Source organism: Nipponia nippon, unplaced genomic scaffold, assembly GCF_047370975.1.
Source record: "Nipponia nippon isolate SJK-2023a ecotype South Korea unplaced genomic scaffold, ASM4737097v1 scaffold_4, whole genome shotgun sequence".
NCBI lineage: Eukaryota > Metazoa > Chordata > Aves > Pelecaniformes > Threskiornithidae > Nipponia > Nipponia nippon.
The window spans coordinates 121,493,231-121,565,319 of record NW_028262358.1 but is presented as its reverse complement, the minus strand read 5'-3'; the positions used below and the strand labels follow the sequence as shown (position 1 = coordinate 121,565,319).

Genomic DNA, 72,089 nt, shown 5'->3' with positions numbered 1-72,089 from the left:
CTCAACAAAAAATTGTGAAGCTCATGTTTTATCTATTTAAGTTGTATTTTTTACATGAGAATATTTTAAGGTGATATAATGTTCTTTTCATGGTAATGTTGTAAAGTAATGGGCTATTACTTCTGGATCACATACCTGAGACTCCATAGGTAGCCTTGTTTATATGGTAAGTAACAGCAATAGGGGTTACATGGTAATAGTGTCCAAAGGCATCAGTGATGAATTGTGGCACGATCATGCAGGGTGTGTAGGCAGAATGAAGCAACATCTTCTCCAAAGACTTAATGAATGGTGTATTTTGAGACAACGTGCTGGTGCAACAAGCAGGAAAACCCAGACAAATCATGAGAAAATACCTTGAAGAAGAACCCTATGGTGCCACTGGCTTAGGTGGCTTAGACCTTGCTGAATGTTTTATGGATATGATATGATTTATAAAGATATTCATGAACCAAAGTAAATCTCTTTAACCTTCAACACATCATTTTGGAAACCCGCACCTTATAATTAAACTTATCACACATATTGAGATTTATATCTCATGGATTGTCTTGCTTGCATTAAGATAAAGATATGCCTAAAAAGGAAAAGCAAACTAAAAAATGGAAGCATGTAGTTAAAAGCATGACCTGTCTCTTGACAAAGGTTTAATATTTTTTGTCTCTGTGCAAAGAGGAATCAACATTAAAAAGATACTTCACAACTGACACGCTGTTGATAATCTCAATAGGATAAAAACCAACAGACTAGGACTAAACTAAGGCATTTACTTATCTCTGGGGAGGACAATTCTGATCTCAAGTGTGTCATATATCCAAAATTAATTTGGGATAATTATTGCCATTCTTCAGAGAGATTTCAAAAACTAATATAAAAAAAAATGGATCCTATGTTCAGGATCCATAAACAAGGACTACATGGAGCGTCCTGCAAGCAAATTACATAAGACAAATCTTTCATTGATTTTTCTCTTTATCATATTTACGTTGGCATTTTGAAAAGGAAAAATGACTTTTTCTAATGGATCTTATAAAAATACCTTAATGGTTCATTTTTTTCTATAGACCTTTCTATCAACACTCCTGGAGGGAATTAAAAAGTGAAAACATTATTTTTTTAATAAGTATTATTTCAGTCAAATTGGTTCTTTGAAACTGCCTCTTCACTTCAAAAATAATGTGACAAACAAGATTCTTCTGCTCCTTGATTTCTGTGAAAGAAATCTACTTTAGTTACCATAATAACAAACACAATTTCGCTATCATTTATATCATTTATATTTATTTTATCCAAAGACTTAATACAGCCAATTTGACCTTTAAGTACTGAGAGAAGATGGATTTGCTGCTGAGACTGGAGTCCACAGAAGAATAAATACATTACAATAATCTCTATTCATCTAGCAACCAGTTACAACTACTATTTGTCCTCTACACTTACATTGCCATTTTTAGAAGTTAAGGAGAGTTCATTATCTAGCTGACGAAAGGTCTAGTTCCAATTTATAAACTTAATCAAAGCTTTTAAAAATTATTGGAAGCTTAGCATAAATCTGATGATAGTTTTCGATCAGGTCCTTTGATATAAATTGTGATTAACTGCTTTGTAATTGAACTCGTGGGTTTTGCTAGAAGACTTTTTTTTTGGTTTGCATGGAAAATGCTTAGCATCTTAAATCCTGTCTTCAATATGATTTGCTATAATGGACAGATAATGACTCTAGGGAATGCTGACAGTAGTGTTGAATCAGAATCTGCAAATTCAGGATATACTTACATGCTTCACTTTCCTTTAACTATGGTTAAATCAGTTTTAAATCATTTTCTCATTTTCACTGGCTGAAATTAATTAGTATTCTCAAGAAAAGATTATTACAGCTGATGACCAACATCAGATATTGCTTTTTTGGTACTGAAAATTTCTTATTATGATTTTTTAAACTCAAAGGACCGAGAAATTAGGAGGGAAATTTTGCTTAGTCACTAAGTATTGACTACATTTCAAAAACATAAAAAAAGCCTTGGGAATCTGTATGCATTTATACAGCTTGTCCTACACTACTTTATCAACTGATTGATTGATCAATGAATGGATGATACTGATTCTTTACCTGAATGCAAGCATTTACAACATTTTTAATTTAGAATCATAGAATGGTTTGGGTTGGAAGGGACCTTCAAAGATCATCTCATCTGACCCCTCTGCCCTGGGCAGGGACATCTTTCACTAGACCAGGTTGCTCAAAGCCCCATCTAATCTGACCTTGAACACTTCCAATTATGGGGCATCCACAACTTCTCTGGGCAACCTGTTCCAGTGTCTCACCACCCTCATGGTGAAGAATTTCTTCCTTCTATCCAACCTAACTCTATCCTCTTCAGTTTAAAATCATTGCCCCTTGTCCTGCCACTACAGGCTCTGATAAAAAGTCCCTCGCCATCTTTCTTATAAGCCCCCTTTATATATTGATAGGCCCCTGTAAGGTCTCCCCAGAGCCTTCTCTTCTTCAGGCTGAACAACCCCAACTCTCTCAGCCTTTCCTCATAGGAGAGGTGTTCCAGCCTTCTGACCATTTTCATGGCCCTCCTCTGGTCCTGCTCGAACAGGTCCATGTTTTTCTTGTACTGTGGGCTCCAGAGCAGAATGCAGTACTCCAGGTGGGGTCTCATGAGAGCAGAGTAGAGGGGCAGACTCCCCGAGTCTGTATTGTTATTGGGAATTACCCTGACTCAGGTGCAGGACTTTGCAGTTGGCCTTGTTGAGCTTCATGAGATTTGCACAGGCCCACTCATTGAGTGGTCAAGGTCCCCCTGGATGGCATCCCTTTCCTCTAGTGAATCAACTACACCACTCAGCTTGGTGTCATCTGCAAACTTGCTGAGGGCGTACTCAATCCCAGTATGTTGCTGATGAAGGTATTAAATAGTATTGATCCTAGTACAGACCCTTGAGGGACACCACTCGTTACTGGTTTCCACTTGGGCACTGAGACATTGACTTTAACTCTCTGGATGTGACCATCCAACCAGTTTGTCTGTCAAACCCATATCTCTCCAATTTAGCAGCCAGAATATTGTGTGGGACTGTTTTAAAGACCTTATAGAAGTCAAGATAGATGACATCAGTCATCTACCAATTTATTGATTTTTCATTCATTCTTTCTTCAACAAACAAAAATAAAAGTTTTTTTTGGTGGAATTTTTCTTGGAGACAATTTCCAACATAAAATATTTCCCCTGACTTAAAAATAGCCAAATCATACCTTACAATTATTTAGTCAATAACAAAATGAGAAAAGAAAAACAGTTGTTGAATTTGTGTTGCCTTAGCCAAGGATTCTTTCAAAGATACTTTACTCATTCTAATTAAAAGGTGAATTAACAGTTAAATGAATATTTTCATCTGCCTTTAGATTTGGAGGTTTTTTCCTAATTGAACCAAATGTCCCACAAAAAAAACAAACTTTAGTGTATCTCAAATATGAATCTCATCAAGTGTCAATCACATAACTGACAAAATACATTGAAGTCAAAACCTAATTCTGAATACCCCTAATTTTGGGGAAAATTCAGTTTCAGGCTATATTTTGTTTCTCAACTGCACTTCTAGAGGATTGTCAAAAAAGGGAGTGTAGATGTGCCAATATGTGCATACTGAGACATTTCAGCTCTGAATATATCTATGTTTCTTCTGATTCCTCTTTGGAAAGACTACTAACAAACAAGTTTGAAAGGTGTTTTGTATGTGAATGGAAGGGGAGCAGCTGACCCAACAGGAAAGGAAAGATTTTTAAGGTTATAAAGATTTCTTACAAAATGTTTATTTTCAATGCCAGACTTCCCGATCACTAGGCTCAACATAGTGTCATAAACATATCAGTAATGGAAACAAGTTTTCAAGTGATAGCTTTAAAGATATTGACTTTAATTTTGTGATAATCTTCTATCAAACAAATCCATACCCATGAAGAATAATGTAATATTTGCAATGTAAGCAGAGCAGTACTTCTAGGCATTACTAAAGACAGTTGGCTTAAGCTCTTCTTTGTGTCCATTATGATTCACAACAGGGTTTTTCATAAGGGCATTTGATGTTTTTTTTTTTTTTCAACATTTAAAAAGTTATTTCAGTATGCATGAAGACCCTAAACAGAGTTTTGGGAACAGAATGTGAGAACGCTCCAGAAGAACAATTCATTAGACCCATAGCCTGCTCCCAATCATTTTACAGAATTTCAGAATTGGGTAAGAAAGAGTTTAGGGATAGGAATCATTTTGTTAATGAACCACAAGAAGGGAACATGAGAAAGGAACAATGAGCTCTGCAACTCAGAATCAAGACCCATGACATAGTAGCAAAGAGATTCTCTGCATGACTTGTGTACTTCAAAAAGAGCACCATCAATTTAAGGGGCTACCTCTGTATCTGTTTTGTAAATCAATCCAGAGCTATATATACTTTTTTTTTTGTGATCAGTAACCAAAGAAAAAAATCAAGTCAAATCTCAATTATGAGAGACAATTCCTGGTTCATCTTCAAAACCATGTTGCTTGAAACATAGGGTTGTTGAATTCAATGAATGATGTGCAAAGCAAAGCAAGGAAGGTCTTATATACAGCACGGAATGGCATGTAATAAAGAATCATCAGACTGGAGTCAACTTGAGGCAGCAAGTACATGCTGTTTGGTGCTTCCGGGCACAGATATGTTAACGATCATTTGTGAAATTTACCTGTAGCACTTTGGGTTCTAGGTTAATTCACGCTACACCTGCTGGGGCATCTTTGTGGCATGGACATAAGCTGAGACCATTTTAATCTCTCCCTAAAACAGTCAGAACATTTTTAAGTTGCAAATTTTGTTACAGAATAAAATGATTCGTTACAAGTCCTCAGACCAAAGGTCATTTCCTAAGACTGTAGCTCCACCTACACGATGTACTGTCCCACTTCAGTGGGGCATAACATGTTGTACTGTACTCATTTCAACTACATTTTATGTGCAGAGAGTTAGTGAAAGATTTGACTCCTGCTTGAATGAACACATTCTCAAAAGCTGCATCTGTATTAGTGAATCCAACAGTGCTAGGGCACATGGCTTTGCACTGGAGTTTGATTTTTGTTTACACTGTTGAAGTGTTAGAATTCTCTCTGAAGCTCTTTGGGTTTGGAGTCATGAACATTATCCCATACAGATTCTAGGCAGCATTCAGGAGCTACACCAGACCTGGTCTGAGCACACAGTGAGATTCAGACTCCCTGTTCCAGACCATGAACGTGGCAGACTGTGGTAGTTGGTCTCACGATGGCAGAATAGGAGCTGACAATGTTTAGTTTACCCAGGCAGTCTTCAAATAATAAGAGGTCTGTTGGCATGCCATTGCCATCTGTGGATGTGACAGAATGCAAAAAATACTCACCATGGCAAATGCAGAATTCCCAGTGCAGGAGCGTGGCTGAAACATCTCAGGTATGACCTTCAAGAAGCAGCCATGGTAACCCACTTTTATGTAAATGTGCAGTGGATTTTGTACCCCATATTTTATTAATAGTTCAGGCTAGTTTAATCAAGTCATGCTTGTCTCAGCTGGTGTATTGTTAGCCTGGTTTAAATGCTATCATGATATCTAGTCACCTTGCATCTGTACATCTATCTTTGGCAGTCACTATTTACCTTAACAACATTTGAACCCACTCTTCAACCTACTATATTTGATAAAAAAGAGGGGTTTCACTGACTATAGCTATACTTAACACTGTGCCTATAGGCACAAGTGAATAGTCAAGCCATGACATACTATTAAAATTTTTTAACTTCCAAACCCAGGCAGCCACATCCAAATGGTCTCTTAGTAATGGTCTTTGGTCCATGTTAACTCTCAGGTCATGCCCAGGAATTGTTTGGGAGAGGGCAAATTGTCCCAGGCCAACAGCAGGCCAGGACCCATGCAAACACAGCAACCAGGTGCCAGTGCTCAGGATTATTTCCTAGCATTGCTTTGCTTAATGGCATCAAACTCATTGCAGGTATTACATTTCTAAAATTACATTAAAATTACTGACTAGATAGAGAACAGAAATGGAAATTTGTGCCCCTAACAAGAGAAAGGTGATGATAATCTTGGAGGTATTCAGACACTTGGTCAGCTGAGCAGCTGTAGATTTCCCTGTAATGACTGAGCTCTGTTGACTGCAATGTGATTTAATGTGAACACCTCGTCAATGCCTACATGCAGCCACTTAAAATATAGATGTCTTAATCTGCCAGCTAAATCCCATCTGCAGCTTCAGTAGCTGCATTGCTCACAAAACTATTGTTTAGTAGTGAGAGTGCTGCAACATAAAGTTGTGCTAACACATTAACCAGCACAAGATCAAATCTGTTTTTAGAGATATTAGAAAGGTGTCAAAAACTCCCTTCAGTTGTCAATAACTACAGTGTTTCCCTGTCCAACCACACAATCTCCATGCCAAACACAGTCTAGAAAAATCTAGTTCAGCCATTGCTTCATTCAGCTATAAAGCTGCAATTAATAGGTGTAATTTTTATGGTTAGTATGTATTTGCAATAATAAGCATAGTAGGCTGGGATTATAATTAAGCACATTCAGTTTTGCAGGATTCAGGAGCTGTTGGTTATTGAAGCTCAATGTGATACTGCCAGTAACAAATCTGATAATTGCTTACAGGGAAAAGGCAATTTCAACAAATGCTCTTTCATGCAGGTGGCTGGTAGAAATTGCTTTCAGTCAATTATGCCTTCAATTACTTTGGATGAATGAGGCAGGATCCTTTAGCTCATTATAAGCCCAAATCTACAATAAGTAAGTAAATATTTTGACACCGTGTTGAAACTGACTTCTGTAAAAGCCTGTATAATATTTATAAGCATTGGAAAGGTCACGTATTGTGTAATCATCATTCAGTGTGTTCACTGCAAGCTAAAGGATGTACCACTGGAGTAATATTTTCATACTGTGAGCAGTCAGTAGTTTTCTGAACTACTGTCAGAGATGATATGGCTGACAAATATCTGTGTCTTGTATCACCTCTAAATAAGGAGGAAGTTAAGCAACAAGGAAACACGTACCTTGATTATGGGATAAAGTGTATAGTAATATATACTGTACTGGAAAAGCCATATCTATCCATTTTGGAGCAGAATTTTATATCACTTTGCATCAGAGAACAGGCTGAATAAAAATAAGAAAAGATTTATTTTGGCCCTCTAAAGCAACAAAAGCTTGGGAGAAAAAAGAAAAGGATACTCCAACTACCCTGAAGATTCATCTGACATGGCTCAGGATCAGACTTTGTCACCCTTGCTTCATCTCCTTGTTCACCCAGTTTCAGGAGAACTGGTTATAAACCAGCACTGAGATGTCACAGAAGGGACTTTTTTCACATGAACGAGCTGACACGTGGCAACTGTGCAAGCAGAGAATGTGGAGCAATTACTATAAAGGTTAAGGTTATCCTGTGCAACATCCTAGTTTCTTTGATTTCCATAAAAGATTTGTCCTCAAAGCAGGAAAGACGGCATGGAATCCCGCAGCATATGTTGAGTAAGGAAATAGACCAGAAAACAACTTGCCTGAATGTCCCAGGCTCTGTGAAAAGAGATTTCTGTTAAGTAAACGTTGATTTTAAACTCTAGGTACAATAACTATGTCTCAAGAAAAAACAGATCCCTTGAATACCAGTAGATCTGATTATTATAACAGTACTTTAAGTCTCTGGCACTTTAGTCACATTCCATTTTTAAATAATAATGGTTCAATGGCAAACCTCTGCCAATATTTTTATAACTGCAAGTGAACAACTAAACTAGAATTTTTTTCTTATTTCTAGGGATCTAACCAAAGCAAATGAAATTGAAGCAAATGAAGCAAAAGAGGATACATCCTCTTTTAAAATATAGACTAGCTAACCACTTGCTTTGGAATGTTGTTTCATTATGTTTTATATATTATCCCTTTTATTAGGGCTAGGGCAGATAGGCAGATAGAATCCGTCCTTCACTATTAATGTTATGAATGCATAAGGCTGTGAACTTCATGCAGGGTTTCTATCTTTATAGTTACTCTAAATATTAAATATCAGTACCTCTTCACAAATGCAAATATTTGCATTACATTTTTTTTCCTGTTAAATTGCAAGATTAAAACTACAAAGCCTGCCATTAAAATATAAAAGGTAAGTGCTGTATGCTCATGATTGAACAAAGGCAACAAACTGACCTTCTGTTTAGACTACATGCACATGATATCAGTCCCATGATCTCATCATTTCTATACCATTTGCTATGAACTTATTAGTTCCAACGTAGTACCTTGTGTACATTCAAGAGAAAGGGTATATAAAGGATGGTGTTCCTTTGAACTGGACAAGAAAAGAATACGTGATCCGTCCTCAAGCCTCCTTGACTAAGCTTTGAAATTACTGATTTTTGGCTAAGATACTGCTGCCTTACTCTAACATGGCTTTCAAATTGTGATCCATGGCACCATAAGGTCTCTGAATTACTTCTACTGGTTAAAAAAAAAAGTGATTAAACACGGAGTCGTTAAAAAGAGAATAAAAGACTATGATTTTATCTATTTTTTTTTATATCAAGAATTTTGCTTTCCCTTGTTCAAGGAGGACAGATAGGAGACATCTTCCTGGTTGTAGACTCTCAGTGATTGCATGTTGTAAATTGCAGTGAGGAATCCTTACCTGTACTCAAAGAAAAAGATAATATTGATTTTCTATGATGAAAGATAATCAATATTTAACAAGTCAACTCTTGGTACTGAGGAATGATATGTTCTGTACTTCTGTTTAACACACTTCCTTAGCAACCCAACAGTAGCTGTTAATAGTTTAAAGTGCTTGGCCAAAGTTTGGAGACAACCGATTGTGACAAGAAATATAAATTGGTTTTAGGAGGACATTTTATGAATTGAAAAGAAACTAATTCAGTTATCTGCAATATCAGTGGGACTAGATGTAACAGTTCAGAAAATCCCTTCTAGTCTTGCGTCCTAGACTTCTTCTGACATGAAGCCATAAGAAGTGCAGCAAACATCTGTGCTACATTATGTTTTGAGAACATGCTTTGATGTTCAGGCTAAAACCTTTAAATGATCTAACTGCTTATTTCCATCATATAGGTATTTCTCCAACCCGCTTTTCAGATGGTGCCTGACCATAAGTGCTTAAACTTCTGTCAGCTGGCATTTGCAAAACTATATTAAATATTACTGAGGCCCAGTATACAACAAATTGCCTGAAACCCTTAAGACTTAAACTCTGGAGAATGAAGTGAATTCCTCAAAGCTAGCTGGGAACAGCTGTACTATGAGGGAGTCCTCAGCTGGTAAGCCGTCAACGTGGCCAAAACCCACCTATTCTGTAATATACACATAGTATTAGAGAGAACACAATGATAGCTGCTGTGCTCCCCAGCGGGCAGAGTGGTTTTCAGTGCTAAAAGCCATTTTCTACACTTTCATGCACACTAAAGCTATGCAAATCTGCCATAATGTTGGGTGAAGCACTAGCACAGATGGGCCCCAGCATCAAGATCTGGATTGTTTCTGTTTGTTCTGCAACCCTCATATCAGTACGGTATGATGGAATTTGTTTTTGAAGGACAATGTAAGACTTAATTTCCTTTTAATCCTATAAAAAATAATGGTAAAGCTACTTTTAATCCATTTTTATTTGTCTATTAAAATAGACATTAAATGTCAGGATTATTTAAATATGACACTCCCTTGGGAGTTGCTGGGAGTCATTCTGGGTTAAGCCAGGCTGAACTGATTGTGAAATGATTGTAAGTATGTATTTGATTTTAAATGATAGATAGTGCCTAAGTAAATGGCAGGGATTAGCTGAAACTTGCAACAGGTGTGATACAATTAAACAACTAAAGAATACCTATTACAAAGAATACCTTCAAAATATATATGAGGATCCACAGATCCTGAAACCTGTGGTACCATGACTGCCATATTAATTTACTGTAATATCAGCAGGTAAAGCAACCCAGAGACAACTTCATATTCCGACTGTATTGCTCACATTGCATGCTACTGGTGACTACAGTAACAGCCAGGTAAAAACCTAAATATTGCTTATACCACTCACAAACATGCATGACAAAGACAGAAAAGGTTTCTCAGCTTGGATGTGGTCAAATATTGCTTAAGATATAATGTCAAAACAGGTAAAAAGAAAGAGAATTATCTCAAATTACTTCATACCTTGATACCATTAATTTCCACAGTCATCCTAGAGAGTCTGAAGACGAATTCTCACTCCTTTCATTAAAAGTCCATTGATTTTAATTTTTACAATGGGCATCATAGAGAAAGGTTTGTTTCCTGGCCAAAATGATGGCAAGAAATGTGTTTCTGTATCAGTTCCAAATAAAACAATGTTATGAACTTCTCTTTTACTGCTGTAATGTATTAGGTAATAATGTAGTATAATTTTATTATCTTGGCTATTTTGAATAATTTGCAACTGCAAAAACACCAAAAACCCAATATATGTCAAGCCATTTATCTCTTATACAAACAAAATTGCAGAAGCTGAACTTAGTGGATTCACAATCACTTTTCTGTTTAAATAAGCGTATCCTTATGTCTACATGAGCCTGCGGTACCCAGCAGCATATGAGCAAAGGTGACAATGATGTGGTTTTCCAGTGCAAAACTGGGCTAGAGTCTATATCCTTACAGAGAGGACTGAGCTCCTATGAGTGCTGGGTAGTTTGGCTCCTCCAGTGCTTTGTGATGGAAATACACAATACACAACAGAAAGGTTGAGCCATCCACCACCTCGGTGAATGGAGTCAAATCCAGTTGGCGACCAGTCATGAGTGGTGTTCCCTAGGGCTCAGTACTGGGGTCAGTTCTGTTTAATATCTTTATCGATGATCTGGATGAGGGGATTGAGAGCACCCTCAGTAAGCTTGCAGACGACACCAAGTTGGGTGGGAGTGTTGATCTGCCTGAAGGGATGAAGGCCCTACAGAGTGATCTGGACAGACTGGATTGATGGGCTGAGGACAACTGTATGAGATTCAACAAGGCTCAGTGCCGGGTCCTGCACTTCGGTCACAACAACCCCATGCAACACTACCGGCTTGGGGAAGAGTGGCTGGAGAGCTGCTTGGCAGAAAAGGACCTGGGGGTGTTGGTCGACAGCCGCCTGAACATGAGCCAGCAGTGTGCTCAGGTGGCCAAGAAGGCCAATGGCATCCTGGCTTCTATCAGGAATAGTGTGGCCAGCAGGACCAGGGAGATGATAGTGCCCCTGTACTGGGCACTGGTGAGGCCGCACCTTGAGTACTGTGTTCAGTTTTGGGCCCCTCACTACAAGAAGGACATTGAGGTGCTGGAGTGTGGCCAGAGAAGGGCAACGAAGCTGGTGAAGGGTCTGGAGCACAAGTCTTGTGAGGAGCAGCTGAGGGAACTGGGGTTGTTTAGCCTGGAGAAGAGGAGGCTGAGGGGAGACCTTATTGCTCTCTACAACTACCTGAAAGGAGGTTGTAGTGAGGTGGGGGTCAGTCTCTTCTCCCAAGTAACAAGTGATAGGACAAGAGGAAATGGGCCTAAGTTGTGCCAGGGGAGATTTAGATTAGATCTTAGGAAAAATTTCTTCACAGAGAGAGTGGTTAGGCATTGGAACAGACTTCCCAGGGCAGTGGTACAATCACAGTCCCTGGAAGTATTCAAAAAATATGTGGATGTGGTGCTTAGGGACATGGTTTAGAGGTGGACCAGGCAGTTAGGTTAACAGGTTGGACTCAATGATCTCAGAGGTCCTTTCCAACCTTAATGTTTCTATGCTTCTATGATTCTATGTTTATTTTACCATTCTACCTCTACCTTATAGGAGTTTGTGCAATAGGACTATTTCTGCTTTAGGACTGAAGCAGTTTCCACAATGTTCTAATCATTCCATATTTTTAACAAAAAGATACCTCTGCTTTTTCCTGTCTGAGCAATGTGTGCTTTGACTGAGGGCCCATAATGATTTGGACCCTTATTTGAAAAGTGATTCATATTCAAATCAGCATTTATAAAATTGCCTAAGACAATGAATGTATTAAAAGCTCATTATGATGAGAGGAATGTGAGTAAAAATGCTATGAGTATCTATTTTCCCACCTTGTCCTTAATGAGAATGAACTGGAGCACACATTCCAGTTCTTTGCTGAACTGTAAACATAGCTTTGGTTTTTTCTTATAAAAATGAAACAAATTCAAACATTATGTCAGAAGTATCTCCCAAAATGTGCCAACCCCACTGTGTCTCCTTGAGTCAGATCTGCATTCAGATCAGATTCACGGGCCCGTGGGAAGAGGATCCTCTCATTAGAATACATGGAAATTTTCTATGGGTGTTTGCCAAGAGCAATATATCAGCCTAAGGTATCACAATGTGTTATGGATGGTGACTTTTATTCTAGAGCAACAACCTACCTTTATGCTGGCAAGGAGGGAGAGCTAGTCATGGATACCAAGCCTGGGAGTCACAAAGGCTGTTTGGACTCTTGTCCTGTGACAGGTCATGCTAGGAGGCAGCTCAAGGAACTTGTCCTGGACTTTAGTTGTCTCATAACTTCTAACAAAAAACAACACTGAATTTTATTTTCACCTTAAGCCTTTCCACCATACTGAATTCAGGAACAAATGTGGCCTTTACAGGAGACTGCAATTATTCAACATTTTAGGATGGTTAGTATTCAACCTGTGGCTTATAAACCTATCAAAACCTATTCATTTAGCCTAAAAACTGCTACTAACTTCCATATATTCTCCCTCAGCATTTAACTCCACTGTCTATGTGATATACAGAGCCCAAATTTACTACACTGTAAGGTGAAGCAGCTTTGTTTATCCATATAGGCGACAGCGTATACTCCTTCCATTCTAGAACTGGGACTACATCTATACAAGTGATGTAAACATTGCCAGGCTTGCCTTCTGACCCTGAGGCCAAGTCATTGGGCCTAGCTACAGCTGTTACACTCAAGACAGTATGGCTGGATGCTAAACTATTAGTTGGGAATGGTCCTTGGTCCATGATAACTCCTGAACTTTAACCTGGGATTGTCTAGAGAGTGCTGATCAGTCTGAGCTCCAGCTATGGCCTGTGCTAACAATTTAAGCAATAGGTTTTGCATTGCACTGCAATGCGTAGGATCATGCCCTAATAATTTATGACTATAAATATATAGGCTGACCCATTAACTGGAGAGCTGTAAAACTTGGAGTTGATAGAAACTATCATGAAACATTCCAGTACCATGGGATTCATGTGCAGATAGGCTGAAAGACTTACCAAGCAGACTTGCCTGGTTGGTATCCCACATGTATTTTAACTTTCCTTACAGGGGTGAAATCTGGCAAAATTCAGATTTTGCATTCAACTCTGGTAAGTCAGATGATATCTTTGAGTGGAGCACTTCAGAATGAATGTCCACAGTCAACAGTTACTGCCAAGATTAAGGCAATCCCTTCCTATATTTGCATAACTTTTTGTTATTAGTCATTCAACAGTCACACTCTAATGTATTAATTATATGTCCTTTGTGAGATGGTTTTACGGGAATTCTCCAGGTGATTAAACTTGCAGTAGTTCAGGGAATTCAAAAATGTTTTTTCCTTTTCAGAGATGAGTCTACCAACTGTGCTTATCTAGCCATTTGCTGGATCTCATCTACCTTGGACAGGCTTGAACTTGAAATTTGAGGTACCCCCCCAGACAGCTGTGATGTTTCCTTAGAAACCTTTTGAGAAGACCTGACATGTGGTCACCAGAAACACTTCCTGCAGCCCTGGAAGACTTCCAGTATTGCTGGCAAACATCTGTCCCAGGATGGCACCTAAATTAATATAATGTGAGATCCAAAAATGCAAATGAGTATCTATTTAAATAAATGTTTTTCCTTAAATCTTTAATTGCATTTTAGGACTCTGCTGCAGTTTATGTTGCTTTGTCTACTTACTTGTCACAGACACAAGATGAGGTCACTGGCAAGCACACTGACCTACTATGATGAATAATTCCAACAGCTAGCAGCACGCTTATGATGGCATCTGTGGTAAAGTTATTGCTCATGTTCCTGGAGCAGTGGTTCTCAAACGTTTTAGTACCAGAAGCCTCACAGACTCAATTTTCATTGATCTTCTGATGCAGGCAAGAAAAAGGTTGCAACCATTTTGGCTGAAATGTCTCGACACCTCATCCTTATCACCAGGCACTAGAGGAACTATGACTTGGAGAGTGTCTCCCTCCGTGGAGATATTCAAGAGCCGTCTGGACATGGTGCTAGGAAACTGGCTTTGGGTGGCTCCGCATGAGCAGGCGGGGTTGGACAAGATGACCTCCAGAGATGCCTTCCAACCTCAACCGTCCTGTGATTCTGTGATTCTGTGTCTTCCAGACCACCAAATCATGTATCAGATATTGCATGGCTGCTCTTTTTTATTGTATTTCATTGTATTATAAAGCAACAACAATGAACTCCTAAAATTGTGTGGAATCTGGCCTGCCACTGTCTTGTTCAATGCTGAGGAGTCTGACTTTAGGGAGAGAACTTCTTTGCACCCTTTAGCACAAGGTCAGCCTGTCATGACCTAAAGGGTTACCTGGCCTGCAGATGTGTAGAGATTGTGACTGTGGTTTCACAGGATTCTGTAACACACAAGGGCACAGAGGATTTTGTTCTCTAAATTTCTCTACTTTATTACGGATTACCACAAATAATCATCATTAGCAAGTATACTACTACAAAATCACCACTAACAAGTATACCTGTGATTAATAGAGCAAATATATATCTCTCTCAAGTTATTACAAGATCTATCAGCAATCAATAATATAATAGCAATTAATAGTATGGCAACAGTTAATAATAGAAGCAACCAAACATGTTGCAACAACCAATAACAACAATAACCAAGTAGGTATATACTACTACAGGTTACTACAACTTATCATTAGGGAAGCAACTTACAACAGTATAACAGCTGATATACTTATGGTAGATTACTTATATGGATATATAATACCGGTATCAAGTGAATTAGACAGATTTCAGAAGGGGACAAACCATCCCAAAGGGGAGGGGAAATCAATCCCAGAGGGGGACCAAACCATCCCAGAGGAGGGAGAATGAACTGACCCGACCCCAAAAGTGGACCCAAAGAGGGACCAATAAGATAATGGACAGAGTCTCACTTCAAAGATGATCCATATCACGGATTCTGGAGTTGATCTCATAGAAAGTTCATAAGAGAAATCAGCTTGTTGAGGAGAGGAGAGGAGAGGAGAGGAGAGGAGAGGAGAGGAGAGGAGAGGAGAGGAGAGGAGAGGAGAGGAGAGGAGAGGAGAGGAGAGGAGAGGAGAGGAGAGGAGAGGAGAGGAGAGGAGAGGAGAGGAGAGGAAAGGAAAGGAAAGGAAAGGAAAGGAAAGGAAAGGAAAGGAAAGGAAAGGAAAGGAAAGGAAAGGAAAGGAAAGGAAAGGAAAGGAAAGGAAAGGAAAGGAAAGGAAAGGAAAGGAAAGGAAAGGAAAGGAAAGGAAAGGAAAGGAAAGGAAAGGAAAGGAAAGGAAAGGAAAGGAAAGGAAAGGAAAGGAAAGGAAAGGAAAGGAAAGGAAAGGAAAGGAAAGGAAAGGAAAGGAAAGGAAAGGAAAGGAAAGGAAAGGAAAGGAAAGGAAAGGAAAGGAAAGGAAAGGAAAGGAAAGGAAAGGAAAGGAAAGGAAAGGAAAGGAAAGGAAAGGAAAGGAAAGGAAAGGAAAGGAAAGGAAAGGAAAGGAAAGGAAAGGAAAGGAAAGGAAAGGAAAGGAAAGGAAAGGAAAGGAAAGGAAAGGAAAGGAAAGGAAAGGAGGAAAGGGCAGAACGGGAAGTTCTCAGAGACAAAGGCTCCATTTTGGATAAAAATGAAGTCCTTTTTATATCATAGAAATGTAAGAGTGCATAGGACCACCTCTTCAAGGACGGATGCTGTTAATTTTGATTTTTCACATGTACTAGCCAATAGATGACGATGTTTTTGGTTCTTTCAGATCAGTTTTATTTTCCCAGACTGTTTCCACTTCTTCAGATGATAAATTGCCAGAATGTCTCTGGCTTCTGGGTACCCCAGCTATACTTCAAAGAGGCCAGCTGCAGTTTTCAGGGATGTTTTTAGTTTGAACGCTTAGTTCCCAGGCTCACAGCTCCCAGGCTGGCAAGCAATTTCTCTGTCAGTATTTTTCAGCAGACATTTTCTTCTGTTCAGTAATTTTCCCTTTCTAACCAGGCCACCTTTAAGGCTGCTCACATTGCAGCCTCTGCAGAGGAAGATGCAGTCTGCTTATCCTACATGCTTCCCACTCTCAGCTGGAACTTCAGTCCCTCCTGAAAGGGTTGCTGTTCTCTTAATGTAAATATATACCCAGCGGCAGTATGAGCACCTTTATTTCTGCCTAAGAAAAGGGAGACATTACGCAAAAAGTTTAAAATCTAGTTCTAATTTAGGCAGCATTTAGGCTGGATAGTACTATATATGCATGCACTGTGCCATGGAGCTGAAAGAGATCAAGGCGGCAGATATTTTAAATCATCATTCATCCTTTTGATCAGAAGAATATGTAGTACTGATGATGGTGAGAAATGCAGAAGATCTGGAGAAAAAAAGGAGAGGAACTGTAAAGAATAAGGGCTGAAACTACTGTTAGCCACTGAACAAAATGCCAAGAGTGGCAAAAAAATGCCAAAAACAAGCTGCTTTCTGAGTGGTTTGAGAAATTCTAGCATTCCTTGTGTTTTCAAGACTATTAGTTTTGAAAATATTTTTCTTCAATATGTATTGCACATGCATATAAGTCAAAGACTCAACTTGTTCTTACGTCCTCATGTAATGAAAGCAAGATCTTTGCAAAAAGTAAGACTTGGAAGAATCTGTGCATAAAAAAAGTTTGCAAGGTAAATTTTATCCTGCTAAATGTTATGCCTCTGCCATGAGCTACCTTGATGCATTGTCTTCACATGTTGTACAAAGGAAATCTAATCTGATATTTATGACCAACTTTGAATTGTCTACAGTGAAGCTAACTGCCACTCCGTTCCCAACGACTATAAATCATGTATCCAATGCTTCGTATTACCTGAGTAAGGGCTAAGGTGAATCACAGTTTCCCTTATCCTATATGAAATTAGCTCTTTTAGTAATTAACTGTGAATTGTCTGCCTTTTTCTGAGATTGTCTGTACTTATGGGTAGCAAAAAGAAAAGAAAGTATTTGCAGGAACTGCAAGAAGTCAAAAACAGGGACTTGTGGGATTGCAGCAGATAGATTTATAGTGCTTACAGATTGTGTGCCCAGATAATTTCAAAGCACATGATATGAAGGGGTCAGATCAGCGTCGTGCCAACATTTTTTGCAGCATCAGGCAAGACTGTCACTTAAGACCTAGCCAAAAGATTTACAATGTAAATGGTTAGTGCATATGGGCATGAGATTGCCTAAAGTCCCCAGCTGCCAGTGTAGACAAAGCCTTAATTAGCCAATAATGCTGCAAATTTGTGCTAGTATGGAACTTTTCTTTATTCAGTAAGCAGTTCCTCAAATAATACTGAATTGAAATCAACAACCAGTTTGACAAGTAACTGAGGAACGTGACTTTAGCTCAGTATTTATTAACTAAAAATTCAATCAGTTATCTAAAGATAAAAGTTTATCATTATATCTCATAAGACATTTGGTACACTAAGCAAATAAGAACAAGTTTCTTTTAAAAGGTTAGATGTCTATATTTGGAGATCTAATTCCTTAGGGAGAAACCTGATTACGTGGCCAGTTTTTATAGATTCAGAGAAATACACAGTGTCTGTGAGAGATGTAAGCAATTTTATGCACTCATTCTGCAGACAGTTGAACTACCTGGCCACACTGGGCTAAGAAATTCAACGGGTCCTAGGAGGTTAGACACACAGTTCTCAGTAATAGTTATTGAAAATATCAGCTTGTATATTCAACTTTAGGTAAAGCCACCAAAGCAGAAAAACCTCCTTCAGTAGTTTATTTTATCCTTCGAATTAAATGTGTTCCTTGTCCCGTATTTTCTTAATGTGTGAAATGAAGAGGCTGCAAAGAACGTTAAACCTTAGGCAGACAAGTACACTTTATCTTATAGTTCTAATTATGGAAGACAATGCAAAAGTAAGTTTGTTTGTTTGTTGTCCTCAAGTACTCCCTAATTAATCTACACTTCTTGGCATTCTTTTGCATATAGAGAAAAGAGGAGCAAAAGTATAACAAAAATATTTCCAAAAGCACAAGATTTCTGAATCCCTTTCAATGCTTAAAGGGGGCTTATAAGAAAGATGGGGACAAACTTTTTATCAGGGCCGATTTTGATAGAACAAGGGGGAATGGTTTTAAACTGAAAGAGGGTAGATTCAGACTAGAAAATTTTTACAATGAGGGTGGTGAAACACTGGAACAGGTTGCCCAGAGAGATGGTAGCCCCATCCCTGGAAACATTCAAGGTCAGGTTGGACGAGGCTCTAAGCAACCTCATCTAGTTGAAGATGTCCCTGTTCATTGCAGGGGGATGGACTAGATGACCTTTAAAGGTCCCTTCCAACCCAAACCATCCGATGATTCTATGATTCTATGAATTATCTGATGTGCTGGAGCAGAGAATGTAAAGCAGCAGATAGCTAACCAAGCTGCTAAAATCTACAGTAGGAAAATGGAAATCTGAATCTGGTGGCACTGACCAATTATGAAGGCTAATAGTTTATATCAGCTGCCAGGAAGAATTTTTATGCTCTTCAGCTAAGGTAGAAATGGGACACTAAGGCAAAGGAAGAGTCAGAAAAGGATGAAGAGAAAGCCTTCTTTCAAAGATGAGGTCTACCTGATTGGATTCTGAGCATTGATAAAGAGACTCAGGAAAGGGTCAATGTTTAAACTGTTTCATACTAAAAACTTTACAGGTGAATCAGCTTAAAGTACAGGGTCAGATTCTCATATACAAAGTCTTTGTGTATATGAGTGTGATTTTGGTAACGTAAACAGGTGAGATAGGATAGCAGCAATACATTTGAATACATTTGAAGTTGTCTTTAAGCTATCACAGCAGATCAAAGAAACCTTGGTATAAATGAAGGTCAGGTCGAAGTGTTTAACGTACCTATAGGCATGCAAGAATGATCGGCTTAATGTTGCTAAGGATAGTTGAGAGCACTTGCTGTGTCTCATTTGCATGCCAGGAGATGCCTGAATGGTTTTATAACTTTTCCTTGAAAAAAGCAAGCAAAGTCTCATACTGTGTATTGTCTACGTTTTTTCATGTGGTTAAAATCCCTATTATGCAAGTGCACACATCTCATGATCGTTTTCAATCCAGGACTAGTTTGATGAAACCCAAACCTTCACATTTAATGGACAAGCAACATGCAGGACAGTAGTGGAAAATCAATCCCATGTATTACTTGAACTATAAAAATTATCCTGTAACAGGAGAACCAACCTTTTCCTGTGTAGCACTGCTGATAGTGGGTACAATGGTAGCAATATCTCCCAAAATTGTGCCAGGCTTTTGCTACTTTGCAACAGCTAGATATTACTCAGTACTGCTATTAATACATGCACCCAGTTTCAGAACCCATTGAGTTATGCTACTATTAAGTTCTCCCTACAACAGATAAGTCTGTGGAAATGAGTGAGACCAGCATTTCTCTGCCAGTCCTAGATCTTTAATTTGGAATTCAGTTGTCTGAAAATTAGATGGAAACTAGATATTTGTTTCTCCCTTTGGGTAGCAACTGCAACACCAGAGAGCAAGGTTTCTTGTCTTCTTTGGAGTAGATATAAAGAAAAGATTTTGTTCCATTCTATGTCATTTGAAAATTTCAGAGGAAATCTAATGAGCTCTAATTACATACCTTACCCAAAAAGAAACCCCTGAAGAAACTGTCCTCATGCTTGCAACCACAGACTAAGCAGTAAGTGAATAGATGACAGTAACTCTTGGGAAGATTTGGTGTGGCTTTGGTAATGTGGAGTTGGCTATTCCGTTCCAAGTTCAGTCAAGGGAGTTTGACTTGCCTGTTTGCTTTAAACAATACACGTTCGTATTACCTAATGTGTTCATATCCAGTACATAACAGACTACTTGCCATGTCAACGGAGGTGAGATTAACTGTTATGGCCTTTTAAATTCAGAACAAATATGATCAAATCAGTGTGACTATTATCCATGACTGCTTGATCATGGATCAAAGAAGTTAACAGAGCATATCTGTGTTATACACACAGAAGAATAAAAATTCCTACCTCAGTTTTAGACTACAGAAGACCATTGAGTCTTGCAACCTTTGCTAATAGGTACTTTCAGTACGTATTGACATGGTCTTAGTCTCTTGAATTCAGATACCCTTGTACGGGTAAGACTGAGGTTCTCTAAGGGTAGTATTCATCATTGGTCATTGTAGATTTGAGTATCTGCAATGTAATGCACACATCTGAGCAAGATGACCAAGTTACTGTTGTTACCAGTGGAAAAATAGGATACATATACGTGTAATGCCATTTTAAGCAATCAGAGGTGTCCTACCTAGCATCCAGCTGCTGCTCCAGAAGGCTGTGGATTTTCTGTATGTCTCCCTTCCCTGTCAGACCTATGCCACGGGTATCTTGGATGCCCTGAGGCATCTCAAATTGCTCCAGATGCCTATGTATGGGCAAGCCCCTATGTCCACAGTGTTAACATCTTCACCTGAGATAGTCTTGACTGTCGCTAAAGCCAAAGAAGAAGAATATGAACATCTCACCTATTTTAGCTGCACCTTAAAATGAGTTCACTCCCCTCAAGATCCTATTTTTCTCTGTTATTTGTGAAGGAAGCATGGGGCTGACCAGATGAGGTCTGGGCATCTATATTCTAGCTGTCTAAATATATGCAATTGAGTCATACTGTCCCATTTCTGAAAATGGCATCCATGCCAAAGGAGCAACTCCTTTTTGTGCTCCCTGTTAGTATTATAGTTGTGCGGCTATTCTCACTGATGTCAAAGAGCAGCAGCATAAGAGTCCAGCCATTCACTCACTCATCCCTGGTCTGGTGGAGTGCTGAGTCAGTGCATGAGTGTCTGTGAATATAACACTATTTGCATCAAATGTCGGGAAAAAGCCTCTTTTTAAAAAGCAGGGAGAACAGACATGCTGCTTTGTTTATATCACTTTCAAGAATAAAAGTGGTAAATGGCAAATAATATGCCTGGGAATGCAATGATTTCCCAGTGCCCAAATGTGATGGCTCCTGTGGACTCATACCACTGTTACAAAAGCAGTGTCAAATGAGCTGGTATCAGTGGAGCGGCTGCAGACATTTTGTTAGTTAGCTTGGCAGAACAGAATTTTGTGAAATAATTGAGCAGTGGTAAATTTTGAAGAAGGAAGAGGGGGGAAACCAGGCCCTTGACAAAGAGATGATTATGGCTGAGCCAGAGCTGGAGATGTCAGATCCCTTCTTTGCCTTTTCCCTTCAGTGTTCTCTGACACTGCCCTTTTTTTCTGTCCTACTCAGAAGCCCTATCCCGAGCCAAACAGTTGTTCGTATGTCCAATGCCATCCATTCACAATTCCCTCACTAAATGAGAGCATCAGCAGGACACATTGGGGCCAGGGTGTCACTCCTCCAGGACTTCACTATTAGACATACTTGCTCCCCTAATACGGACATTTCTGCACATGAAAAAGGTTAAAGCTGACGGTGAAACACTCATCCTACTGGCCTGGAACAGCTGAGTTAGGAGAACAGTCTCTCTAGTCTGATCAACCCAAACTAAACAGAGGAAAACCACTTCAGGTGCTCCTGCCCAGGTTATAACCACAGCTCTGGGCTTCAGGAAAGACACAGCCTTAGAGAGTTAAAGAACATAGCTAATGCTAATTGCAGAGTAATCCATGCTAGCTGAATGTCCCCTTTCTTTTCAGCTGATTATTGCAAGTATGAAGACACTTGCTCACAACGGAAACAGAGAGATTCTTGCAACCACCTATATGTCCAAGAACACTATCCTGATTCCTATAAATGTATCACTGAGAGAGAAAAATACTTTATTTAGGAGAGTTATATAATTGACATAGGAAAGATTAGTCCTTGTGGTACAATAGAAAATGTCTGTAATAAGAACACATTTCCAAATTAAAAAAGAAAAAAACAACTATATCTACTATAGTAACTATACTATATATGTATAACTATAGTATGGCTGTATCATAATTTAACTATAATATATAATCTTCCAGCTAGCCTTTATTTCCTATTGAGTCTTGCTGCCTATTAACTAGGAATATTTCCCCTTTGAGTCTCCTTGTATGTCAATCAAATTCCCTACTAAAATAGCTGGACCCTCATAATTTTATTTTTTCTTAATGTTATTTCCTTGACACCCTTTGAGAAAACTCAAGAAAGATACAGTTTTTACAAAGTTATTTCCAAGTTTTCATCACAATGTAATTCTCAGAGAATCTGGAATGTCCTTTTTTCCATGTTTCTAGACTCCTAAAGAAAATTCAAGGTATCTTGTCTAAGTGAAGATTTCTAAACATTAATGATCTGATCCAATCTAGTCTGTCCATTATCACTGGATAAAGTGAACCTTTTGCAGAAAATGTTTTATCCTACTTTTCAGAGACACAACTACAAAGATGTGATAAATGTCCCTCTTACAGCTGTCTGTCTCTCTCCATCTACTACATAGGAAGCCTACACAACCTGTTAGGTTAGATCCTTAAGGTGAGAAGATTAATTTAGGTCAGATGAATTCTACCCTCTGTTGAACTACTTTATAATTGCATTTCCAATGGAATAGTTATGAATAAGATGAAAAACAGAAAAAAGGAATGAGATCCAATTTCTCCAACATTTTCTTTTTTATATTAGGCCCCCTTTTAAATTCTGGAACAGCCAAGTTAAGAAATTTTCTTATCACATAGGCAAACGTTGTGCAGGAGCGCACTCCTAACTTTTGCTCAGGCAGAAGTTCAAGGATTTGAAGTACAGAAAAAAAGGAAGCCTGGCATTTAAGTAAACTGACATCTGTTTCATTAACAGACAACCTGGATAACTTGGTTTTGTGTGTAAGAGGTTTTTATTTGTCATAACTCTGCAGACTGAAGGAACTGTTTAATCAGCTTCAGCAGAGCATAATCCGTTAACTTTGATATTTTTCTCCTCACAGCACTTAGCAATGCAAACAATATTATGACTACCTGGAAGCACTGCAGCAGATTCACAATAGCAACCTGTCATAGTCTGCCCATGTGAAATTGTTTCTGAGACACAAAAAAAAGGAAATTACCAAGAGAAAATGGTTGTCATTTGGGAAATTCATATTAATTGCCTACAGTCATAGTCAATGTCAAATGACTCAGCAAGGAATATTTAACATAAGGGTTTGAGTAGTCCCCAGAAAATCAACCTCTCTGTTTTAAGTCAGTTGCACACTTTAACAACTGGCAGAATAGGATTTTCAGTAAGTCATTTGCTCCATTGATCTGGAAATGACAAGATTTAGGACACACATTTACACAGAACAGAGGTGGGGACAGCTTGGAAAAGTTAGTGCATGGAAATTTTCAAGAACGTAAACCTGAGGTTTCCATCATGGACCATATGTATGCCACTAATGGGCACCGCTAAATAGGTTATCCCGTATAACTAAAGCTATTTCAGACTGGCAGTAAGCAAGTTAGAAAAATGGAGAGGAGAGAGTGTTGAGGAGAAATACAGCAGTTATTCAAGCAGATATGGTTAAAAAAAAAAAAAAAAGAAAAGCAGAATAAGCAGTAGCTGTCATCCTCCATGAGCATCTCTAGATTGTTAGACTGCAAGAGAATCCACCCCTCCTCAAGATAGTCAGGGCAAAGAGCGGGGAAGGAAAAAAGGCAGAAGGACCCAAATAATCTGTATTAATCTCTGGGATCTCTATGATTGTCATGGTGGTCTGGTTTCCTCAGGCCACATGACCAATGTATTCCTGCCATTATTGAACGTTTCCCTTCTTACCAGTGTGGGACATTGCTGTCTTCCCCAGCATTCGTGCCGATGAAGCTCTTGTTTTCCCTTCTCATAAGTTTCTTACAATATCAGAACCATGAAATGGGACTTTCTCCTGACTGCATCTCTTCATTTCACCTTGATTTACAACCTATACCCATTCCCTTACGTATTTTTGCTGTGCATCTCTGAGAAGAATCTGTATCTGTCTTCTCTACAGCCCCTGCTGAAATATAAATTATATATTCCTCACTGGCCTTCTCTTCTCCAAGCTAAAGAAATGCAGCTCCCTAAGCATCTACCCTTATGTCATTAACTCCAGCCCCCAGACATTTTCATGGCCTTCTGCTGGACTTGCTGCAATTTGCCAATATCTTGCTTATAATGTGGGCACCAAGCCAATGCCACCCATATTGAGAAAAATCTAATGGATAGACAGAAATTATTCAGTGATCTAAATACTGTTTAAATTACAAACCATTAAGCTTATAGTGTCCAGGTTAGGTACGTGTAGTGTGTAGTCAACATATGGCCCCAAATTCATGCTGATTTGTAGTAGAGTCAGAGAAGGCTGTTATTCTGTGTGTACTAAAATAAACAGCAGACTTCACTGGCACAGGATGAGTACCAGTAGGAGTGAAAGAGCAGTGATTTTAAATGTATTGCATTACTTTTGGGCTTTGGAAGGATCTACTTTTTTTGTTCTGGGAGTTTCTCTATTGTCCTGTAATATCATTCTTTTGTCAGAGAACATTCAAATGGCACATTGAAGTTTCTATTTAAAAAAAATAAGATACACAAGAAAAAGAGTAATTTAGAAAACTCTTTACATATCTGTCTGAGTAAATCGATCTAGCTGTGAGTTTTCACTTTCAAAGTTGCCTTGAGAGCACAAATGCGAAATTCAGCTTACCTGCCCCTGAGCGTGTATACAGAGGAGTCTACGTTCAAGTTAGGTATCTAGGCTCCCACTACAGCCAGCGGAGATTGAGTCAATGTAGCCAAAATTAATAGCTCTGCAGACTCCATTGATTCACTCAGCTATGTAACAGGTAGAGGAATACCTGTCTATCTAACTTTCCCAAATAATGTCCAAGCATGGTTCAAGAAGCAGCATAGGTCAGAGACCATCCCCAATAGCCAATTTTAATGCAGTCATCCAGTTTGGAGGCTGAGAGAGTCACCAACTTGTCTCAGAGCTAGAGAACAGACCCTGGCATGGATTTATTTGCTACACATATATGTATATGCATGTGTATACACACATATATATTTCATAGAATCATAGAAGAGTTTGGGTTGGAAGGGACCTTTAAAGGTCATCTAGTCCAATCCCCCTGCAATGAGCAGGGACATCTACAACTAGATCAGGTTGCTCAGAGCCCTGTCCAACGTAACCTTGAAAGTTTCCAGGGATGGGGCATCTACCACCTCTCTGGGCAACCCATTCTAGTGTTTCACCACCCTCATTGTAAAAAATTTCTTCCTTATATATAGCCTGAATCTGACCTCCTTTAGTTTAAAACCATTACCCCTTGTCCTATCACTACAGGCCCTGCTAAAAAGTTTGTTACCATCTTTCTTATAAACCCCCTTTAAGTACTGAAAGGCTGCAATAAGGTCACCCCACAGCCCTTTCTTCTCCAAGCTCAATAATCCCAACGCTCTCAGCCTTTATTCATAGCAGAGGTGCTCCATCCCTCTGATCATTTTTGTGGCCCTCCTCTGGACCCGCTCCAACAGGTCCATGTCTTTCCTGTGCTGAGGACCCCAGAGCCGGACGCAGTACTGCAGTTTGGGTCTCACCAGGGCAGAGTAGAGGGGCAGAATCCCCTCCCTCGACCTGCTTGCTATGCTTCTTTTGATGCAGCCCAGGATACGGTTGGCCTTCTGGGCTGCAAGTGCACTCACGTCTCCACCTTTTCATCCACCAGTGCCCCCAAGTCCTTCTCTGCAGGGCTGCCTTCAATTGCTTCATCCTCCAGGCCATATTGATACTGGGGCTTGCCCCAACCCAGGTACAGGACCATGCACTTGGCTTTGTTGAACATCCTGAGCTTCACATGGACACACTTCTTGAGCTTGTCCACGTCCCTCTGGATGGCATCCCGTCCCTTAGGTGTGGCAACTGCACCACTCAGCTTGGTGTCATCTGCAAATTTGCTGAGGGTGCACTCGGTTCCATTGCCTATGTCATGTATGTATGTACAGAGAGGGGGGAAAGGATGGAGAATCTATGTACATGTATATATGTAAATATATATGTAAATATGTACACATACAATAGATAAAGTCTCAGGGCATACAGAGATAAGACCTTAACTCCGGCACTTCCATTTCAAAGTTTCTGTTTACCTTGTCTTTTTTACAAACTAAATGTGTGACAGCATAATTTATTTGGCAGCATTTAGGCTCATATTTGTGTGTTTAATGTTTTTATGTGCTGTGCCTTTCTTCTGGGCTTACTGTGCAAATTCAAAATCTGAAAATTACTGTTCATTTTATACATTAGGAAAACTCTATCCTTCTAAACCCAAACTAGCTGTTTGAGAAAAGAAAAATACTGCAAACAGAGCTAGCATATAGCTCACAAGTCTACCAACTAAATTATTGGTGGTTTCTGCAGACTCTTCTTTCCAGGCTCCACTTGGGGTGCCAGCAGGATCCTGTATGAGAAATCTGCATATCTGCAAGAATCCCAGGTGTTGTAGGAAACAATACAGAATCAATGGCAATTCTTGAGATTTGGCTGAATATTTAAGAAATTACTCATCTGGAAGAGGTGTAATTCCAAACGAGTTCCCCTTGACATGTCAAAGCTCATGGAGATTTATCTTACTGAAACAACAAACTATTTCTGAGCAGAGCCATTGCTTCTTAAAATAAGCCACTAACTATTACGTTGCAGCTGAATGCCACAAGGATATGCAACTACCAAAGCACAGAAGAAAGTGTCAAGAACCTCAGGAGGAAATAAGACATTTATCAGTCCTGGCAGTTCATGGAGATCGGTTAAAACAGTGATTAGCAAAATGGTGACATTGTAAAATGCTACATGTAAATAACTATAAAAATAGTTGGTGTGAATATTTAATATGGGTTTGGGGGGATGTTTCTTTGTTTACAGATTCTTACATAACCTTGTTTAAAGTTTTATTTAATAACTCATAAAATTAAAAAAAAAATTAAAATTTACCCCCAAAAAAAGAAAAAATGTCTAAGTAGAAAAATCATGATCTTCATTAAAAAGTCAAAATTTTTTGAGTGTTCAGAAGAAATTAAGATCCTTTACTTTATTGCTGTGTCAGACAGACATCTGTGTCAAAGGACTCTGTAATCAATGGAGCAGTGCAAACATTTCCAGAATGTAATGCATCTTGTCTTAAGTTGTTCGAGTGGGTTAAATCATGCTCCATTGATGTCTTTTTCAGTCTAATCACTACAGGACATCTATATGATTAGCTTAGACCAGACATCAGACTTTAACATATGAAAACTTTGTTAAAAAATAATCTCACCATTCATACCTAAATATGGTTATGTTATTCTCTGATATAAAAAAGAAAAATACCATCTGTTTTGTATAACTCTGATGAATAATAGGCCCTTGTTCTTTTAGAAATAGAGTGAAAACTAATATGAAGAAACATTTGCAATGCAACTGTAAACTTATTTTGAGTAAGGTAATTTTGGGCTTCGTGTGCAGATCTAGTGAATACAAAGAAGCTATTGAACAGTGAGACAATGGCAACTTCTTGACATTACAAAAAATAATAGAGAGAGCCCACCTTTGTCTATAATTTAATTCCCGGATGTACTGTCACATCGCAGCATTAGGGCATAATGAATCTGCTCTGTTACTTGCTTTGCTGCGGGCTTTGAGCCAGGGAGTCATTCTGCCCGAGAGACAAAAGACACTCTGTCTGCACAGAGATCCCTGCATCTTCCCGGCACGTTTCCTCATACATTTTGTGAACTGTCTTTCCCCTCCCCTCTCCCTCTGTTATGTTAGCTGTGAACTGCAGTGAAAATCTGTCTGTGACAGACACTTTCGGTACTTGGTCAGCTGTCAGACAAGCATGAGGTGAAAGACTTCAAATATGGCATCGGGCTCACAAACACACATACACGCACACACACATAGAGAGAAACAGCCATCATTGGCTACTGCTCAGGACCAAGCAGGAAAACAAAAACAAAACACACAAAAAAACCTCAAGGAAGAGAGTGCTCCTATATAAGTCTGAGAACTTGCAAACAAAGAAGGCATATTTAATGGTTTCGTTACAATCAAACATGTAAGATCTAAACTCAAAGGGATGTTTCCTGATCTCTGTCTGCAGGGTTAGTAACATCTTCATTCTATACCCAGAACTCGTCTGTGGCAGTATTTACTGAAGGAGGTCTCCACTTTGGAAGTTCTTTCTATTAATGCCAATGTCAAGACAAATATAAGGGAAAAAGACTCGATGAGAAACCTGTGAATGGATGAATGGCTCAGGCTGACTCACAGACTATGAACTATATATCATCCCATCCCAATCCGCCTTTACTCGGATACTTACACGGCACCTGGCAATGCATTTTCGTAAGTCTAGCACGGTTAAGGCCATGCTGTTAGGATGCTGTAACCTTACCACGTTAGTCTAAGGTATATTGCAATGAAGTCACAGTGTTTATTGAATGTGCTGGGGCTCCAAGTGTGTCCTGGTTTCAGCTGGCATAGAGTTAATTTTCTTCTTAGTAGCTGGCATAGTGCTGTGTTTTGGATTTAGGATGAGAATAACGTTGATAACACAGGGATGTTTTAGTTGTTGCTAAACAGTGTTCATACTAGTCAAGGACTTTTCAGCTTCCCGTGCTCTGCCAGGTGCACAAGCTGGGAGAGGACACAGCCAGGACAGCTGACCCAGACTGGCCAAAGGTCTATTCCATACCATATGACATCATGCTCAGCATATACATCTGGGAGAAGAAGAGGGGGACGTTCAGACTGATGGCATTTGTCTTCCCAAGTAACCATTGTGTGTGATGGAGCCCTGTTTTACAGGCTGAACACCTACCTGCCAATGGGAAGTAGTGCATTAATTCCTTGTTTTGCACTGCTTGCATGCACGGCTTTTGCTTTACCGATTAAATTGTCTTTATCTCAACCTACAAGTTTTCTCACCTTTATTCTTCCAGTTCCCTCCCCCATCCCATCAGTGGGCGAGTGAGCGAGCGGGTGTGTGGTGCTTAGTTGCCAGCTGGGGTTAAACCACGACAAAATGAAGTATCCTCTTTAGGTCTTGTGTTGTAACAAAAGGGTGTTATTGTCTCCTACAGCACTAGCTGAATTCTGTCTGTAAACATGATGCAACATTCAGGGAAATGAAAGGAAGCATCTCAACTAGGTCCAGTTTGAGATCAGGTCTTGAAAAGCCTTGTTTGTCCAAGAAGACCTGACCAAATAAAGCATCTGGATTGGAGTACACAAATGACACAAGAAACTCCTTGATTTTCTTGTGACTCTGAGAGACATATTTTAGATCCACTAGGCTGCATGACTTCTTTAGTGTAATCTGTAAATCTAAACAGACAACATGGCATATATAGAATCATAGAATCATAGAATTGTTAAGGTTGGAAAAGACCCTTAAGATCATCAAGTCCAACTGTTAATCTAGCACTGCCACCACTAAACTGTGTCCCTAAGCACCACGTCTACCTGTCTTTTAAATACCTCCAGGGATGGAGACTCAACCACTTCCCTGGGCAGCCTGTGCCAGTGCCTGACTACCCTTTCAGTCAAGAAGTTTTTCCTAATATCCAACCTAAACCTCCCCTGGCGCAGCTTGAGGCTGTTTCCTCTCGTCCTATCCCTTGTTACTTGGGAGAAGAAACTGAGCCCCACCTCGCTACAACCTCCTTTCAAGTAGTTATAGAGAACGATAAGGTCTCCCCTTAGCCTCCTTTTCTCCAGGCTAAACAACCCAAGTTCCCTCAGCCGCTCCTCATAAGATTTGTGCTCTAGACCCTTCACCAGTTTCATTGTCCTTCTCTGGACACGATCCAGCACCTTGATGTCCTTGTAGTGAGGAGCCCAAAACTGAACACAGTATCAGAGGTGCGGCCTCAATGTGAGTATCTCTAATACCCCAAGGTATCCCTCATATCTCTGGATGCCTGTAGACAACTGAATCTTATTGCCAGTGATTGCAACAGTCAGAACATGCAGGTCAAGTGTAGACACCTGCATTTAGGTGTGTGAACTTGCATCCTGCCATAGGCTCACTCTTAATCACTGGAGAGATATAGACACTTGTAGAGAGTGGTTCATGCTTTTCTAAGACTGAGAAAAGACATGTCAAAGATAAATTGGATAGAAGTGTCTGAATTTTATCTTCATTGAGTATGGATTGAGTACTAAGGTGGCCTAAATGCCTAACATTTAGACAGCTGAGTCTCCATTTCTTTCCCTGAGCTTAGCTATTCTTGGCTGTGTAAGATGTCCTGGCATACATGAGACAGACAGCCAGGGCTGTCAGATATGACAAAACATCAATGGGAAGTTCAAACTTTCTGAACCAGTAGTTAATATTAAGGCAAAATATCTTACAGCTTCTCAAGACAGTGCCAGGCACTGAAGTTGAGATAACTGAAGTCAAAATCTGAAGGAAAGTAACTGAAGCAGACAGTGGGATATATTCCGCTGCCGAAACTTTGGTATTTGGTGTCATTTTAGAAGCCATGCAGATATGACAGACAACAACTGGGATATCCTCAGAGTTTTGAAGCATAGCTGAGGCCAGGCAAGATAACTCAATGATGCCTGAAACAATAGGGATGTGATTCATTTGCCTACATACAGACATTTAGGGTTATTTTAAGTACTGCAGGATGTCCTACCTAACCTCTACCTGACACTCCAGAATAGTCTCCTGTAAGTACTGTGCAATACCTGTCAGTACCATGCATGTGTCTCAAATATGCTACAGCAAAATTGGCAACAGACATCCATGTTTCAGCAACAAAATCCCCTCTTCTGTGTCTGTACTTCAAACTTCATGAGCATGTGGAGATCCAGCCCTGCGAGTCAACACACACGTAGCACAGAACTGCAAGTATCAGCCAGCTAAGGCACAGAGTAATACAGTTACACCCTATGGTATGCAATCCAAGGCAGATATCCCTCATCCCCAGGAAGTGCTCATGTCTTCATGAATGGAGACATTTGTTCCTTCTTGCAAATAATTGAAGCTTGCTCACCTTTGTATACACTTGCTACTGAGGACATACCCAAAGAGGACTCTCAGAACCTTTTGGTGGATGTACAGCACATGAGTAAGATCTGCATCATGCAGATCTCTCTTAATGACATTTTTTGAAAAAGAAGGACAAAGGAAGGGCTGGCTTTGTGTACTAGAAATTAAGTTTCATTTGTGACTGAGCCACAAACTTCCTGCACTTGACAAGCAACTGTTTTCCTCTTGTTTCCTCTTATCGTATCCTGCAATTAATATTACTTCCCCTTCTCTGAGATAACTTGGGTGGACACATTCATTGATGCTTATCAAATATGTCTAGAAATATCTTTACTACCGAAATTTTTAGAATCCTCAGAGCTTCTTGCCAGAGAGATAACAATCACAGTTACCTCCTGACAATATTGAACTTCTTTTTTGCTTCTCTTCAAACCCTTTGGTCCTTTTTTTCCTTCTGACGAGCACCAAAAAGTCCTTCATAACCTTCACAAATTCAGCCTTCATCTAATGACAAACAGTTCACTTTCTCTTCCACATTTTAGCATTTGGCATTCTCTTCCTCTTGCACTGACTCTGACTGGATCCTGCATTTTCTTAATCTGTCTTCCCCAGCATGAGAAACCATAGAAAATCACACACAAACCAGAGAGAAGCTATAGAAATTCCCTGTAAAGAGAAGAAAAGAACAGGAAAGACTAACCCTCCAGAGCTGTGTACCAGCTTTGAATATGTTATTCCCTTCCCTCACCCATTTCCCTCAGCTTCTGCTACACTTGTTTATCCTAACAATGAGGTTAACTTTTAGTATCTCTTTCATTAATTAGTTAAATAAAAATAATTTTTAAAATAGGAATAATTAAAAAAAAAAAGAAACTTGAATATGGCCATCCAACAATCAAGATAAACAGGTACTTCTAGGACACAGTATGAATTTGATTAGATGTTAACTTCAGGCTGAAATGAATCATGTCCCAAAGATGGCCATTAATTTCCAAAGTCTATGAAAGGAGCCTTGCTCAAATGTAGTTGCCGGTGTTTAATTAAATTAATTCCATTTAAGGTACCTAAATGACTTGGAGAATGTGGTCTTAGTGGTCTTCATAATATTCTTTTCTTCAGAACTTTTCATCATCTTTCCTAGTAAACCTTGGTTTTAAGTGAATTCAAAGGGGATGTGACTATATAAGCCACTAAATGCAGGAGACAGCTACAGCTATTATGTTGTGTAGACTGCAAATACTTCTTAAAAAGAAATAAAATGCACATTTCTGTAGCATTGTCTATATTTTTTTCTTATATTGTAATCACACTTGACTTAGTTTTGGCACAGCAGTTCTTTAGATGTGTAGGTTGATAGATAAAGTTTCCTGTATTGCATATGTCTATTAATGCAGAATACCTGAAAAAAAGGTTCAGCTTTTATTACCTTTATATGCATAGGATTTAGTGTGATGATGGAGACAATATTACTTCAGAAGCCATTTGGAATCATGTTCAGGTACTTGACAGCAGGATATCTTTTTAACCTGTAGAAGGAAAAGAAATTACTCCCAAAGATTTTAGGGTTTCTCAATAAAACTGGAAGTACATTATTCATAGAAATAATTACTAAAGTCTCTGACTGTGGTAAATTTGTGCCTGAACATTTCCTGTTCATGGTACTAAGACAAGGCCTTTTTGTGGGAGGCAGTTCAAAAAGATTTTGGGCTTTTCCCTTTCTGTGAAAGGCCACAAGGTGTAATTCTGCACTGCCATTAATGAGGGACTACAGGAGTTCACAGAGGTGTTGAAAAGGTCCACAGAAGCTCTTCTGGCTCTTGGAGCCCTCTCTTTCTCCTACATATTGGTGAAGGACATAATAAAGAGCAAATAAGATGTTGGGATTCATGTTTGAGTGGACACCCTGGCTTTGGCCATAAGAGGAGACGTGACACTTTAGGGCTCAGGTCCTTTCATGTGATAACCTGTATACCACCACAGCCAATGAAACAATGACTGAATTTCAAACCAAGTTGTCTTAAGTCAGCACAAAAGACATTAAGATTTGTTCTGATGTGCAATGCCTGGGGAACTCAGGTGCTGGAGCAAAATGTATTTGCACTGTGAACACAACTGTCCTTGCCCAGTGGATTTTCTTCTTTACTCTGAGTCATGGAGAGATAAATAAACACATATAGGGATATAGAAAAACAGAAATATAGTATAATTTTCTTCCGCTCAGATTCCTTGATAAAATTAATTTTTAATTCCAAGTCTACTTTCTTGATAAAGTACATTACTAGTCTTAAACACAAGACTTTGCTATTTCTGTAATGGACTCTTGCTTTAGACCACCCCAGGGGTTGATCAGGCTAAAGGCTAGACTGTACCTAAAAAATCCCTTTGGGAAGAAGAGAAATGAGAGCTCCACTAGTCCAGTGCAGCATTCAGTGAAGATACTGGACTTTGGAACATACCCATGGACATACTGTTTCCTTAAATGATCCATGTTCAACAAAGGGTAAGAAATATGTATCGTTTATAAAAATCCACAGAATGCTCCTTTTCTATCACCTTTTCCAGGCTGAAAATGGTTATCACAGATGTTCCTTTCCATGACATCTAACATGTTCTTCTTGACATTTTGTAGTCAGAATTGATAACAACAGGTATGCTGGGAATTAATGATACCAAAGATCTAAATGAAGCCTTATAGAAAAGCATGGTATGGTACAAGGATATTGTTATACAACCTTGCTATACCACTAAAATAGTGGCAAGCAACATCTCACCCTAAACATGGAAACACTTCTTTCAGGTAAACTGTGGAAATTTAATTTCATTTTTAGTTGCATTTTTCTGTGTGACTGCCTAATAGAGTAGATCCTTGAAACATAATCCTTCTAAATAAATGCACTGTTGCTAAATGCATTTACTGTGGCATATGTCTGAAGTTACTAAATAAAGGATTTGTTCTAAGATTTCTTCTAAGTCATGCTTGCTTAGAGTTGCTGGCTTTAGTACTCTGGGAAGAGCTACAGAGGAGCCTGGGTTTTGTGTTCTGTGTGCAGAAGTTAGGGATGATGGAGAGGGAAGAAAGCCATTGACTCTTGAAAGAACCAGTATCATCTTTAGGATGGAAGCACTGTGCCTCAGTGATTGACTTTGCAAGCAGACTGTTCCTAGAGATACATAGTGGAGCCTTCAGTCTGCTGTTTTCCAAAGGTTGTGCTTAATGGCACAATATTTCCATCAGTTTACTGGTAAAACTGAGGCCTTGCGAAACACAAAAGTGAGGCAGAAATAAAAGAGGAGATATCAAGTTTCTTTCAAGATTATTAATATAGTTTGGAATCTCAATAACGGACTCAAAATATTTATCAAGCATGTGATCTGAGGTTACACTGTTCACAAAGGAATTACCTCCCTGAGATAAAGGCAGATTATACGTAGAAAAGAGCACACTTTTGTTCAGAGTAATAAAAAAATGATATGCTCAAATAATTGAGAACATTTTCATCATATGGAGCATGAGAAAAGAATGTGGCCGATTATGGCTAAAATACTAGTGGGAAGGCTGCCAGAAAGCCTCTTTGGCCTTTAAGAGCAATGCATTTATTGATTGTTCCATTTGCGTAACAGGCATGAAATTCCAGATGAGCATTTGGGCTTTTGGTTTGTGGTGGGCAGAAAATGAGACAGCTCCATCCATTCATAATGCAGGACTGCTGAACAGAAGTGATTGTATGGCTGGGAAGGTGGAATTTCTCTCTTAAATGTTTTGACCTCTCTAATTCAGGTGTCGGTTTTAATCAGTGAAGAGGGATGTTACCCAGGGTTGGTCTCTAAGTAGGATGAACCTGGAGGTTACCTGCCACTTTACAGACTAAAAATTAATTTTTAGATAATAAACTTAGCTAGGATTAATCCTAATCTATGATAACAATGATCTAATTCTTTCTACATCTAATTCTCATCTAATTCTTTTTACAATCATGAAGTGGAACAAAACCAGGAACATCTAGATGTTTGGAGACTGCCTCCCACATACAGGAGTATTTTGGTAGAGGGGTTTTGGAGGCTTTTGTGGCATCTAGACTAGGCCAGGCTCTCTTTGTAGCCAACAAGAAACAAACAATATTTTCAGAAGCTAATTTACTTAAGATAGGTGTCTAAGACAGGAAAAGAGAAAAAAGTCTTTTACTCTGTGTTGAATATTGAGAGACTCTAGACACCTATTTTGTGCTAGATGTGCATTGTCTGGACATCTGAAGACAGGTGAGAGGAATCTGAAGTATGATTATATATATATATAGTTTATTAGTGCTTTTTGTTCTTACTGTGATAGCCTCTAGGACCCTGTTCTGTGCTAAGAAACCATTTTAGAAGATGCTGTACAAATGAGAACAAATGACTGCTTTTCCTCCTAGAGGGTGTATAGCTAGCTACCAGACAAGATAAAAGAGGGTTACAGATAAACAGGGATAATAAATTGAGATAATAAGGACAAAATAAAATGGTTTTGACCTATTTGTAAGGTCAAAGGTCCACAGACTAAAGCTAGCTTACTGCATTGAAATTTTTCTTAGGCATCAAAGCAAAGAAGGTCCAGAGATAGCTCTGCAAATGTTTACTGACCACTTTCCCATAACAAAACTAAAGATGCTGAAAATTTACCAACTAAAAGATGAAAGTCATCACCAGGGGCTGAGGAAGTCATGGTGAGAATCTGAAGAGTGAGTGAAAGACGAATGTCAGGAGACAGAGAGGGGCTCTACATACCTGAAAAATGGAAACAAGTAGCTTATGACTGATGACATGGAGCTGGCATGAAAATTTTAAGAAAGATAAGAAACTGTATTTATATTAGCAATGCCAGACATACAGATGCATTATAAATGCCTGAGACTTAATGTGATTTACTAGAGAAGTCAGGTTTAGATAATCATGTTTTCTGTGTGCGTGACCACTTTGCTTCCTCAATGGATGTGATTTATTTCATCAACTTTTAGACATCTCCAGTATAGAAGTCTACAGCTGAGTTAGTTGCTCTAGGCTTTATTTAGAGAAAATGAAGTAAAACAGACATTTGTAGGCTTTTGTGGATGTAATCTATTTTAGATAAGTAATACAGGATTAAATGATTCACATCCTGGAAGTGTCCATTTTTCTCCATATGCTACCAAGGGAGATGCGCCTCAGTAGCTTCAATGACATCAAAGCAGTTAATTTCCCAAATTTAATGAAAATGACCAGCCAGGCATAAAAGGAACACATTTTTGGGGGTGGAGGGGAAGGGAAGAGGGGAAAAGAGTCTAATAGATCAACTTTTACTAAACATTCAATTCACATGTCTTTCTTAGATCTTCTTTTAAGAGTAAGTCTAATACTGAATTTTCTGATTAGGGATAACAAGGTATTTCAGTTCAACGTAATACTAAAATGAATTCTGAGGACAAAACAGTGCAGAGTAAACTGAGAAGAGCTCACCAAAAAAAACAGTGGGTTCCTCTCAAGGTTCAATACTGGATCCAATAATATGAAACGTCTTCGTTAATCACCTGGGTCATGGGACAGAGTACACCCTCAGCAAGTTTGCACATGACACAAAACTGAGAGGAGTGGGTCATACACCAGGTGGTTGTGGGGACCTCAACAGCATGGAGAAATGGACCAACAGGAACCACATGAAGTTAAGCAAAGGGAAATGCTGAATTGTGCCCCCGAGGAAGAACAGCCTCATACACTAGTATATGCTGGGGACCAACTGGCTGGAAAGCAGCTTTGCAGAGAAAGACCTGGGGGTCCTACTAAGCAACAAGTTGAATATGAGCCAACAATGTACCTTTGTGGCAAAGGTGGCCACCTGCACCCTGGGCTGCAGAAGACAGAGCATTGCCAGCAGGTCAAGGGAGGTGACCCTTCCCCTCTAGTCAGCCCTAACTGGAGTGCAGTGTCCAGTTCTGGGGTCCCCAGTACAAGAAAGAAATGAACATACTGGAGCAATTCCAGAGAAGACCCACTGAGATGATTAAAGGATTGGAACATCTCTCATATGAGGAAAGGCTGAGAGAGCTGGGTCTGTTCAGCCTGAAGAAGACAAGGCTCAGGGTGGGTCTTACCAGTATGTACAAATACCTGATGGGAGAGTGTAAAGAAGATGAAACCAGACTCTCCTCAGTGCTATCCAGGGAAAGGATGAGAGGCAGTGGGCACAAACTAAAATACAGGAAATTCCATTAAAACTTGAGAAAAAACTTTTTTACAGTGAGGGTGGTCAAACGCTGGAACAGCTTACCCAGAGAGATTATGGAGTCTCCACCTTTGGAGGCATTCAAAACCCAACTGGACACAGCCCTGAGTAGCCTGCTCTAAAGCGACCCTGCTCTGAGCAGGAAGATTAAACTAGATGATCTCCAGAGGTCCCATTCCGACCTCAACTATTCTGTGATCCTGAGATCAAGATAACTAAGGCCTCCAGCAAGAACAGAATTCTGTGAGAGGGAAAATTTTAATTGAAGATAAATGAGATCCAAGGTCTAGAAATGGAAGGCATGGAAATTCAAAATAGAAGTGCGTTATGAAAATAAATGTATAATATCATTGGCCTCTAATAGGAGATTGAACTCTAGAGCCAGAGAGGCAATTTCTAACCCTGTGTTCATGCAATTCATGTTTTTGACAGTCAAGTTAAAACCACTTGATATAGCCACCTTTTATCAACCCTGATACACATTTTAGCAGTTAATTTTGCTTCAGAATCTTGAGGGGAGTGTGTCAAGTCCCCTGTGCACAGGGAGGCGGTGATCCTTCCACGAGAAAAACTTTAGTAGAAGTCCTTTATATACAAGTTAAAACAGGAGGAACTGCAGGTGCATGCCCAGTCTGAGAGTTGTGATATCATGATAATCACAGAAACTTGGTGGGAAAACTCATATGACTGGAAGACCACAATGAGTGGCTACAAACTCTTTCAGAAAGATAGGAAGGGAAGAAGAGGAGGTGGAGTTGCACTTTATGTAAAAGAGCATCCATAGTGGCACCAGGAAGGGCCCAAAAGAGCACCCAGGAAAGTACAAGTCCATTAGTCGTACTTTGGTTCCTGGGAAAGTAATGAAACGAGTCCTCCTAGAAACTACTATTTACCAAATGAAGGAGGTTATTTGGAAAAGCCAGCATGGATTTACCTGAGGGAAATCATGTCAGACTAACCTGATCACCTTCTACAATAAAATAACATATTCTAGCGACATAGGGAGACCAGTGGATGCTGTTTACCTGGACTCCAGCAAAATTTTTGATAGTTTCCCACAGCCTTCTCCTGGACAAACTTGCAAGATGCAGGTTGGATGGCTGGGCTGCAAGATGGGTGGGAAATTGGCTAACAAGTTGGACTCAGAGGGTGGTGATCTGTCACAAGATCACCTGGTTAGGCTGGCAACCTGTCACAGGTGTGTTCTTCCAGGGATGGATACTGGGCATCATGCTGTTCAACATCTTCATAAATTATCTGGATGATGGGATTGAAAGCATCCTCACCAAGTTTGTTGATGACACCAAACTGGGTGGTGAGGTGGACACATCAGAAGGAAGAGCCAACTTAGAGAGAGACCTGGACAGGCTGGAAGAGTGGGCTAGCAAGAACAGTATGAAGTTAACAAAGTGCAAAATCGTGTACCTGGGGTGATGTAACCAAAGAGCCCAGTACAGGCTAGGATTTGTGTGGGTGGGAAGCAGCTTTGCTGAAAGGGACCCGTTATCCTGGTGGAGAGCAAGCTGAACATGAGTCAGCAGTGCATTGCTGCAGCAGCAAAGGCAAATCGGATCCTGGGCTGCATCTGCAGGGCCTAGCAGAGATAGAGATGTAATCATCCCACTCTACTCAGTGCTTGTCAGGCTGTACCTGGAGTACTGTGTCCAGTTCTGGTCTCCACAATTCAAGAAAGATGTGGACAGACTGGAGAGGGTCCAAAGGAGGGCCACAAATATGATCAGTGGGCTGCAGAGCCTGTCCTATGAGGAAAGACTGAAGAGCTAGGTCTCTTCTCCCTGTAGAAGAGAACACCCAGAGGGGACCTCATCATAGTGTTCCAGGACTTAAAGGGCTGCTACGAAGTGGACGAAGCCTGTCTTTTCATGAGGAGCCACATGGAGAAGAGAGAGAGCAACAAGTACATGTTGCCCCAGAAGAGGTTTCATCTTGACATAAGAAATAAATTTTTCACACAATCATTCACTGGAACAACCTCCCCAGGGACATGGTACAGTGTCCCTGTTGCTGGAGGTTTTCAAGATGCAATTGGACAGGGTGCTAGATAATCTCATCTAGGTTCCCTTTCCCACAGAAGGTTGGACCAGATGACCTTTCGAGGTCCCTTCCAACCTCAGGTGTTCTATGATTCTATGATAATAAACTATAGGAACAATTTATGAAGTGTCATGCCAGAATCTCTATTCCCAGAAATCTTATTACAGGATAGGATGTTGTTCTGAATCATTCACTGGGGTTTAAGGATAGCTCTAACACTTGAATGGAGAGTTGATTCAAGAGATCTCAGTGTATATTAGGCAGAGATATGAATGAAATGAGCATAATAGGATCCAGTCTTTACCTCAGGATACATGGTTCCCTGATCACCTGAATGCAGTCTTTTCATTAGTAATGGTTATAATGATTATGTTAGTAACACTTGTTTTTTCATACAACAATTAGAGATTCCCACTGTAATTTATTAAATTGTCATATCTGTCAACACATAAAATAAGACAAGTCTCATTTGGTGCCTTTCCAGTGTAAACAATATAAAAATCACACAACCTTAGAACAATTTTGGTTGTACAGGACCTCTGAAGCTCCTCAGGTCTAACACCATGTTCAAAGCTTCGCCAACTTGAAAGTTAGATTAGATTGCTCAGTACTTTGTCCGGTTTTTAATATTTCCAAGTATGCAAAATCTGCCACGTCCCTAGTGAATCTGCTTCAGTGCTTAACAAGCCTCACTGTAATAATTATTTTTCTTTATATCTAGTTAGGGTTGCAGTCTGTGGCCCTTACCTCATGTGCCTGTTGTAAAAGAGCCCTCCTCTGCCTTTCCCCTTGCTGACATAGTGGCCCTTTGCTAGGCTTACTCCAGTTTGTTAATATCTTTCATGTACTGGGGACTCCAAAACTGGACACAGTAGTCCAGACACAGTTTCAGAAGTGCAGAAAAAGTAAGTATAATCACTGTTCTCAGTACTCTCACTACGTAGTGGCTAATGCAGTGCAGTACATGGTTAGCCCTCACTGTTGCAAGGCTGCACTGTTTACTCACATGCAACTTGTCGTTCACCAACAACCTTTAAGTGCTTTTTGTCTTTCCCAATTGTTTACTTCCAGATCATTTCTGTATTACTTCTGCAGCTTTTTGAGATCCCTCTGAACAGCAGCCTTATTATCCAGCATATTGACTGCTCCCTGCAATTTGGTGTCAACCACAAATTTGTTGACAAGTGTGTTCCTTTCCATATAATTACAAAACAACAAATCACACCACTACCATTTTGTCTAGTAGAGCCAATATACTGGTTTCCCAGGTAATGAAAAGCTAAAGATTGTTTTGAAGGCACACTTCACAAGGGACTAAGGTAGGAGCTGAGTGATTACGAGGAAGGAAGATCTGAATTTAAATAGAAAAATAGCAACGTTTTATATAAAAGCAGGCAATGACAGGTCCTCTGGTCAGTAATTGCTTGAGATGAATGTGGACAGAAACAGTTGATGTGCACACAAATACCCTTCTGATATGGCAGTATTTCCACCCATTCTCATCTTACTCCCTGTACCCGGAAATGTTATATGAAACTACTATATGTATTTTAATGCTAGCGCACACAATAATCTTTTAACCTTTATCCAATACTGGGTAAAAGTATCAATTACAGAAATATCCTTGTCACCTTCTTTGACTTTTATGCTATAGGACTGATGTAAAGAAGCCATAGCATGAACAGAAACTTGGCCCAAAACTGTTTTTACCCCCATGGAAATATCAATAGGCAAGATTCCATCTTGGTTACCACAGTGTCAGTCTGGAGACATGTCAGTAGCCAGCTGAGTTTATTTGCATTGCTGGAGATTAAGATCAAGTCTCACTACAACTGGATGTGTCAGTCATTAGCAGAGAGCCTTTGTACCTGGCATTCACATTGACTGCAAATTTCACATATAAGGACCAATACATACAAAACTCATTTCAGATCTCATCTCTTCCAATACAAGAAGTAAGAGGAAATAAAAATGGAAGACAAGCAAACAACCTCCTTCTTGGAAGAATGTGGACTTGACAAATGTGCTGTTCTACCTGGTCACTATTTAAATTTTATAATACCTGTGACGCTGAGTCACCTTGTCCTATCAGGAAACAGAAGAGCTATAAATCACCCTCCAGTGAAGAACTCTGGTCACTTCCACAACCAGCTGAAGAAGGACAGAAGAAACTTCCAAGCTTCCTGTAAACAAAAGGTAGGATTTAGATTTATTTGTTTGTTTAAAGTATTACAATTTTTTCATGTATTAAAATTCAACCTATTGTAAGAACACTTCTTGAACAATCTAGGACAGTCGCAGAAAGAGGATTTTACTCAGTGAAAATAAGGGTTACATAGGCAATAGTGTAACACGAGCTGAAAAAAAGGGAAGCAAAATTGGTGAACAATCAAAAACAGATGAAAAGCCACCTGTATGCAAGAAAGAAGTATCTTGGCAGATTATATGTACATAAAGAAAGAGACAGAGACAGACCGAACATATTGAATTGGATATATATTCAGTTCAGTATATTCTATTGCTACATGTAGCTATCACCACTTATTTTCAGAGTGAGGAAATTACCACCTAGTGCAACTTACCACTCTTGTGCAAGGTGGCTGCTAAATAGGACTTTGTGCAACAAAGCTGTACAAGTGAAATCACAGCTAGTATTATGCCATTCCAGGTGTTTTTCAAGGATAATAAAAAATAATGGGAATGTTCTTTTGTAAGGGATATTCAATTGTATGAATAATTTAGGATACACTTTTTTTTTTTAGGAGGAGGGATAGGAAAAACATATTCACACAAGTTTGCTAAACTCATACAAACTAGGGATGCTAAAGCACCATCTTTCAGTGGCAGATCCCTGTACACAGATGGAGTTGCAGGAAAGTCAGTAAGACTTGGCACGTGTCCTGATTTATGTTTGATTGAGGGGGAACAGGGGAGGGGGACAGAGAGACTGATTTTAGGACCAGTGCCTAGAAATTAATGCAGAGCAATTAAATTTACATCTCATAAACTATAAACATTTGGTTGAAATCAGTGGGATTGCCAAAAGTATGTTAATATCTTGGAGCAAGAAACCCACTGGGTCTTAAAAAGCATTCCAATGGCATTCTGAAACTTCTATCATGTATTAAATTACCAATTATATATAATTGTAAGTTAATTCATAGAAAATATTACAGTGAATGAATACTTTGCCCATGTCTTTAAGTCAGCATCTTCAGCTTGGTTTGCAAAATAGAAAGCTTCACAATTTCAATGAAGAGTCATTTTTCCTTTGAAACAGAGATTTTTTTTTACATATTTTAGGTGCAAAAAGGGTTGTTTTAAATTTGCATATCATCACATTTTGCACTCAAAAGACGTATTTTTGTTTGCAACTTCAGTACAGCTAAAAATAACCCCCACCTCTATTTACTTTCTAGTTAGAAATTAAGTGAAAAGAATAATTTTTCATATTATGGGGAGTATACTCTTTTATTGCTAAACACCTAGGTCATATACACTGCAAAGTTTTGTAACACCTCTGAGAAATAAGTGATAGAAAAGTAAGTAAGAAAAAACTTCTGCGATCCTGAAGCACTTCAAGAAGGCATAGGTGATGTCAAAATTAAACATAAGTGACATAAGGCAACACCAAGAACAGGAAATCAATGATTTACACTGTTAATTACCAGTATGTTTTTCCCCCAGATCAGCTAGATCTTCCCTCAACTACAAGTGCTCGGACTAAGCCACCTTATTTTGAAGGCTGTGAGAGTTTAGTTGTACAGATGTGGCCAGTCTGTCCAGTCTTTTGGCCTCTGAGCTGCAGCTGCCCATAGTCACAGTCCACTTCAACTGGCTTTGCTCTTTAGCAGAGCTGGAGCAGCATCCCTGCCTACAGGCTGAGGACTGTGGGTTGCCTCCAGTGCAATGTAAGCAAGCTGGTGAGGAAAATGGGCCTTGCTGTATCATTTGGAAAAGGTTAGTTTTTCTTAGCCACATGTCCTCCGTGAACCAGAGCACCTTGTGTTTTATATAAACTGGTTGCCTCAAGGTAAAGGGGCTTTGCTGAATATGGAAAGATCAGCAAATCCTATTGGCCTTTCCCCAAGAATAAATTAAGACTAAAACCAGAAGCCCCTCAAAACCAAATAAGAAGTTAAGCTAATAATATACCTCTGTGGCAACATACCCATAAATTCCCTTGGAGTGGGAGGCTGGGAAAAATGCCAAAATAAGTAAATTCCATTCTAGTCACCTGCTTGCCTGCCCAAGGTATCTAACCAGAAACAAGCTGACTGTAACTCCTATGACTGATTGCAATCAGACACCAGAACTTTGAAGTGACCTATTACCTCCTGGACCACTGTAGTGCAATGGTATGGCACTTTGAGCCTCCTAAGCAAGTAGATTCTAGGAGTCCAGAGTCTGGTGGTTGCTGCTTCAATTAGAGAAGGCTCTCTTTTCTGCTGCCATTCCACATGACGTGTAATATAATCAAGAGTTGTCTTTAAAAAAATAAAAACAAAAAAGGCTTTCTGCAACAAGTCTTCCCCAGGAAGCCAGTGCTGGTCCATTTCTGGTCCAGCCAGTTCTGCCTCAGCTTGTGTGCAAGGCTGCACATTGCTGGTCATTAAGGCGTTTGAATCTGGATTCGGACACCTAAGCGTAGAGGTCTGCACATGGGCTGAGTGTCTAACACCCCTTTCAACCAATGCAGTTCATTCAAAACAGGCGATAGGGAGTAAGGAAAGTTTCAGACTAATGCAGACAGAGAAACAAGCTAAAAGCAGCATCCCACCTCAGCTATTCCACAGTGTGGCAATGAGCAGAAGGCTTCCTACAGGAAGGGAAGTACGAATGTCCTCCTGTACTGTGAATTCAGGTGAATGTATTCGGCCAGGAGTACAGCTGGAAGTAAGACACGTACAAAGGAGTTGATTCAAAGAAATTTTGAAATGCAGAGGAGGAATAAATTTTATTTTTTTATTTCTAAAAATGGGAGGAGGAGAGAAGGAGGAGAGAAAGAAAACATTACTTTGCTATTTGAGAAAAAGCCAGGTAGTACACAGAAGAGAGATGAATTATGTATTCAGAGAAATGAAAGCTCCGTAAAAAATAAATTAAATCCTCATTCTCCCTTTTTCAGAGATGATTCTTCCAGTGGTGTTCCTGTGTCTCGCAGCTGTGCTGCCTCTGTCCACTGGAGAGGTAGGATCCGCACTTTGTACTCAAAAAATCTGAATGGGACCCAAGGCACTTGTGGTCTGACTAAATATGGCTTTTCCTATGCGTACCAGTCATAAGCAGAAAGAGTCTGATTAGATATCTAGGATCTGGAAAACATTTATCCTTGAAGTCTGTTTAATTTCAAAGCAGTAGACTGGTTCCACAGTTGCACACCAAACCAGGCTCACTGTTACTTATAAGTTGGGTCAGAGATAACTATATTTTCCAGAAGCTCCCATACACAGATCCAGTAATCTGGATCTCCCAAAGATCCATCTCTCTTCCTGTTAATTCTCCACACTTTTACAGGCAACAGTTACCTAACTGTCTCCCTTTCTTGTCCTACAGGTCCTGAGCTATGTGCCTCTCTTTTCTCACAGTCCCATCCTCTCAACACGTATCACTGATTTCCCTCAAACAGCTGAAAAAACTAACATACTCAACGCACACTCAGAGTGGTCCCTCCCAACCCATACTTAGTCTGAAGTTTCGAGTTTGCTGCTTCTGCTTCAGAAACACTAATGTGACTGAAGGCTTGACTACATTTCCCCCTAATTCTTCAATTTCTGCTCTTCATGCTGCAATCTAGAAGACTAGTGAGAATGGTTGTAAAGAGGAGGCTGAGTTCTTCACATGGCTACTTTTTAATTAGAAAACACATGAAAAGTTTGAGAAATGCTGTCAGTTATGGCAGGAGTGGAAAAAAAATTATGGCATGAAAAACATAGGCACACTTTTTTTTTCAGTGGGATGTCCTCATGAAGTACCACAAGAGGTCTGTGATGATCCTGTGACTAAACAACAGGTTCCTTCAATAGAAAAAAAAACATTGATAGGCATGTTTAAAATACTGAAGAAGGAGAAAACATCATAAGCACATTCATGTCTTCAGCTGATCCTGTTTCTTCAAAATCTCATGAAGGAAATTATAGTAAATTAAGCCTGATTCAGTTGCCTAAATGTAAGAGTCTACAGGTACATGAGATGTCCCAGGATATCTCAGCCATCCACAGAGGTTTGGCAGATATGCAGGAACCAGTGTTATTACTGCTAAACTCTATGCTGTGGAACCACTTAAAGGGTTACTCCACATGGAAGCACCCCTAGAGATACTTAGGAGACAAAGCATATCATAGTACTTTCTCCATCACAAGGATCTCCTTGGTTGATATTAGTATTTTGGTATTTTAATATTTCCTATACAGGATTCGGGATTTAGTTGCATTCAAACAAAAAAGAAATATAATATGTTCTTTCAATTTAGGAACCCGAAGGTTTCATTGCTCTGTCAACTAGCAAAGCAGATCAGCAGAAGCTGATTGTTGACAGACATAATGCCCTCAGGAGAGAAGTAAAACCAACTGCCAGCAACATGTTGAAGATGGTAAGTTGTGTGCTGTAAATCTATTTGCAATAAGTAATCGATCCTATGAGAGATACAGGACTGTATGCAAGATCACATTATTTTATTTAGCAACAAATTCACCCTCCAGACCTTTTCTAAGGACTGAGCATGGCTAGCACCAAGAGAAACATAAAGCTGGGCAGGTGGAAAAATAAGTCTGGAAAATGTTTTTAGGTATGAACAATAATGTCTCTTTCTTTTGGAGGAAAGAAAAGGAAAAGGAGGAGCCATGGCATTGTTCATTTCTTTCTGATTTCGTCAGTCTTCACAGTTTCTATTCTTCTCCTGGGTGCATAGTAACTTTGTTCCTACTCCCCCTACCCCCCAAAAAGGGGAAGAAAGGGATTTCATATATGATTTTTTCTGATTTGAAGTGTAATTTCTAAACTTTGTTCCTTCATGAGGGGTTATTAATTGGTATGTGTCTGAATGACTAATATTTTCTTTTTTCATTAAGAAATGGTGTCCTTCAGCTGCAAACAATGCCCAAAAATGGGTCAATCAATGTACTTTAAAACACAGTCCTGCTGAAATGAGGAGAACTGGTAAGTGAAGCATGAGTGCTAACTGAATAATGTCATATGTTATTGATGTGTACAGTTTGGGTTTTGTTTGTTTTTGTTGGGTTTTTTTTTTTGAGATGTCATTTATATTCAATGTGATTTTGTTGGTGCATGAGACAAAGGCAAAATTCTAGATATAAATCTGTCCCGTAGTGGGAAATGTTCAATCTCATTCTTGTCCCAATTGCATCAGTTTTACCTAGGTATATCCCGTTTTCTTCAGTAGGTGAAAAAAATAGTAATGAGGAAGCATATTATTTCAAAATATCCATCAGAAATAAGACAATGTAAACGCAGTTTACTGCAGAAACCAGCTTGCATGTGCTGGATAAAACTGGGAAGGAAGGGGCAAAGGGTGAAAGTCCAAAACCAGCTGGTGGTGCTAAGCATAATTTCTAAGACAAGACTCATAGTTTTTAAATCCCCTGGCAATTTGCAACCCATAACTATCTTGGAGGCTCATTTAAACACTTCAGTCATTGGACATTGAAGTTACAGCTATACTATGCTAATAGTAGCCATGACCCAAAGTGGTGTTGACTGACTTCTGTTTATACTGTATGTAAGATGTGGACTGTCCTTCAGTCCCCATACTTTCTGCCTAAAAGCCAAATCCTCTTGTTCTTGCTAAGGTGAATTCCAGATGAGAACTAATGTGTACGCTGTAGGGTTGGACCTGAATAAAAACAGTAGGTGAAGACAGTGTAGACACCTTCTTGTGTACCAGAAGTAACCTTTGAATTATTGGGATTACTGAGCTGTGACCTGAATAATAACTAGGTTGCTAACTTTAAAATAGCAAAATTACAGGCATGAATCTGTGGTGCACATGTGGAGGTGTATCTACAGATATGCAGAAGGTCTGTCAACAACCAAACTACCAGCCAAACAGGCTGGCCATGCTGCAAACTGGTCAAGTGACAACTTCAGTATTGACGAAGGGTGATGTCACCGAACTGGGAAAAAAAAACCACCCTGCTGTCACATCTGGGGTGAGAACTTCCATGGAAATCATACGACCTTTTGCTGTCTTTTTCTCATACATGTATCTTTTATGCATTTCTCAGTACCTTTCTCTTTTCAGATGTACAATGTAGTGAAAATCTCTTCATGTCATCCACCCCCTTCTCGTGGTCAGATATTATTCAGGTCTGGTACAATGAGCAGAAAAATTTCGTATACGGAACTGGAGCAAAACCACCAGGTGCTGTAATTGGCCATTACACTCAGGTAGATGTAACTTTTTTACATTTCAGGCTGAATAAACAAATATCTATGTTAGCTAAGCAACATTTACCCTCTCATTATCTTTAAAGGGAATAAGTACAATAGAGACATGAGAGTTATTCTGACAAAACAAGATGAAAACTTCCAAAGTAACAGAATTAAAATGAAAATAATAGGGTAAGTGTCTTTACAGAGTGAAGTGTAAAGATACTGGCATTTCAAAACTTCAGGAAGAAACAAAGGGAAGAACCTTATTGGTTTGTTTAACGTCTGAAAATTGCTCAGACACTAACATGTGAAAATTGCTCAGACACTGGAAGAATAGGGTTATTAAAGTATCAGGAAGGAAATATAAATAGGCTTGTTGCAGTCTACAGAGTTCCATTGACTCAGAGAGTTTCCAGTTGGACAATGGCTTATGATAACCTCCTCTGTTCACCTGCACAAAACACGGGATACAAAATTTTGCATCATGTTTCCTACATCTTCTTCAACAGTCTTAACTGAATGAAAACATATGTAATTGAGACAGTTTAACTCAAACATTTTACATATATGTGTGATAAATTATTATCATTATATCTTAAATGTTCTCTGGTTCAGGGGTCAAAGCAGGGGAAAAAAGTGTTTTTCCAGCAAGGTGGGACTTATATTTTATTATAAAGGGTAAATAAAGTGACTTAACTTGGTTGCAATGTTTCTGTAATGCATATTGTACTTAAATGATTTTCAAATGTATATTTTTCATTCTCCCATGATTTTTATTCTTATACCTACAGGTCGTCTGGTACAGTTCTAATCAAATTGGATGTGCTGTCGCTTTCTGTCCCAACAGTAAATACAAATACTTTTATGTCTGCCAGTACTGCCCCATGTACGTATTGATACTGATTCTGGAACTTCTTATTACATTATCAAAATTAGTTGGGAGCTGGTGAAATTTGTAATAGGGCACATCACCCCTAGCTGAGGAACAGGTTTGAAGAGTGCATTAGGAATATGAAAAGACAGAAAAATACTCATCAAAAGAATTGTCAAACAAGAAAAAGCATAAAACACATAAAAGTGATGCTGATTTTCAGATTAAATTTCATTTGCCTAAAAATACTAATTTTCATAATACTAAATATGAAACACATTCTACTTGAAATCTTTGTTCAGAAAGGGGTATATGTACAGTACAGTGAAGACTACAATTAATACCAAAAACTTTAGTGGGAATTTTAAGGCAGAGTGATGATTTCATAAACTGTGTAAAATTAATTTTCACATTCACATTGTAATACATTGCAGAGGGTTGACCTTGGCTGACCATCAATAGCCCACCAAGCTGCTTTATCACTCTCCCTCCTCAACAGGACGGGGGGAGAAAATATATGACAAAAAGCTTGTGGTTCAAGATAAGGACAGGGAGATCCCTCACCAGCTACCATCACAGGCAAAACAGACTAAAGTGGGGAAATTAACTTAATTTATTGCCAGTCAAACAGAGTAGGATAATGAGAAATAAAAACAAATCTAAAAACACCTTCTGCCCACCCCTCCCTTCTTCCCAAGCTCAACTTCACTCCTGATTTTTCTACCTCCTCCCCCGCAGTGGTGCAGGGGGATGGGAATCAGGGTTGCAGTCAGTTCATGACATGTTGTCTCTGCCTCTCCTTCCTCCTCACTCTCTTCTCCTGCTCCAGCATGGGGTCCCACCCATGGGAGACAGTCCTTAACAAACCTCTCTAATGTGGGTCCTTCCCACTAGCTGCAGTTCTTCACAAACTGGTCTAGCATGGGGCTTTTCCATGGGGTGCAGTCCTTCAGGAGCAGATTGCTCTGGCATGGGGTCCTCCACAGGCTGCAGGTGGATATCTGCTCCACCGTGGACCTCTACAGGGTGCAGGAGGACAACCTGCTTCACCATGGTCTTCGCCACAGACTGCAGGGGAATCTGACCTTCGTGACTGCAGAGTTTTTTTCTCTCACATATTCTCACTGCTCTCTTCTGGTTGCTGTTGCACAGCAGTTTTTATCCTTTCTTAAATATTTTATCACAGAAGTGTTGTCACTGTCAATGATTGGCTCAGCTTTGGGCAGTAGTGGGTCCAACTTGGAGCCAGCTGGCACTGTGTCTGAAATAGGGGCAGCTTATGGTGTCTTCTCACAGATGCCACCCCTGCGAATTCCCCCCCTGCCCCACTACCAAAACCTTTCCAGATAAACCCAACACACATATAAAAACTGTTTGACATATAACCAAAGACTGAATGTAAATTAATATATGTATGCATCCGTATAATTAAGTTTTATTCTCAGATATGTTATAGTGACTTTATAGCTTATGTTGGTAATGTTGATATTTCAGGGGGAATATACTAAGTTCAATTCGGACACCCTACAAAAAAGGAAAACCCTGTGGTGATTGCCCTAATGCTTGTGAGAATGGATTATGCAGTAAGTTTTAAGCATTTTTATTGTGACTCAGGTAGTCGATGCTTTAAAAAAATCCCAATTAATTTATGCAAATGGAGAGTTTTTGACATTATTTGTTCAAATACCAGGCCAAAAGCACTATTACAGAACCATATTTCATCATGCCAGGTGCTTTACCTAGGTGGAATGAGCTGTGGAGTGAAACCAAAGAAGGAGGAGTCTATGATAAGGGTGGGCAAATGTTAGACAGTAGTTGGTATACATCGGGAAGCAGATACCCTCCACTTCATGGATCAAGATATTCATATGGCCTAGATACCTTCATTAAAGATGACAATGTCTGGGTCTCTATGGAAACTCTCATGAATACTTCCTAGTGTAAGAAGATGCATTGACTGCAGTGAGGTCAAAGATGTGTTTATACCAATGGTAGCACAGAAATCTCAGCTCCAGATTTCCAGCTGCAATTTATATGCTTTTCCATACCCAGGAGAGGCAATTCTCATCCTTGAATCTAGGAAATGCCAGGGAAGGAGGGGACTTCTTTATCTTTTTTTCTTCTTCCTCCTCTGAACAATAGTGGCTGATCAGGTAGCAGTAACAACACACTTGATAAGAGCAAGTAGCAAATCTGAGTTTTAAGAATTCTAACAGAAAATAAACATATATGGGCTGAGTCTTGTAATGCAAAATTTAACTTCAAGTCTAACTTCTGTTACATAATTAACCTAATTCTCATCATGAGCCATAGTATAAATGTAGAAATCTTCAAAACAACTTGCAAGTTCAGTGAGACACTGCCTTGAAAGAGCTAAGAATTTTGTATGTGTGGTCAAAGGTTTTGGATGCTGCTGTGGAGTAAATGGCAACAAAGAGAAAAAAATAAAGAGAAAAGAAATACTGATGAAAAATTATTCTGAAAGGAAATGCTGCAGGTTCTCATTCCACCATTTATGATTAATTTTGTGTTTCAATGCATTTTCAGCCAAGCTTTGAAAGTTTGAAGATGTTTATTCCAGCTGCCTTGGAAAAGTCTCCTGGACTACCCATAGCTTCTTCAAGTTCACTGCCCTGCTACCTGCCAATGCAAAACTGAAATAAAATGACAGGATCAACTTTTCCTTTCCTGGACATCCATCTCTTTAGGGACTTCTTTCACAAAAACAGATTCCATCCTGCCTCTCCCACATATGCAGAAGGACTAACTTCAGTCCGGTGACTCACACAAGAAAAAGCTGTAGGAGAATGTATATTTCTATTTGTATAATGGTCTAGAACATAGTGGAGATCTTAATTGAAATTTGGTGTTTGGGTACCAGATATATTAAATGGTTAGCTTCTCACATCTTTCTTTTCCCAAAATGTTATCTAAGGAGCATTGTTTAAAGTTCTGTGGTTCCATATGTTTCATATGTTCTTAGTATAAATGGATAGTCCTTGGTCATAAGTCTTAACTTGACCAACATTTTGAACTATTGTACTGTTAATAGGACCAGAAGATAAACAGGATTACCTGAAATATGTAGTTCTGAAAAGGAATTAAGAGAGCAGTGCAGTTTCCACTAGAACTATTCTGGTTTAGACTCAGTATCTTTTGCTGACATACATTCTACTGTAGAATGCTCAGTTGTATTTAAACATAAAAAAAAAAAAAAGTGTATTTCATTTAAATTAATGATCCTGCTTATAGTACAAGATTGCACTTAGCATAAGTAAACGTAACCAAACCTGCCCTCTAATGGAAGAGAACTGTCTGAGAAAAGGCCTTAATTCACAGAAATAGATAGCCAAGGGGAAAGGTCCCTGAATTTGGAAACTTTGATTTTAATAACAAGTAATGGTGTGTTCCAAAGTTATTTTTTTAATATCTGCTTTTGCTCTATCTATCATTAAATTACTCATTCTTCACTGACCAATTCATTGTAATTTTCCTTCTTTCTTATTACCGTGAAATACAGTTCACTTAACTTCCACCAACTTTGTGACTTTATCAGTATTAGGTCTTGAAGGGAGCCTGATTCTTTACCAGCATAAGCAGAAACAGTTCATGTGAGAAACTGAAGATTTCCTAGGCAAAATTATAAGTCAGGCAAGCAACTTTCCTTCAGACTCTCTTTCAGAGAGAATGACCATTCACATAAATAACATGCAATCCTCATTTCTAAGTGACCTTTGGGAAGCAAGTGCTCTTCTGTGCCGTCAACCGCGGGACTAAATATTATTTTAGTCTCACCTTACAATGGTTTCACATTCCAGTCCTCTTTTAGTAAGAAAACTGCTGTCATAACTAAGATTCCAAGTCCCAGATCCTTTGGCACAGAATAATTTTAGCACACACTTCTGACTCATTCATTTCACTAGCAATTTCAGCACACATTTCTGACTCATTCATTTCAGAGGCATTTCTTCATGTATGAAAGATGAGCATTAAGTTAAAAGCCTGGTTTCACAATTTCAACACTGTCTTGGTTTAACCCCAGCCAGCAACTAAGCTCCACATAGTCCCTTGCTCACTCCCCCCCAGTGGGATGAGGGAGAGAACTGGAAGGGTAAAAGTGAGAAAACTCATGGGTTGAGATAAAGACAGTTTAATAGGTAAAGCAAAAGCTGCACATGCAAGCAAAGTAAAACAAGGAATTCATTCACTACCTCCCATCGGCAGGCAGGTGTTCACCCATGTCCAGGAAAGCAGGGCTCCATCACGCGTAATGGTTACTTGGGAAGACAAACGCCATCACTTTGAACATCCGCCCCTTCTTTCTTCTTCCCCCAGCTTTATATGCTGAGCATGACGTCATATGGTATGGGATATCCCTTTGGTCAGCTGAGGTCAGCTTTTCCAGCTGTGTCCCCTCCCAGCTTCTTGTGCACCCCCAGCCTACTGGCTGGTGGGATGGGGTAAGAAGCAGAAAAGGCCTTGACTCTGTGTAAGCACTGCTCAGCAGTAACTAAAACATCCCTGTATTATCAACACTCTTTTCAGCACAGATCCAAAACATAGCCCCATACTAGCTTCTATGAAGAAAATTAACTCTATCGCAGCCAAAACCAGCACAAACCCACATTTCTGACTCATTCATTTCAAAGGCATTTCTTCTCATATGAAAGAGGAGCTTAAGTTAAAAGCCTGGTTTCACAATCCAAAGTACTTATTGTTTGGGTTGCTTTTTTTCTCGTTCACCTTCACCACATTTTCCCTCCATGATATACTGCCCTCTCATTTGGGTACATCTCTACTAGTAAATTAAGCAATTCCAGGACATAGATGTGAGTGCTAGAACGTGACTTACTGCACCTTCAAATAATTAGCACAGGTCCAAGTAAGAATGATGATAATGCAATAGCTAACCCAGTGTTGTTATCATTAAGGAAATGGGTAGACCCGTTCCCCCCAGTCCTAAAAAAGTAATAAGTAATGGGTCTAGAAATCTATTCCCTTCCATCGTAGCCCATACCACAAGAACTGATTTCTCAGTCACTCACAAGAGGAAAGAAGTAGTGTAATGAGGTAAAAATGAGCCATCATACATCTCATTATTGACTAAAGGTCAATAAGCCTAATTTAGATATCCAGGAAGATAATGGAGCAAATTGTTTACCAGTCATTTTGTAATCAGTAGAGTACAAAAATACCAGCATGGATTCGTCACGAGCTGATCTTGCCAAACCAAACTTTCTTCAGTGAGTAACTCGGATGAGTGGATGTTGTTTTGGCTTTGGTAGCATGTTTGACAAAGCCACAAAAGACATTTGCAAACTAGGGAGATGCAGCTCAGATGAAAGTAATGAGACACAGCACATACACGCTGTTGAACACACACATCCATGATGCCCCTGTGCAGGGGGCAGAGATGGAGGCCTCTGGCAATGCGGTTAGGTTTCTGCACAGATGGACAGTACCCACGTGCAGATCTAATTGCACAGTTCTCACATGTGATGTCCATGACCTTTCCCTGCCACAAGTCACAATCACGGTTGAAGACAGCTTTTGCCAATGATATGGAAAACCTTCACTGAATGTTTTTCTTGGTTAAAGGAGGGTCAGATCCATATTCCCATTTGCCACAAGCACATTTAGAGCATTACTTTTTAAAAAAAAAAAAAAATCTCAGTTCCCACATTACTTCCAACAAACATTAAGAGCCAATTCTGTTCTAAGAAATATGCCAGAATTTTAATCCATTGCAGTTTAGTATAAAATGAATAACTGGTACTTAGGAGAGATAAGATCTGGAGAGGTAATAAAAATAGATAGATCAATGATGGTATAAACAACCCTTTGAGCAGTAAACCCAAGATGTCCTGTGCCGTGCTACAGAGACACTAATCTGCTTCTGTTTGCTTCAAGGAATTTTATATTCTTTTTCTCTCCAAAGGGACTGTGGTGGGTTAGCCCTCGCTGGACACCAGGTGCCCACCAAAGCCACTCTGTCACTCCCCCTCCTCAGCTGGATGGGGAGAGAAAATATAATTAAAAGCTCATGGGTCAAGATAAGGACAGGGAGATTGCTCAGCAATTGTCATGGGCAAAACAGACTCAACTTGGGGGAAAGTACACAGTTCAGTGTAGAGTAGAGTAGAGTAGAGTAGAGTAGAGTAGAAGAGAATATATTCAGTTGGAAGGGACCTACAATGGTCATCTAGTCCAACTGCCTGACCACAAATTAGTTTAGAACTAGTTCCTTTCTAAACTGCAACAATTCTCTCACTTGTGCAATGATGTAACAGGAACAGCAAAACTTTACGATATGCACAGTTCAGCTATTGCGTCTCTCACCATTACAAAAATAATATCCATTAACGGCAGATATAAAACTCCTGCAGCAGGCAGAACTGAGTTTGCTCTTTCCCCAGATTTGAGATCCAACAGTCATGACATCCTTTTTAGTGCTGAAACAGAAACTTTAATGTCATTTTGAAAATATATCATCATTAGTTATGAAACTTCTAGATATTCCTAGAATGTATGCAGCCTTCTGAAAGCTGTAAGATGGATATATTTTACACTCTTCTCATGCTGTAGGCCTTAATTCACTTGTTTCTCAGAATTTGAAGAAATGTTCTTAAAACGTGCAAAGCAAAAACATGCAGTACACTTTTAAATGTGTGCCTAGAGCCTTGATTGATTTGACACTTTAAAGTGTTACAACAATGTTTCAACGGTGAGGACAGAAAAATGGGGAAGTCTTGTTATGTGTGGTGGGTTTGAAAAATTCCTCCTGCCTCTAACTTAGACTCTCTCCTGGCTTCACGATGCAACAGCTCTTTCCCAAAATTCAAGAAAAAGATATTGTACATGCTTTAAAGTAACATTCGTTCTCTGTGAAAGGGGGTTGAATGAAACAAAGTGTGCGTCCATCTCAACAAAATAACTGCAAGAAGGATCTCTAATTTTTAAAAAACACCATCATCGCATAGTTAACTTTGCTTAAGCTAATGAATGCTTTGCATGCGTTGGCATGTGGCAGGACATACTGTTTAACAATGAATCTGTACATCCAATAGGCTTTATATGAGACGTAAATTTTAAGTAAATGGCAATGCATTCCAAAGATTTGTGAGACCTATTATAAGTTCCAAATTGTATATGGTGTAATCAACAGTAGGAGTTAAATGACTATATGTTGTCTCTTTTCAAGACTATTTTCACATGAATAGGCTTTTTTATTATTATTTCACTTTGCTGGTATGTTTTATTTATTTATTTTCAAATAACATCCAAGGAGCAAACTCCACAACATTTTAACAGAGCTAGAAACCACACAATCATGTGGGCTTGGTACAAGGATATTTTTGAGAGCAGGCACAACAAACCAACAAATCTCATAAATTAATCTAAAATGTTGAAAACTGACTTTTGGTAATATTATATCTTCAGTGAATTTCTTTACATACTTTCTTGAGATTTGAAAAGGGAGCTCTATTTTTGTAATCTGACTGTCAGCTTTCAGCAAAGCTCTGCCTGGCATGTATCACAAAGGCAAAAATGTACTTACTGCAAGAGACATCATCATTAGATAATACAGTTCACAAATATTAATGTTTTAAAATATGCTAATGAAATTTAATACACTGTACACTATTTTTAATGTATCTAACAACTTTTTTTTCCTTTTCACACTAAACATAGGTTATTAACATTCGAGGAAGCCAAGAACTGTAGGGTCAGCAATCACTACCAACATCCTGCTATGAAAGCATACATGAACGCATTGATCAAAATACGGAAAATTCCATGGTATTCAAATACAGTCTTGAAGAAAGTCCTAAGCATTGAAGGGAAGGACAGCTTGACTTTTTGAAATGCATGTTACAAGTAGCTGAAATTGCCTGGTATATAAAACTTTCCATTCCTCAACTAAACCTAATTCGATGATAACTAAAAAGAGAGAGGCTACAGTGAGCATACAAATATTGGGAGTAAAGTACCATAATGAAGTTGCACTTACACTTTTCACACTTCTGATTTTGACTGCTACATTTAACAAATGCATTGATTTTTAGTGTATTTTTTCCTGCATTTTAGCAAGAGCATGTACCTTTGGCTTAATCTCTCAAATAATTATGTAAACCCAGAGAAATTAATTGGAATTGTAAGTTTACACAAGACCAAGAAATATTTGGGGATTTTTGCCATCCAGTTAATTCTTGCCAGTGCTGGTTCATCCTTCCATACTGTTTGTCTAACTTTAACCTATCATATGTAAGATTGGTTTTATCAAACAGATTTCCTCTGAGGCTGAGTCATCATCTGCTATTTACTATGCTATATCTAGTACCAGACGGTCCACAGTCTGCATTGGCCAGGTTTTTATTCTGTGTGTGTGTCTGCAAGACTAAAGACATCGTAAAAAATACAATTGACTTTAAAATGGCCTTAAAAAAATTGGGACTGTTGTAATTCAGATATTAATCATCTGAGCAGAAAGGTACTTTTTCTACTTGTATGGAGATAATCCTCATTAATTTTCTGTGTAACAGTTAACCACAGGTAAGCTTTATAGAAAATGTTACAGAACAAAGTAATGAACATTGTTCTAACTCTTTCTATGCCATTTTCAGGTGGATTTCCAGACTTCATGTCTGTGTCCGCCTGCTCTGCTGCATCAGCTTGCTGGACAGGTAAGAAAGATAAGACAAATTTTAAAGAAAACAGAAATAATCTACATAAAATTCCATATACCTGTAGATCATAATTTTATCATTTTGCAGCTGTAAAAGAAAACAACAGGTGCATCAGGAGATGCACTTCCAGATCTTATCAGGGCCAGAGATCATCTGTGCCTTCAGCTGGCCCAAGAAATGCTCCAGAACCAGATGTTTTACACCCTGGAATCAAGCTGTGGCACCCACAATCTTCTGTGTGGCATCCAGGCTGCCCGCACAGTGCCTTACACAAGAGGTAAGTGTCTCCAAATTAGATGCAAATTGCGAACAAAGACTGAGGAAGGAGTGGCCTATTTCAATTTAATAGGAAGTAAGGTTTTAATCCTCCCACTCCCTCCGTGCACTGGTATGCATAAGGGTTACAGATTTCCCTTGGCATGGCAGAAGCTATCAGAGGCAGTTAGGACCACACATTTGGATTTAAGCAGAGATATTTCTCCTAGAGCTGTCTGTAGGGATCCTCTAACCTGGGTCTCAGCCTGTCCACAAACCAGTACTCGCTGTAATATGCTAAGAATAAACCTCTTACTCTTTCAGCTTTAAGTGGCAGGGACTGTCCATTGCTGTAAGTATGTTTATTACTCTGCCTATAATATGCCTTGGCCATAGTTTGCTAAGTTTTCATTTAGTAGAAGCTCTGTATCAAACAATTTCTATCAATTTTTCCTAAAGTTTTGCTGTTACTGCTGGTCTGGCTGTTTTGGGGGGAGCTGTTTTTCAGAAAGCTGGTCTATGATTAAAAATAACCTATTGAAAATCAGTTATTTTTAACCTGGGTCAGCTCCTCAGTACAATTTACCATAAGGTCCAACAGCAAGTCCTTTTCTTACAACTAAGGGGCCATAAAAAGGTAGAAATTAGCTTTGTGGAAGGGGGAACACTAAACTATGCTATTATAGAATCGTAGAATCTTAGCATAGTGTGGGTTGGAAGGGACCTTTAAAGGTCATCTAGTCCATTCCCCCTGCAATTGGCAGGGAGATCTACAACTAGATCAGGTTGCTCAGAGCCCTGTCCAACCTGACCTTGAATGTTTCCAGAGATGGAGCATCTACCACCTCTCTGGGCAACCTGTTCTAGCATTTCACCATCCTCATTATAAAAAATTTCTTCCTTATATCTAGCCTAAATCTACCCTCCTTTAGTTTAAAACCATTACCCCTTGTCCTATCACAACAGGCCCTGTTAAAAAGTTTGTCCCCATCTTTACTTCATGCATAGGTCATGGGTGGGATGTCAGATGTAATCTGTTAAAGTGCAGAGACTGAGTTTGCAGAGGTGGAACTGAGGGATGGGAGAGCAGAAAAAATATTCTGGAATAGACTGGTTGTCTCATCTGACAGCACCATGGAAATGAAGTTACTTGGGATGACTTACACAGGTTACCACCATTGAAAGAGAAGGATCATCACCAGTGCCACCACTACGTTTCCTCCTTACTGAATTGATTCCATTTCCTAACCTGGCAGAAAACTATCCAGTCTGGCTACATTGCTGCTTTGCTAGTTTTACAGTTGAGCCGCTTGGCATGGGCTCCAGAAAGAACTAGAGTTTCAGAGGCAGAGGAGGAAGGGCATTAGTCCGGGACTGAGACATGCAGACACAGAAAGGATTAGAATCTCCTCCAGAATTGTGGGAAACTATCAGATGGCTCCAAATCAGTCGCATCCCAAGAGTGCTCTCCTTTTCTCTGCTTTCAGCTGTTGCCCCTTTTCAGCCACCAGCACAGTCCCTCCTCATCAACAGTAAGTTGATGTCCTTGTTGTCATTATCAAGCAGATGTGCTGTGAAGGAAAAGAATTCAAATGAAAGGATAAGAAAGGCAGTGACTGTGGGTGGGAACTGGTCATCTCATCTACTGTTTATTCAGCCTGTAATGCAGCTCAGAGAGACTGACACTTCCATCTTTTCTTATTTCTTTAAGGAATGTAGTCCTGCAAGAAATCCCTAGCACTGTGCAAATCAGTGCATTTAACCACACAGTCCTCAGCAGTACAGGAAAACAAGTGAAAGAGTTGGGATGGTCCATCTATACATAATCATAGTGCTGCAAAGAAATAATTCACTGGGTTTTCCAGGAGCTTGTGCTCCTCCATTTACATCCACCTATGTGCCACGCTTCATTCTGAGGACTCTTAAAACACCCACATCTCTATGCATGGGACTTTTGCTTCCAGCTGAAATCAGGCTCAGTTCAGAGAGGAAATTTTCATCTTTGAATAACTGCTATTTATTACCTGCAGAGTGGTCAAGTGTTTCACATAAGGGTGTGAAAATTAGGTGTTTAACCCCATTCTGCCTCAGTCAGCTGTACTGCTAAATTTTGAGAATACTTTACCTTTATATCTTGTATACAGAATGTATATTCTTTGCTTGATTGCATTGTTTGCTCCGCCTCGTTGAAGCATAATGATTCTCTGGACAGGATTTTGTGTAGCACCTTTTGGGCCAAGCTCTAACCTAGATTACCATCCCCTCAATGCACCCTTTGCTGTGAGGTTCAGTACACCAGCTGTATACAGATCAGAGCTGGCCTTCATTTTCTTTATATCTCATACTCTAAAAATCAGTTTCATAACCTACAGCAAATCAGACCCTTTAAACAGAAGTTTAAAGCAATCTGATGGAAAGCAAATATCTTCTAAAGACTTAAATATAAATGCTTAGATGTGTCAATTCTGGAAGATGGTTGAAAACATTTCACGGAAAGGAACTCATTCCTTAGCCAGTCTTTGCTTTTTGAGAGTCATTTCTCATGACATCCAGTACTCACGAATAAAGGTACTACTTCTCAGTATGAATAAAGACCTGAGCAAATAAAGGTAGGGGAAACCTATTGCAACAGTCTTGCAACATTGAGTATTCTGTAGTAATTGACCATGTACGTGCTCTTATCCTGTGATAAACATGAGGAAACAAAATTCACAATGCAAAAGAGACATATTACCTCCTATTTTTGACTGGACATGTGGAGAAAGAGCAGACACTTGAGGAGTCATGGTGGGTAGCTATTCACTGCAAGATCTAGCTTATCCTGGGATAACTCGGTTCAGATGCCTGCACACTCAGGACCTAGACTTTTTTGTGTTACTTTCCGGGGATTTTGTCTTTTTGACTTTTGTATAGCTATGGCTTGTGGTGAAGACCTTTCCATGTCAACCAGTGTCCAGTCTGGCTGGAAATCATTCCCATTGATGAGGCCTTCTATGACCTCTTTCCAAGGTCAAAGCCATAGTTCATAAACCTACAGGTTTCCTTAAAATCACGACTTTGAAAAAGTAATATACTCAAGGCATTTTTTCTCTCTGCTCTAGTCTTTCTCAAGGTCTTTCAGGATTAAATCACAAATGCACAGGCAAGAAGCAAAACAAAAGTTATTCTTCCTTCTTAACCAAGGGACTGCATGGACTGGAGATCAGGAAAACACACTAAGTATCTCTTAGCCATATATTAAAAAGCACAAATATGTAATTGCAAGAACTACAAAAGTGTAATCCCTCACTCTCCACTGTTGAAATCAGGTAGATGTGCACTTTGAAAGGTTTCATTACCCAGCACCATTTTTAATAGAAGGGAAAAAGCTTTGGAGTGGCATTTGTCAAAAAAATGTATGAAATACAAGCTTTCCTGTTAGGCCCTTCCCAGGAGGCTGACTTTGGAAAACATTTCTTGTGACACTGACTGGCAGAGATTTGAACCCTTTGCCCAGCTTAGACTGGTGAGGTGTATTGTGTGACCAAAGGTTCTACCCTTCTCAATTGAAAATTTATAGAAAAGGGATAGCACTTAAGAAAGCTGCATCTGACTCACTTCCACTTCATTAAATCAATCTTCTTCCCATTTGAAATCAGCAAGGATGAGGACACGCAGCAGAATGAACTTGCAGTGACTGGCAATCTGTAATATTAAGCATGGCTTGAAAGCCAGTTCATCACGTTTTCTTTCAAATATTCCATTCTTTATATTTCAGCAAACCCTTGCAAATGTGCAGACAAGTATTAAAAATGTCCTGATTTAACGAGGAGGTAAATGTATTACCACAATTTAGTTCAGCATCATTTTCAGGCTTCCTGTGCACCACTGAAATAAAATAAACAGAGCCATATTCCACACAATGGTACACCAGTGAAAACACTTTTTGTGTCCTAGTACCATGATCTTTAGTCTAGTCACCCAGCTAGCTTTAGGACTGGGAGATAGAGCACTGAGCAAGGAGTGAGGAATACCATGCTCTCACCTGCAGTGACACTGGGGCTCAGGTACTGCTCTCTGTGCTTTCGTTTTGCCTTCCAGCACCTTCTTTCCATGACATGCTCTCTGGGCAGAAGTTATTTCCACAGTGTATCCGTGCTGCTGTTATTTTAATGGTTGAAGCCCATGTGGCTCTAAATCATAGAATCATAGAATCATAGAATGTCCTGAGTTAGAAGGGACCTACAAGGAACATTGAGTCCAAATCCTGTCCCAGCATAGGACAACCCCAAAATTCACACCGTATGTCTGAGGGCATTGTCCAAATGCTTCTTAAATATTGTCAGGCTTGATACTGTGACTACCTCCTGGGGGAGTCTGTTCCAGTACTCCACCACCCTCTGGCTGAAGAACCTTTTCCTAATGTCCAACCTAAACCTCACCTGGCATATCCTCCTGCTGTTCCCTTGGGTCCTATCATTGGTCTTCAGGGACAAGAGGTCAGTGCCTGCCCCTCCTCTTCCCCTTGTGAGGAAGCTGTAGACCGCAATGAGGTCTCCCCTCGGTCTCCTCTTCTCCAGGCTCAACAGACCAAGTGACTTCAGCTGCTCCTCATACAAAAATGTTTTTTTGGAACTGATTTTATCCTGCCCATAGCTCAGGTAATACCAGCAGCCTTCACGGGTGCACGGAGTGCAGCTGCCCTGCTATTTACTCCCTGACCTACATGGGCTTTGTAGCCTGTGCAAGAGCTCTGGGTTACCCCCAGGATCAGGCACAGCCTCAGGGTGAAGGAGAGACCATGCAGTCACACAACAAACTCACACCGTTACCAGACTGGCCAGTACTAACAAGGCACTAAATTTCCCTAATCCACCCCTAGTTGCCATAAAAAGTAACCAAGATAGTTTTAGCTGTCTTCAACAAAAGTGTCCTGGTGCCTGATTAACCCTTGCCAAGATACATCAGCACACTAACCCAGCAGAAAACTATTCCTCTAGTTAGTTTTCTCTTGGAGGGGATCAGTCCTCTCCTCTAATCACAGTATCAAAGCTAATACAAAACAGGACTTTAAGCAATTGAATGGATTTGACTTGCCTGCATACTGTACCTGTCCTGAGCTGCTAGCATTAAACACCCACATTCACACAGAGACAGAAAACTTCCCGAGGCATGGGGAATGGCTAAACAAGAATTTGTTTCTAGTTTAAATGTGCCTTAAGATCTGCAGCTGCAACACTCTAACAAAATAGAAAACAGGTCAAAAGAAGCACTCGTTAGATGAAACCCGTCTACAGTGTTACTGCTAAGTTTTTAGTGCCGGGGGAATATATTGCCGAGTCTGTCATGTATTTATCTCTCTGTTTATCAGAGGATTGTGTCAAAGAAAATGATAAGTAAAAGATAAGTTAGTTCGAGACTGACAAGACCGTGTTGTCTAGGTTGCTTGAACAGCAACACAGCTACATGTTAACCAGCATCGTTAGCAAAATTGTGAATAGGAATTGCATGCCTGATGGCACTTGTGAGGAGCAGCCACCACCTAATGAGTGCCACGGGTCTTTGGTTAGTGCCGGGTACTGCCAGCTACATCTGTGAAACAAGGTGAAGATAAAAGATAAGGAATAATAAAGTAGGATGTCATTAATCAGCTTCTACAAAAGTAGCATATCAGTAGATAGCATTTAATAATACATCGCCCCAAGCAGCTCGATGTCTGAGCCTGATCTCATCTTCTGCATAAAGCATCTCCCTTGAGCCCAAGCTGTCTTTGTTCACTTTATGAACTGCAACATTGGACCTGCTTTGCTGTTAGTGGGTAGCAGCAGGAGGCTCATCCTGCCAGGAGGTGATACACAATACATAGGTTACATTTTTGCTCCATTTAAGACTCTAACAACAAATAACAAGGCCATTCAGGTTAACCCATCACCTAATGAGGCATAACATTGGCAGCCAGTCCACCCATCAGCAGTTAATAAGAAACAAGATTGCACAGGTTAGGTACTGAAGACACCTGTTAGCCAAGAGGTACCACACAGCTCCTGGGTCAATCAAAGCAAGTGAGCTTACCCATTACAATGTCAGGAATATCAGTATGGGGGGTGGGACCCATCTTGAATTACTTTAGTCATCTACAGTCAGTTTAGTCATACTGACAGTCTTTAGTGGGAAGAAGGGAGAGAAACTGGTAATTTTGTGGAACAATTCATAGGAAACTGAATTTTTTTTCTCAAAGAGAGGCATTATGTAATACTCTGGGTGGGCAAAGATCTACACATAGGGCTGGTGGGTACTCTACAGCATCTACAGAAAATGAGGGGATAGTTTCAGACTGCTAAAAGCAATTGCTATGGGTCTTCATCTTCTGACTCTGAGTTTGGCCCAGAACAGACAGTCACTGACTCATTAGCTGGAGCACAGGAGGTAGCAAGGTGGAGAGGTGTCATCACAGAACAATGCAGTCAAGGAAGTCATCCTATTACAAAGTACCTTTATAACTAAAAGCTGCCTGGCTTTTCTCTGTGATTTTTCTCTGCTTCTGACTAGACCGGCAGGTCACAGCCACATGACATCTGTAGGTCCAGTGAAGACCAGTGATTTTGTAAGCACCTCTTGCAGAGGTATAACCAGCTGGGAAAAAACTGTGACAGAAAAAGCGTGCCAAAGGTATCCATAGGAAAAACATAACTGAGGAAAGGATTGAAAAAAAAAAATGCATGCTTACACCTGTGTTAGCTGAGCCTGGCTCTCCCTTGTTGTCTCAACCGGGTTCAGGGTAACATAGATGCTTCCTTGGTGTAGAGCGGAGTGTGACAGTCTGATTTCAGGCTGTTCCTTCTCACTGGCTTTAGAGGAAGGGAAAAGTATTTACCTGTTCAGTTTAAGAGTTGCTGTGAGAATCTGTCACTTTTGACGTGGTGCCAGCACATGTAAAGCATTTGGTGTGTCGTACTTCCAATCTCTGCTGACTCTGTTCATATTTTGCTCAAATTACCAGAAGAGTTTATTTCCTTCTTAAACTGCCTTTGCCAACTATTTCAGTAACTAAAGAATGAGACTAACTTTAATAAATCCTTAGGAGGTAATTCAGCCTTGACATAGCCTGTTAAGAAATGTGTTTTAGTCTTGTATGCCTAGATAAAACAAACTTCTTATTTTCTCTAGCATTTTTCTTCAAAAAGCTTTAGTTTCCTCATGTGGATGTCCTAAAAAAATGCATGTATATTTCCATGAACTAAGATAAAATCACTAGACAGTGCAGGAGATGGAATATTCCATAGAAAATACTGAAATCTCGTACCAACCCTTGTCGCACAGGTGGCCTCATTCCTCCTCAGGAGGAAGACACAGATCCCTTCAATCCCAGGTTAAATCAGGTCATATCCTGGCCACATTAGACACTGTGTGTATGAACTTGTTATTTATTTTACGTGCGTAAGCCTGACACATCTGGCATGCTGAAGACTTGCTGTGCACGATTGCCTAGCAGTGGAGGGTGCCAGATGATGCATAGTGTTGACAGATGTGCGACAAGGTGAAGCTGATCCTGCATTTTTCTGCTTGCCATGTCGCAGCTCGAATTGTACTGTACACACCAAGCTATGCAAACCTGCCCAACATTGTTCAGAAAATTGCCTTCATTAAAAATATAGGAGTGCCCTCTGGTGGAAAACTGAACACCTGAAACTGAAGTTTCAGTGTTACTAAAAATTACCTTTTTCCTCAACTGCAAATACATGCAATTTGTTGCTGGTAAATCAAAAGAAACTGCAGTGCCCAGATCAGTTTTTAGTTACATCACTGGATATTTTCACCTAGAAATAAGAGAGTTTACTAAAAAATTGTCCCTGCTTAGGCAACCTGGTGATTTTTTTTTTTTAATTCTTAAAAAAAACTTGCTTTAGATTTCATCTTCTTTCCTACCTTAATAAAGGCCTTGGGACACAGCTTGCCTTGGTGTACTAGGGATTGATGTTTCTTCTCCTGAAACTTAAAAACACTATCTGCTTAACAGTTACCAAGGGTAACACATTTTTTGTTGAATATATAATTTTGGTGGGGTTGTAGCATATGGAGCTCTGTTTTAGATGACTAAACTTTCTCTATAGGTATGGGAGAGTTAGGCACTGCCTATTATTGTCAATATGCCACAAAAACGACTCTTGCAGGTGGTGGCGTAACCTCTCCATGTTTTGGACTTTGGTGAACATCCTGTGCACGTATGTCTATAATCGTAAAGGAGGTCTAGACCTAAAAATCTAACTTACAGACCTCTATGTCAGGGTAGAAGAATCTCTCCTATTGGTGATTTTGGAATAGAGGACAGTCTGTGTCTGTTTAATGGCTATAAATTCCTCACACTCAAGGGAGAGCACAGTAAGAACAGGAAAACGATCTCTGTCCACCTCCACATGAGACTACTGGCAGCTTAGCCTTATGATAGAGAAATGGTTTACATTTAGCAGCATCTCTCTGGGTTAAAATTATTTATTTAAAGCTAACTGTCACGCATAGAGTTTGATTCTCCAAGACACTCAGTCTTTTGACTTGAATATAAAAACTCCTGTGCTTTAACTTACATGTATGCTTAAGTACTTGCCTGGATCAGGGCCCAGTGCAGTCAATTATTTCTTCTGTCAAAGTTGTATCAGAAACTAGTTCAGATATGCCAAAGAGTTTTGCACAGTTGTGGTCCTTCCCTCAGTCTTAGTCATCATTACCAAGCAGAGTAAAATACTCAAATGTACGGTGTCCTAGAGTACAACATAGTTAATAAATATACTGCTAGTGTACCCAGAATGGGGTCATTCCTGAAAAGAAATAACATCCCTGTTCGAGTAGCTTGTAAGTATATGCAATATATTGTAAGTATATGCAACAAAGCTTTAGGTACCCTAATATAAATGTATCTTAGGATGTTTGGAAAAATGCAGCACAAAGTAGAGTGAATCGGGAACCCAGTCCCAATTTGTCAAGTTCATGAAAACAGAGTTATTTTTGTGCTAATTTATACTGAACAGGAAGGTGGGGGGGTTCAACGCAAAAACACAATGACTGGTTTCAAAAGCAAGAAGGTTGTAAAATCTGATTCTTATGTTCAATAAGGGCCTGATACCTGCCTTTCTGTAGATGATAATGACATTTGCATCACTGTTTTAAAATAGTTCACCTTGTTTTACTTGTATGAGATTTTCTTCTTAAAACTCATTGCATTATGTTTTTGAAAAATTTTGTGGTTTTGAAGGTTATTAGGCCAACTCATGAAAGAAAAATCTGTCAAAGATATTAAATATAAATACATTGTCCCTAATTCAAGGAATCCAGCAGAGGCTGGGAGATAGCCTAGAATGCATCATATCTTTATCCTGCCCTTCAAATCTTCCTAAGAGTTTGCTTTTGGCCTTTCCTGCAGAGAGGCAGGGTTACACTGACTTTTGGCATGATCCACTGCTGCCATTTTCATATTCTTATTCATTTATCTACTTAAGCTTGGACTCACTAGGATTGTTCTACAACACTGCAAGACCAGCTGAAAGACCTACATGGAAAAGTTATGTCAGCTCAGCCTTGTAGAGCAAAATTATTGCATGTCTCTAACTTCAGGGCTCTGAAGACTTCCTTGCAGACTGACAAGGTTCAAGACCAGTTTGAGGTTACAGCAGAGCTTTCCCTATGGTCTGATGCTGAGTTTGCAAACCAGACTGGTTTGGGGAAACTGCAGACCCTTCACCTTCAGAGAGCAGGACAGGAAGGCAGGTGCCATTTAATCCTAACTCTCAGAGTGGGTCTATATGTTATGTCCTATGATTTGGTATTATAAATAGCGGACAAGTAAGTATAAACAACTGCAGGCAATACATGTTCAATGCAGCTTTTATAATGCTTATAGAGAATAATATAACAAGTAATCAAAGATAAGAAAATTCAGCAGAAATGAGTCAAGGTTTTTCATGAGAAATATAACCCAGCTACAAACCAATCACTGTTTGTATAGAATAAGATAACTGTGTATTATTGACAAACACCATGTAATGCTAATGTTATCCAATCAACTTCCACTGAGGACAAAAAATTTTAATTAATGATAAAATAATAAAACAAATATTTTGTGATAGGACTCTTTTTTTTTGGCACTGAGCCTGTCTTCAGGCAGAGATTTCCATTCCCCCATAGGCCACAAATTTTTGAAGTTTTGTCTCTAAAGGAACATAATCTTAAATGTTAATTCTTTCCTCATATTTATTTAAGATTACATGGATAATGAATGAGAAAGAAAATATCATACAGTTCATCACACTGTAATGCATGAATGACTGGAACTATGTTGGGTTTTATTTTATATATAGCACTGTGTTTAAAGTTAGATTTTATGTTATTTTATTATTTACTCCGAGAGACCAATCTCTTGGGAGGGGGTGGGGGGTGAAATTGGTTCCCAAAGCCAATTCACCAGAGACTAAATTCAACAGAGGAGAAGCCAATTTAGGCAAACAGCTGTCTGGAATGTTTTAGGTCTGTGGATTCTGCATTTGGACTTTCAAAGTTTCTTCCAACTCTATTTTTTATTTAAGCAAAGTGAAATGTAAGTTACTTTTCATTGCTTCCCATTTGTTTATAAGCCTTAAAAGAAAAATGAAAAGCATCTTCTATAAGGAAAAAATACCAAGTGGGGTACTTCAAATTAAAATGACAAATCTCCAGGGCCTCCTGGAGATACTGTCATCACCCGACATACAAATAAAGCAGCACAAGCCAAGACTGTTATTTCAGTTGCACTGACATGAAACTTTCCTACAGTGATACAACTGTCCCTACGGGGAGCAGGTCTGTATTAATATAATAAATCTGTGTCAGTATAAAGCTTTTCTTCCTGCATGTCAATGTGTGTAGATTTGAAACTGCAATCAGATATCACACCCTGAGCGAATCTACTGAACTCATATAAAAACTTGCAGGGTTGGGCTTGCAAAGAGATCAGAAAGCCTCTGTCATGACACCCATGCAGTCTTATCCCCAGATTAGCCATCCTAATGAGTGCCCGGCAAATCGCTGTGTGTGCAGAGCATGGCTGTGGCCATCCCAGTCTGCCCGGGAAGGGGATGGATGGCTGCTAGCCATCAGAGGGCAACAGGACGTCATGGTCAGGGGAGAATTACTGTTTGGAGCTGCTTATTAGTGGGAATACTCAACAGTGCATTTGGTGGCCTCCGCTTTCTCCATGCTAAAAGGCTGGGCCTAGGTTTTACCCTGTGTGCTTTGTCATTCCTGTGGGCTGGAGGGGAAGCTATGTGTGCAAAGCACTTCTCTGTGCCAGCTGCCAAGAGGTGACATCCCACCTATGCTACAATTAATGGTTAGTGCAAAATCTCCACTTAGACTGGAAGTGGTCCCCTAAACCATTCTGGGGGATCCACCACATTGAACTGAAGCCTATACCACAGCTGGCTGCGCTTTGGACTGGGTCCTCTGTGGGATGGGTCAGGGTAGGATCTCTGATTTGCTGTCCCATGGTGCCCTGCAGAGAAACCTCTCTCTGCAGATGGGGTCTGGGATGGCTCACTGGGTATGCTAGGTACAGATGATATGAATATCCTCTCTCATTTTCCCCTTTGATTTGAACAAAGGCAAAATAAAAGGGAGACCTTAAAACAATATTTGAACTGTATAGGTTTACCAAATCAGCCACCTCCTCCAGTTCACAAGAAACTTCAGCAGGCTTAACTGTCCTTGCATATCTGACTTGATGCACAGCTTTGACAGTCAACAGAGCATCCTCACCCGCACCAATGAACTGTTCTTGCTGCAAATGTGGAGGTGACAGCAAGAGAAAAGCAATGTATAAATCTTCTTCATTCATCTGTGAAAATTATCACCACTGGACGTCATCGAATCAAAATTGCTCAACAGGCTTGCAATAGAAAATATGCATACAAATGTATGTGCAGATAGTTTGAGCTTTGAATTTTACACTGAGAATGAGTGTAATCCCGTCACTCTGCAGTCCCAGCTCTGAGCTCCCTCCGGACACATGCCAGCGTTCAGCTGCCTGTGTTCCCTATATGCCATGGCCCAAGTACATAACCTTGACTCCTACTGCTGGGAAATAGCAGAGGGTAAGTTTGTAGAAAGACAGCAAAGTAAAAATAGAGAGAGAGGAAGTACAGTTGAGATAGGATTGTTAGTAGCTCAACGATTCAAAAAGGAAAACTTCAACATGGAAACGTATAAAGTCCTAAAAGAAAAAAAAAAAAAAAAAAAAAGAAGAAAAAAGCCAGGGAGGCAGGTCAGGAGCTAGTTGGGAATCACCAGGCTTTTGGGTGAGTCATCAGATCCATTAGTGTCCACAGAGCTGGTGGAAATTGGTATCTCAGCACCACTGGGGTTGCACTCTGAGGACCTAGGGAGCCGACCAGCCCCCTTGGTGTCTGCGCCACCAGCAAAGATTTTGCACAGTCATGAGCCTGTTAGCCTGAAAGCTTGTCATACCGTAGCCACCTTTGTATATGATAAAAATCACATAAAGCAATAAATAATTGCTTTATATTTTCTATCTCTTGCTTCAACAGTTTGTGCCTGACTAAAGATGCCAGAGCAAATGGACCCAAGAGAGCAGTCATAACACGAGAGGTGACCCACCAAAGAACTGGGAAGCTGGAAGCATCCACTGAACCTGCTTCCAAACTATCTGACCCTCACCCTGGTCCACACATTTGACCAATATTGTCATCACTATTCATGGTTTTCCTTGTGTGTGCTCAGGCCTTTCACACAGGAGTAAGGGACAAAGAAAGAAAAATATTTAGGAAGGAAAATCAAGGAAAGAAGTTGCAATTTGCTCTTAATCTCAGGCTTTCAAATAATGACATTCTTTTAAGGTAAATATATGTTAACTTGCTTATTTGATAAGCTGAACAGAGCTTGTGATTTGTTGCTTGGCACTAAATCTATTCTTGGAGCAGATGAAAAAATGCCCTGGTTATACAACATGGAATATTAAAGAAAAATTACTTCGGCAAACAGAAAGTTTCCTGGTAAACACTTTCTGGCTTTGTGGGAATGGTACTTCACTGACCCAAAGTGTTTGCTTTCCACAGAGCAAAGGACAGGCAAGACAAAAGTCTGTGAGACTGTAATCTGCAGATCTGTCATATGAGAATGTCATATTGTAAAAACTTTTTTCTACTTCTCTCCTAAAGCTGCACAGGTATGGGGATGACCCAGGTAGTGAAATTTAAACACCTAGTCATACACAGAGGAACTGTGATAAATCTGCATGTAAATTGTCTTCATTACAATAGAAGACAGGACAAATCCATTTGCAAGATTAAAGATAGCAGTGAGATGGCAGAGGTGTAGTCAAGTCTCATGAAATTCATCGCCAATACTTAAGGAACTAATTGTACAAATCTTTGAACCGTGAACGACCAACTTCATGAAGGCAATCACCTCATGGAAGAAGTGGTTTAGATCTTTGTGAAGACAAATATGGAACTTGTGCCTAAAAAGGGAACTAAAGGAGCATTTAAATCATCTGGCCTAGTTTGATCCAGGGAAAAATTATGGATCAAATTATTAAAAAAGCAATGCATAAATCCATTAAGGCTTTGTTGATAACAAAACACATCTAATATTTCAAATTTCCATCAAGCAGACCTGTGAGATGAAGAGGCCTCACAGTAGCTAAGTCCGTAATAGGAAACTTTTACATTTCCCTTTATGTGTGCAAAGCAGAAATGTGAAACAAGTTACTCCGCTGTTCTGGTATGCAGACTACTGGCACGTAAGAACCTGCTTGTGGTCAACTGGAGCTACGCAGAAGAATCAAGGCTCAAGTGGAATAATTATGTCAAGTGACTGGATATGGCAAGGTAAATACAACCAATATGAACTGGAAAATGACAGGGGTGTTTTGGGCTGCTATGGTACTCACACCTACTGTAACAGTAATACCATATAAGGGCAAGATTGCATAGGGAATGCTATCAGAAATATCAGGTTTTGGATGCACTAGAAACAAAACTAGGATGAAAGGGGAAAATGTAATTAGGAAAGGACTGCTTATTTGACAGGAGTTTGAGAAGAGGAAATGGGGTGCAAGGGCAATGAAAAGGTGGACTCAAACTCAGAAAAATGGAAAATAAAGAATAAAATCAAAGAACAATAGTAAGTAAATCTTCTGATAGCAAGAGCATGGACACCTACAGACTTCAGTGATGCCAACCTGCAGACCTGAGTCCACCAGGACAGTTTAGGATCCCCCACTGGACAACTCATTGTACTTTGTATCAGGTCAACATCTGGTGGTGGGGGAGG

At 39.6% G+C, this 72,089-nt stretch overlaps 1 protein-coding gene across 1 annotated transcript; it reads left to right on the top strand.

Moving 5' to 3' along the window:
- The first annotated feature begins 41,705 nt into the window (after window positions 1–41,705).
- On the top strand, window positions 41,706–52,330 carry LOC104014750 (cysteine-rich venom protein pseudechetoxin-like). Its single transcript, XM_087774867.1, has 8 exons — window positions 41,706–41,786; window positions 44,719–44,780; window positions 46,063–46,182; window positions 46,661–46,748; window positions 47,851–47,996; window positions 48,773–48,867; window positions 50,347–50,435; window positions 51,400–52,330. Exons 2-8 carry the CDS (start codon window positions 44,721–44,723, stop codon window positions 51,408–51,410), a joined length of 609 nt encoding a protein of 202 aa, XP_087630993.1. The 5' UTR covers window positions 41,706–41,786; window positions 44,719–44,720; the 3' UTR covers window positions 51,411–52,330.
- Window positions 52,331–72,089: the final 19,759 nt, after the last annotated feature.

Bases quoted from the DNA above. Each gene is read 5' to 3' on its own strand.
- LOC104014750 (XM_087774867.1), top strand. From the start codon at position 44,721: ATGATTCTTCCAGTGGTGTTCCTGTGTCTCGCAGCTGTGCTGCCTCTG. The intron at 47,997-48,772 runs GTAGATGTAACT...TTATACCTACAG, and splicing joins TAATTGGCCATTACACTCAG to GTCGTCTGGTACAGTTCTAA. The intron at 48,868-50,346 runs GTACGTATTGAT...TTGATATTTCAG, and splicing joins GTCTGCCAGTACTGCCCCAT to GGGGAATATACTAAGTTCAA.